Below are 71,659 nucleotides of genomic sequence, written 5' to 3' on the forward strand. Positions count from 1 at the left end.
ACCACGCCCACGGGGGGAAGTCCCATGAGGGGCCACAGGTCAGACTCAGCTTAGGACACACAACACAGATAGATCTTTTATTAACAGTATTGAGAAGCCACCAGAGGTGGCAGTAGTGATCAGAGATGAAGCCCGGCTGGGCTTGTAGTCCCTCAGGGCTCTGGAACAGCAATCCCACAATGGCTGTGCTGTAGTGAAGAGAAACTGAGATAGTGAGTACAATGAAGTATAGCAAGGTTCTGGAATAGAGCCTCGTTGGTTGAGTACTCGCACAGCGGTTTCTTTCGGTAGGAATCACAGGAGCTGGGGTAGAGGCAGGCCCTCGAGGAGCAAGTACCTGGTTCCAGGGAACAGCTCTGAGAGAGAAGTAGATAGTAACTCATTGATGGTGTAGGCAGCGGTATCTTCCAGGCAGAAGTTAAGTCCAGGCAGCAAGTCCAGGAACATGGGCCCTCGAGGAGCGAGTACCGGTTTCAGACAGCGACCTGAAAGAGAAGAGAGAGGCCCCCGAGGAGCGGATACCCCAATAGAGTAAGTCCAATAATGGAGAGGCAGAGTAGCTAGGTATGGAGAGCGAATCCCATCCGTAAGGAGTTCACCAGTATGAATACCTGTTGCTAACTCGATAGCTAGTAGGGATGTGAATCGTTTTTTGACGATTTAAAATATTGTCCGATATATTTTAAATCATCAAAAATCGTTAGGGCCACGATACAATACCAATTCCCCCGATTTATCGTTAAAAAATCGTAAATCGGGGGAAGGGGGAGGGCAGGAAAACCGGCACACTAAAACCCCCTAAAACCCACCCCCGACCCTTTAAATTAAATCCCCCACCCTCCCGAACCCCCCCCCAAATGCTTTAAATTACCTGGGGATCCAGCGGTGGTCCAGAACGGCGGCGGTCCGGAACGGCCCCCTCAATTGAATCCTTTTGTCTTCAGCCGGCGCCATTTTGCAAAATGGCCGCCGCAAAATGGCAGCGGCCATAGACAAAAACGATTCGACGCAGGAGGTCGTTCCGGAGCCCCGCTGGACTTTTGGCAAGTCTTGTGGGGGTCAGGAGGCCCCCCCAAGCTGGCCAAAAGTTTCTGGGAGTCCAGCGGGGTTCAGGAAGCGATTTCTTGCCGCAAATCGTTTTCCGTACGGAAAATGGCGCCGGCAGGAGATCGACTGCAGGAGGTCGTTCAGCGGGGGTTCCGGACCGGGGGGGGGGATTTAATTTAAAGGGTCGGGGGTGGGTTTTAGGGGGTTGGCTCACGATTTTAACGATTTTTCACGATAGTTTACACACCCAAACGGCAACAGTACGATTCCCTCCCCCTCCCAGCCGAAATCGATCGTTAAGACGATCGAGGACACGATTCACATCTCTAATAGCTAGCAGTATTGTAGGCTTTTGTATCCGGAATGAGTGACGTCATCACAGGGGAACCCCCCTGAGGTTCGCGCCAAAGAAAGTATTTGAAGCAGGGCTGCGCAGTGGGCGTGCCCTAAGGCAGCTGGACAGCATGGCGGGAGGCAGCACCCAAGCCGGATCGGTGAGGCCGGAGAGGACGGCAGGCAGACGCCGTGGCAGCCAAATGTCTGTCAACCGTGGGAGGAGTCGCCAGAGAGGTAAGGAGGGCGGAGTGGAGACGTCGGGCAGCGACAGTCGTAACAAGCATATGTCTCTCTTTAAACCCTGGAAGGCTTCCTCCACCTCTGCAGACCATCTAACCTTCTCTGGGGCTTTCTTTTGTAATAGGCATGTGAGGGGCTCCGCTTTTTCTGAAAGGTTTGGTATGAACCGTCGATAGTAACCGATGAGCCCTAAAAAGGCTCTCACCTTACTCTGTCTGTGGAACTGGGACTTGGGTAATTGCTTCTATTTTCCAGGCCTGCAGGTGGACTTTGTCTCTCCCAAGGGAGTATCCCAGATATTGTACTTCTTGACCCCCCCTAATTTACATTTCTTGGGGTTGGCAGTCAGTCCAGCCCTTTGTAGACTTGTAAGTACTGCCTGTAATTGCCTTAGATGTGTCTCCCAGTCTCCACTGTAAATGACGATGTCGTCAAGTTAGGCTGCTGCATAACCCTGATATGGGTGTAGCAAGCGGTCTACCAAGTGCTAGAACAGTGGTTCTCAACCCTGTCCTGGGGACCCCCCCAGCCAGTCGGTTTTTTAGGATATCCACAATGAATATGCATGAGAGAAAATGTGCATGTTATGGAGGCAGTGCATGCAAATTTTCTCTCATGCATATTCATTGTGGATATCCTGAAAACCCGACTGGCTGGGGGGGGTCCCCAGGACAGGGTTGAGAACCACTGCGCTAGAAGGTAGCTGGAGCCCCATGAAGTCTGAACGGCAGGACCGTAAACTAGAAGTGTCATTCCGGTGTTGAGAAAGCAGTCTTCTCCTTCGCATTTGGCGCCAGGGGAACTTGCCAGAATCCCTTTGTCAAATCAAGCGTGGAGATGAACTGGGCAGTTCCCAAGCATTCAATAAGTTCATCCACATGGGGCATCGGGTATGCATCCAGCTTCGAAGCCTCATTGACCTTCTGGAAGTCAATACAGAACCGGATACTACCATCTGGTTTAGGTACCAGTACAATGGGTGAGGACCATAGGGATGTGCAGAGGGACGCCATACGTTGCATTCGTGATTCGGATTCGTCGGGGAGCAGATACGTTGCATTCGGCCTTATGGCGCCCCGATGTGTTAATATGGCGATTTCTATTCGTGTCCCAGCTAAAAATAAAATTAACTACAACCCCCCACCCTCCTGACCCCCCCAAGACTTACCAAAACTCCCTGGTGGTCCAGCGGGGAGTCCGGGAGCCATCCCCTGCACTCTCACACCCTCGGTGCCGGTTTCATCATGGCGCCGATAGCCTTTGTCACAGGGGCTACCGGTGCCATTGGTCAGCCCCTGTCACATGGTCATCAGCGCCATCTTGTGCTCCTACCATGTGACAGGGGCTGACCAATGGCACCGGTAGCCCCTGTGACAAAGGCTATCGGCGCCATGATGAAACTGGCACCGAGGGTGTGAGTGCAGGGGATGGCTCCCAGACCCCCCGCTGGACCACCAGGGAGTTTTGGTAAGTCTTGGGGGGGGGGGGGTTTCAGGAGGGTGGGGGGTTTGTTTAAATTTTTATTTAGGTGGCCGTATAATTCGGCGAAGATTCGTGTATTCGTGGGGAATCGCGATACGTTTCGCTTCACCACGAATACTACGAATAGTGCAATATACGTTGCAGATCGCCAATACGGCGAAAACGAATGCACACCCCTAGAGGACCAATTGCTATTGGATTCCTCTATTACTCCAAGTCGAAGCATTTATTTCACCTCAGCTTCTACAACCTGCCTCCTGGCTTTGGGAATCCAGTAGGGCCGTTGTTTAACTATTACTCCTGGGTTTGTAATAATGTAGTGACAAGTTAAGTGAGTTCTCCCAGGAATAGTTGAGAAGACCTCTTTATTCCGAATCACCAGTTTATCTAGGTCCACTTTCTGCATTGTGGAGAGTTGGTCCCCATATGGGATAATCTGGGGCCCGGAAGTTTGTGAAACGTCTGGACCAAAGTCATCTTCTTGGACCAGACTGCAAGTTGGAGCAATCCATTTTTTTAGTAGATTCACGTGGAAGATCTGGGCCTTCTTCAGTTTGTCAGGTTGGGCCACTTTATAATCCACTGGGCCCATCTTCTCCAGTACCTCATACGGACCTTGCCAACGGGACAGAAATTTACTTTCTGAAGTCGGTAGTAACACTAGTACATGGTCTCCCGGCTGGAGATCCGATGAACAGTGGACTGGTTGTATTGCCAAGCTTGGGTAGCCTGGTCCTTTTCCAAGCATAGTCAGGCAGCCTCCCCTGCCAGTCGGTCCTGCATCTGGATCACATAGTCGGCCAAATTCCGTCCAGAGTTGGGTTCCTCCTCCCAGGTCTCACATACTAAATCCAGGATTCCCCATGGTCTTCTTCCATACAATAATTCAAACGGGGAAAACCCGATCGAACTTTGAGGGACTTCCCGAATGGCGAACAATATATATGGCAAGAGTAAGTCCCAATTCTTGTTATCTTCCGCAATGAACTTCCTCAATATCTGCTTGAGAGTTTTGTTAAAATGCTCCACGAGCCATCAGTTTGTGGATGGTAAACTGATGTCCTCAGGGTTTTTACCTGCAATAATGTGCAAACTTGTTTCATCACTTTAGAGACAAACGGGGTCCCTTAGTCGGTTAATATCTCTTTGGGTAACCCCACCCGGTAAATCACCTCCACCAAGGTCGTGGCTATTGTTTGAGTCTTCATATCTCATAGGGGAATAGCTTCGGGATACCTGGTTGCATAGTCGAGAATGACTATGATATATTTTGTTTCCGCGGCTAGACCTCTCTAAGGAGCCTACCAAGTCCATAGCGACCCTCTCAAAAGGTGTCTCTATAATTGGCATGGGCACTAGGGGAGCTACGTGCGTTGCTGCCGGTCTGGCCAGCTGACAGGTAGGGCAGGACTCACAGTAGTCTTGAACATGTTGATACAAGCCAGGCCAATAGAACTGGGCTATAATCTTTTCTCGTGTTTTCTCTTCCCCTAGGTGGCCCTAGGGGAAGAGAAAACCTACACTTGCTGACGATACTGCTGGGGAACCAAAAGCTGCTCAACAGTTTCATCCTCCAGATTCCCCTTTGCTATTCTGTATACTAGATTTTTCTTGAGTACAAAAAAAAGGGGGGGGGGGCTGGCTTTTGACCCTCCACCCGAGGCTAATTCCCCATCTATCATCTGTATATTCTCCAAGGCCCCTTTTAGTGTCCCATCTTCTTGTTGGGCCCACCTAAAATTCCCGGGGTTCCCTCGCCTATCCAGTCTAAGGGAACCTCTGTGGGTTGGGGAGCCCCCTCTAACTCCATGACTGCCTCTAAACCTTGGGAATAATTATACTTTTCTATCCCACATTGTCTACGAGGCTTGGGTGTCTTAGGATTATTAATATACAAGTCCATGTCTTCTAATGGAAAGACCTCCGGAAATGAGGTCTCTTCCTCGCTGAAGTCACCTGGGCTCCTCATGAGCCGGGCCCAAAGAGTCCCAAAGTCTGGATAATCTTGCCCCAGTATCACCGGATATGGTATCCAGGGGAGCACTCCCACTTCTACTGTAGCTTCAACAGGAGCCTTCAACAGGACCTGACTGGTCGGGTATTGTCTCTGGTCTTCATGTATGCAAGTGAGGGTCACTGTCTGTTCATAATCAATCTGTATTCTTTTGACCAGTTCCCTCTGAATGAGAGTTTTTGTACTTCCCGAGTCTACTAAAGGCTTGGGTTGGGTCGCCATTTAGCTCCACCGGAACCACAAAGGTTGTAAACCCCGAGCGGGTAATGTCCACAAACGAGCAGGAGTGAGGGGCCACCAAACTGACGTCCATAAATTCATCCTCCACTCAATAGCAGTCCCGGGCAAAGTGCCCCCTCTCTCCACAAGTTGAAGCAGGTCCCTTTTAGCGTCACTGCTCCTGGGTGTTTACTTGTTCCGCCCTCAGGCCTCTCTAAGGCGTTATCGGGGTCTCATGAGGTAGAGAGATTCTTCACTTCTCGGCCAATATAGCGGCTTAGGGTTCCACCCCTCGATTCTCTCCTTCCTTTCTCCAAGCCCTTTATTCGGGAATTCTTCTCTGCTGGAGTAAGCCCATGGCCTGTGTCTGTAGCATCCAAATAATGCTCTACTAGGGAAACCACATCCTTCAGGGTCACCGCTGTCTGTCGCCTCAACCATTCACGCACTCTGGAGGGGAGAATGTCCACAAACTGTTCTGCCATGACAGTCTCCGCAACTTCAACTCCCCTTTTATTATCGGGTTCTAGTCACCGCCAGCACTGGTCCTTTAATTTCTGAGCCAGAACCCGAGGTCTCTCTACTGGTGTAAAGGTTAAGCCCCGGAAGCTTTTCCGATAAGACTCCTTAGGCAGTCCCAGTCTATTGAGTACGGCAGCCTTGATAGTCTTGGGCTTGCTGGTTGTCAAGGGCCCTGTATGCGGCCTGGGCCTCACCGCTTAAATATGGGGGCCACTCTCATGGCCCACTGGGACCTAGCCAGGTGATCAGGAATGCTTCCGGGTCATCTTGGGGGTCCCATCTTTGTCAGCCAAATTTCCAGTGTTGGTGGGGTTGGGCTCTGTTCTGTTCCGGTGTGTACCCCAGCGGTCCCTAGCGCTGGTGTCCTTCGTAGTACTTGGCCGTTAAGCTGTGAGTGGGCTTCCAGATGTTGCTGTAATTGTTGCTGTAGCTGCTGGTGCTGCGTGTACTAGTGCTGAGCGGCTGCCCAGAGCTGTTGCTGTCCCTCCACCAGGGCTTGCAGTAACTGTTCCATTTCTCAGGGAGGTTCCTGCAAAGGCTAGTCTGAGCTCCTGCTCCTTCAAGGCCGGAAACCTTTCCCCTTCTTTCAAGAAAATAACCAAATAAAAGAAAAGACTGCTTCTCCAGCTCTGACTCACTTCTTCTGTTCCCTCCCTCCGGAGGAGCTTCTCTCCTAGCCGGTACTAATAAACAACAAAAAAAAATCCTGTGTGGCTGCTATTGCAGCCAGGCCTCCCCCCCCAAATTTTATTTATTTTTTTTTGCTAGTGTGGGTCCCTGTCTGTGCAGACGCTTAGAACAGGTAATCCCGCTTCTGCCACCATATGTGATGCCCTTGGAGCGGTCTATAGCTAGGGTAGGCCGCAGAACAGACCAGTCTGGAGCATGGTCTGCTTTTCATCAGTTTAATTTCAAAATCACATAACAGAAAAGAAGCAAATGGCTTCTTACCTCAGCAGACTGACATGCAAAGAAAAATATCCAGAACAAACACAGCATTGGATTACAGCTTCCTTCTTCTCCCTGGGGCCTCTCTAACTCTCTCTCAGGGCCTCACCTTTGTATCCCTTATCTCAGGGAAACGCCCCCACCCGAGGATCCCTTTCCTGTCTGTCTTAAGGTGGACTGGGCCAGATAGCTGGAGCCAGTCCGTTAAGGCAGTCTGAGGCTTTCTATCACATACTCTATCACACATGGGTTATTTTTCCCTATATGCATCACTTTGCACTTATCCACATTAAATTTCATCTGCCATTTGGATGCCCAATTTTCCAGTCTCACAAGGTCTTCCTGCAATTTAGTGCAGGCAACTTATAAATAAAGAGTATGAGCCCTAAAGTGACTGGGTTAGAAACTGGTTGACTGGGAGGTTACAAAGGGTAGTGGTAAATGAAGTTCATTCTGAGGAGAGGGGTGTGTGTGGCAGGGATTAGACCTTGGAGTGGTTTTTATTTCCCACATTTTTGTGAGCAACATAATGAAAGGATTGTCAGGAAAGGTTTGTCTTTTTATAGATTATACTAAAATCTAGAGATGTGAATCGGAACCGGAATCTGTTCGGATTCCGGTTCCGATTCACATGTGTTTTTTTTATCATCGGGCCCGATCGCGGTTTTGTTTATTGGCTGCGCCCGAGCCGATAAACAAAAAACCCACCCCAACCCTTTAAAACTAATACCTTAGCTTCCCCCACCCTCCCAACCCCCCAAAAAACCTTTTACAGGTACCTGGTGGTCCAATGGGGGTCCCTGGAGCGATCTCCCGCTCCTGGGCCGTCGGCTGCCACTAATCAAAATGGTGCCGATGGCCCTTTGCCCTTACCATGTGACAGGGTATCCATGCCATTGGCCTGACCCTGTCACATGGTAGGAGCACTGGATGGCCTGCGCCATCTTGTGCTCCTACCATGTGACAGGGGCTGACCAATGGCACCGATAGCCCCTGTGACATAGTAAGGGCAAAGGCTATCGGCGCCATTTTGATTACTGGCAGCCGATGGCCTGAGTGCAGGAGATCGCTCCCGGACTCCCGCTGGACCACCAGGGGCTTTTGGCAAGTCTTAGGGGACCCTCCTGACCCCCACAAAACTTACCAAAAGTCCAGCGGGGGTCCGGGAGCAACCTCCTGTACTTGGACCGTTGGCTGCCAGTATTCAAAATGGCGCCAATAGCCTTGCCCTTACTATGTCACAGGGGCTACCGGTGCCATTGGTCAGCCCCATGGTAAGAGCACAAGATGGCGCCGGCCATCCAGTGCTCCTACCATGTGACAGGGTCCAGCCAATGGCACAGATACCCTGTCACATGGTAAGGGCAAAGAGCCATCGGCGCCATTTTGATTAGTGGTAGCCGGCAGCCCAGGAGTGGGAGATCGCTCCAGGGACCCCCACTGGACCACCAGGTACCTGTAAAAAGTTTTTTTGGGGGGGTCGGGAAGGTGGGGGAAGCTAAGGGATTAGTTTTAAAGGGTCGGGTGGGTTTAGGGGTTATTTTTGTGTGCTATTTTTCCCGCCCTCCCCCAAAATGATAAGAGAACCCCCACGATCAATATCGTGGGGTTTTCCTATCGTTTTGGGGGAGCCCCCGATTTCTGAATATTTTGAAAATATCGTCTGATATTTTCAATCGTCCAAAGCCCGATTCACATCCCTACTAAACTCTGCAACAAGGTAGACAGCCAGGAAGGTGTGGAATACAGGAGGAGGGATCTAGTGAAGCTCAAGGGGTTTGGCAGCCAGAATTTAATGCTAAAAATGCAGAGTTATGTATTTGGGCTGCAAAAGTTCAAGGGATAGGTACAGTATAGGAGTGAAATTCTTAAAAGCACTAAGGAATATATGATGATTTTAAGGTGGCCAAACAGGTGGATAAGATGACAGCTAAAGCCAGAGACATGCTTAGCTGCATAGGGAGAAAAATGGTCAGCAGAAAAAAGAAGATAATACCCCTGTATAAGTCCCAGTTGGAGTTGGTCTAGATCAGGGGTCCCCAATCCTTTCCTGGGGGCCTACCAGCCAGTTGCATTTTCAGGATATCCATAATGAATATGCATGAGAGAAAACTGCATGCACTGGTCTATATGGTGGCTTCTAAAATGATCAGTGATCTTCATTCTAAAGCATATGGAGACAGACTTAAGAACTAAGTATGTATACCCTTGAGGAAAGGCGAGATAAAGGAGATGTGATAGAGACATATCTACAAGGTTTTCAGACAAAAGGAACCAGGCCTCTTTTGAAAGAAAGGAGGCTCTAGAACGAGGGGTCATGGGATAAGGGTGAAAAATAGTAGTCTCAGGAGTAATCTAAGGATATATTTCTTTACAGGCAGGGTAGTAGATGCATGGAATAGTCTCCCCATGGAAGTAGTGGAGATGAGGACAGTGAATTCAAGAAATCAGAGGATCTATGAGGGGAGGTAGTGATTATATAGCTGATAGTTGGTGTGGATGGGCAGACTAGATAGGCTGTATGGTCTTTTTTGCCATCATATTTCTATGTTTCTATAAGTGTGGGGATGAGCTGAAGAATCAGTGGTATTGTAATATGAAGGGAAAATGGGACATACACTGAATGGTCCTGGTAATTTTTTCTGAGATCATACTCTATTTTCTGTGTAGAAAACTAGAAGGAACTTTATTAAAGAAATGTCAAGAAGTCTTAGAGTATAAACATTTTTTTTATTTGTTTTTTTTGTTTGCTGCCTCTGATAGATCCAGCAATCAAGTTACATGGATCAATGTGTGGCGATTCTCCAGCCACTGTTTTATGTGAGAGTCCTGCCTACCACTGCCATTCTAGTGTACCCTATTGCCCCTCAGGGCAGCTCCAGCATTCCATGGGCCTCGTATAATTCCTGAGTGAGGTTGTACACTCTGATGATGGCCTTAGCTGTGGTGCTCAGCACTAGCTGTGCCTCCTGCTCCTCCTGCACACACATCACCTGGAAGAGCTCTCCCCGTGGTGGCATGGCCATGAAAGCCAGTGCTGCTGCTTGTCGCACAAACCAGCTGTGATGGTGGGCCAGAGCCTGCTTGTATGCCTCTGCACACAACTCTCCAGTTCTATCCCTGCTTGTGCTGGTACTTAGTTTGTAGAGGAAGAGCTCCAACCACTTTAGGGCTCGATGAAGGCGCAGGAGGGTGCGGCAGCCAGAAGGCACCTGGTCCCGTGGCAGCTCCTTGAAGTTCACCAAGCCATGGTGCAGCTCATGCTTAACCATGGACTGCAGTGTTTGGTATTTGGCACTGCTCCTGCCCCCCAAGTACTCATGCATAATGTTAATCTTGGTTGTAGTCTCCTGAGAGATGAAGCCAAAGACCATGCCAAGTGAATCCATGAATCTGTGAGGGGGTGAGAAATATTTTATAATATTATAATATTTATAGTATTGTAATTTATAGTATTATAATTTCTGTCTAATAAAATACTATAAGAATGGACAGGATCGGTTTTGTAGGTGATCTCCATGGCACTGTCTATTCAATAGCCACAATCTACAAAATGTCCACCAGATGACAGTCTGGTTCATCTGTTCAACCTATATGCCTGGGGGAATTGTGCATAGAAAAATTTAAAATTCTGCATAAAAAATTTACAAATTCTGCACAAAATTTACTTGTTCAAATGAAACAGTATAATCACTATCTTTGAGTAATAGTTAATCTTTTTCTGTTGAACTGGAAATTATTACGTAAAGATGTGAGGGGGAGAAGACCTGGTTGGCGCCATTTTCGAAAATGATGCCAACTTGGCCCAGAGCTAGGGGGGTGTCCAAGGCCCTACTGCTGACCACCAATGCATTATTTTAGGTAATAGGTAATTCTTCCCTCTTTAAGAACCCTCCTTGTGATAACTCAAGCACCACAGCTTTCTAAGGGACTTGGGTAATTCTAGGACCCTAGCTGTTTGGGATTGACTCCGGGAACCCCCTCCACCCCTTTCATTGGAAGGGTAAAAAGGGCTTCCTATGGGGTGGATGATACAAAGAAGTCTAAAAGGTTTTGGGGGGGTCGGGAGGGTGGGGTCGATTTAAAGGGTCGGGTGGGTTTTGTTTTTTTTTTAGCGGTGCGGGCCTCCCTAAAAAAAAAGGGTCGGGAGGGTGGGGGAGGCTAAGGGGGGTCGATTTAAAGGGTCGGGTGTGGTTTTTTTTTTATCGGGCCATCGGCACCATTTTAATTAGTGGCAGCCAAAATGGCACTGGGCCCCCCCCACTGGGCCAACAGGTAATTTAACATTTTGGGGGGGGGGGGAGGGTCGGGAGGGTAAGGAATTGGTTTTAAAGGGTCGGGGTGGGTTTAGGAGTTGTTTTGGTGTGCCGGTTTTCCCGCCCTCCCCCAAATAATTCCTGTGCCCTATTTAACGATACAATACAAATGCCCCTGACGATAAATCGGGGGCATTTGTATTGTATCGTGCACTCTAACGATTTAGGGCGATTTTAAAATTATCTGATGATAATTTTAATCGTTCAAAAATGATTCACATCCCTACTATCTACAGTCCGGAGAACTAATGGACCAGAGGCAGCATGGATTCACCAGGGGAAGATCCTGTCAGACAAATCTGATTGACTTTTTTGACTGGGTAACCAAGGAACTGGATCAAGGAAGAGCGTTCGATGTCATCTACTTGGATTTCAGCAAAGCTTTTGATACGGTTCCGCACAGGAGACTGGTAAATAAAACAAGAAGCTTAGGAGTGAGTGCCGAGGTGGTGACCTGGATTGCAAACTGGTTGATGGACAGAAGACAATGTGTGATGGTAAATGGAACTTTCTCTGAAGAGAGAGCGGTTTTAAGTGGTGTACCGCAAGGATCGGTGTTGGGACCGGTCCTGTTCAATATCTTTGTGAGCGACATTGCGGACGGGATAGAAGGTAAGTTTTGTCTTTTTGCGGATGACACTAAGATCTGCAACAGAGTGGACACGCCGGAAGGAGTGGAGAGAATGAGACGGGATTTAAGGAAACTGGAAGAGTGGTCGAAGATATGGCAGCTGAGATTCAATGCCAAGAAGTGCAAATCATGCATATGGGGAGTGGAAATCCGAATGAACTGTATTCGATGGGGGGGGCGGAAAGTCTGATGTGCACGGAGCAGGAGAGACCTTGGGGTGATAGTGTCTAATGATATGAAGTCTGCGAAACAATGCGACAAGGCGATAGCAAAAGCCAGAAGAATGCTGGGCTGCATAGAGAGAGAAATATCGAGTAAGAAAAGGGAAGTGATTATCCCCTTGTACAGGTCCTTGGTGAGGCCTCACCTGGAGTACTGTGTTCAGTTCTGGAGACCGTATCTACAAAGAGACAAAGACAAGATGGAAGCGGTACAGAGAAGGGCGACCAGGAAGGTGGAGGGTCTTCATCAGATGACATACGAGGAGAGATTGACGAATCTAAATATGTACTCCCTGGAGGAAAGGAGGAGCAGGGGTGATATGATTCAGACTTTCAGATACTTGAAAAACTTTAATGATCCAAAGACAACGACAAACCTTTTCCATCAGAAAAAAATCAGCAGAACCAGAGGTCACGAGCAGAGGCTCCAGGGAGGAAGACTAAGAACCAATGTCAGGAAGTATTTCTTCACGGAAAGGGTGGTGGATGCTTGGAATGCCCTTCCGGAGGAAGTGGTGAAGTCTAAAACTGTGAAGGACTTCAAAGGGGCGTGGGATAAACACTGTGGATCCATCAAGTCTAGAGGGCGTGAATAAAGAGGAGGCAGCAAAACACTGCACGGAGCGGCAGTAGCCACAGAGGCATTCACGGAGCGGGATGCCAGTGGTTGGTGTTCCACCTTCACGGAGAGGAAGGATGGAGGGCTGCCATCTCCAAAAAAAAAAAAACAACAACAAAAACAAACAAACAAAAAAAAACAGGTATGGGGCAGGGGTGTGGCCTGCTTGTTACAGTGGTTGCTACCCCTAATTGAGCTGGACGTTCACTTGGATGCAGATACGGCGCTGCTCTCTACATTGGTGGTGGGGTGGAGGGGAATTAGGGCTGGAGGGTACTGGAAGCCAATAGTAACAGATGGGAGAGAGAAAAAGGGAAAAAAATGGATAAAGTGCGTAGCTTGCTGGGCAGACTGGATGGGCCGTTTGGTCTTCTTCTGCCGTCATTTCTATGTTTCTATATTAGTGTGCCAGAAAGCACAAGTGTTTCTTGGCTCTCCCAGGAGGAGAAGCCAAAGCGATCTGGAAAAGTGAAGATTTTACATGGGCAGGTGTGTAAATAGGATTTGGACTCAGAGCTGACCTCGTTTAAAATGTGCTGCAGGCAGCTGATTGAACCTGAGTTCCAGGGACTGAACTAACAGCTTCTATATGCTTCAAAACTCTTGCGGTCTGAAAGAGTGGCATCAAAGCAGAATTTCTTTATGCAGTTATTTACTTCTGATTATTGTGGCTTGACTTCCTAATACAAGGGTTTGCTGTGCTGGTATCAGAGTCACAGAAACTGGCTATGAAACTCCTGCAATCAGACACAGGCACAGTAGAACTTTAGGGGTGCTGGATCTAGAAGCTGAGTTTGCCTTTACAAGTACAGGTTTTAATTTTTTTTTTACTGGTTTTAGTTGTGCCTGAGTGTGCTGTGAGTTTCAGAGAAGCTGGTGTCTGTGGCAGGCAAAACATTTTCAGGAATCACATTCAAAACAGGTGAACTAAGGGTTTGTAAACTAGCACTTTTCACATATCCATTTGGCAGGGTTAAGAAAATGACATTCCTGAACATACCCAGATCAGTCCAGACAAGCGGGTTTTATTCATCCCTACCAACAGATGGAGGTAGAGAACAAAACTTTGGGCACTGGTACATATACAAGAGTGCCACCTGCAGTCCCTCAGTATTTCTCTACCTCTAGCAAATGGTAGAGGTACTAAACCTGCAGTCCTGACTGATTGAAGTGTTGTTGAGGAAAATTTGCTTCCCGAGGTGCCAGGTTCCTGGACAAGGGCCATCCCCTGGCTGGAGCCCGGCGAACAGGGGGTTGGATACCCCTGCCTAGTTCAGCCCGCATCTCCAGGACCTGGATAGCCAGTGGTCTGGCTCCCTCAGTGGGACCTGAAGCCCCCCTCCGCCGGCCAGAGCACTTTCAGGGCAGTACCCAACTTTTTTCTTTGGGGAATTATGCTGGGGTGTCTGTGCCTTTAAATTTTTGTTAACATAAAAAAAAAAGACCTGCTTTGTAGCTGAGGCATGAGTGCAGGAGCATCGGGGATCAACGTGGGTGGGTCCAGAGGTATGCGGAGGTTTGGGGACCAGTTGCAGAGGCGCAATATCTCCCCGGGGTGGGGGGGGGGGTGTCGATTTGCCATTTCAGCTGACCGGGCTGCGGTTTTTTTCTGATGGCTCAGAGGACAGACTTTCACATCGGCGGGAGATGCAGGGGGTAGTGCGCACTCTTCTGTTTGGTTCTCGGCTGCGTGGTACACCCCTCCCTCACGCGTTTTTGCCGCGTTTTCTAAGCAGGCCCTGCTGTTTAGCATTTAGTGTTTAAATAAAGTAAAAAAGTAAATAAATAAAAATAAATAAATAAAAAAGGAGAAGTGCAAATGGCAGATTTACAGCAAGGGGAAGCCTGCCGGTCTTGTGGGAGCCGGGTGGCTTTTCTCGATGACCTATGCCTCTGCACAGCTTGTGCAGTAGGGGGGAGGGGGAATCTGAGCACAAATTAATGCCACAGAGACACTCCAGGCCCACGGAAGGGGATCTGGGAGCTCAGGAGGCAGTGGCAATGGCTGCTGAGGCGGCACCAGATGGCGGACAGCCAGGGCTCCGGGGGGCCCGCACCACCTGGTGTTCCCAGAACACGGCCAGACTCTGACAATCAGGGTGTCTCGGGCCCGAGTAACCCCAAACGGCCCTCGGGCACCCCTGGGGGTTTTTCACCCGAATTTGTTCTTCTGCTGCATGATTGATTTATTTATTTATTTATTTATTTAAAATTTTTATATACCGACATTCATCGAGAATATCACATCGGTTTACAGTATAACGCAAACAGACGCCTGGAGTGGCGCTTTACATCGAACAAATATAACATGTTAACAAGAGAGTAATTGGGGGGGGGGGGGAAGATATGATGGGAGTATAGCATTAAATATTATAAACAAGATTTGCAAGTATATACAATATGTACATTAATGGGGGATAGTATAAAATATAAATTTGGGCAGGCTATGAAGTGAGAGGGGGGGTGAGAGGAGAGGGGAGGGAAGGGAGGGGAGGGTAGCGCGGTGGAAAGAGAAAGGGGAAGTTAGATGTATGCTTTAGTGAAAAGCCAGGTCTTAAGCTTCCGCATGAAGGTTTTTAGGCATTCTTCTTGCCATAGTTCGACTGGCATTGTGTTCCAGAGAGTCGGCCCGGCGATCGATAGCGCACGGGCTCTCGTGGAGGATAGTTTGTAGAGTTTGGGAGAGGGGGTAGGCATGGTGGCGAGATGTGGGTGTCTAGTGGGCTTATTAGATTGGTGGAGGCGGAAGGATTCATTAAACCAGTTCATTTCAGGATTGTATAAGGCCTTGTGGACGATAGAGAGAGCCTTATATTGTATACGGGATGCTATTGGGAGCCAATGCAGATCTTTTAAAACAGGTGTGATATGGTCATGTCTGCGTGAGTTGGTCAAAATCCGGGCTGTTGTGTTTTGCAATATTTGAATGGGGTGGATGGCGTTGTTCGGTAGGCCGAGGAGGAGAGAATTGTTTTGGCGAAGATGGTGGTTTGTAGTACTGTACGGAAATCAGGGGGATGTAGTAAGGGTTTAAGTTTTTTTTAGGGTGTGAAGTTTAAAGAAACCGTCTTTTAGTATGTTACTGATGAATTTCTTCAGCGTGAGGTGACCATCAAGGATGATTCCCAGATCACGGACTTGTTGGGCAAATGGTATATGAGAAAGAGGGGAGGGGGGTTCGGTTGGTTTTGGGGTGAGATTAACATGATTTCAGTTTTATTGGTGTTAAGAGCTAAGTGGATGGAAGATAGGAGATTGTTTATGGATTGGAGGGTGTCATTCCAGATAACCATGGTTTTCGATAGTCAGCGATGGGTATGAGCAACTGAACGTCATCAGCGTACACATAATGAGGGAGATTGAGACTAGAAAGGAGGTAACAGAGGGGTAAGATGTAGATATTGAAGAGGGTTGAGGATGATGCTTTCCTGGCTAGGCAGGCACGTGCGGTCAGAAGGCTGGGCACATGGATTCAGCAAAGCAGAAGGTGGGTCCCCCTAGCGGATCTGGGGGCTGACGCCTACCGTCCCAGGGGGATCGCACGGTGCAAGAGGAGTCAGATTCAGACTCGGAGGACTTCCAGGAGGAGGATGTCCTGTCCTTGGGAGACGATCAGGATGCGGATCTGGCAGGGGACCTTCCTCTGGACCCCCTAGATCCTAGATTGGGTCAGGGGGGAGCGGAGATTCCGTAGGTGGAAGGCAATGATCCACGCGTGATTCACCTGTTTAGGAGAGAGGAGCTTTGCCCGCTCATTCTCCAGGTGTTGGAGGTATTGTGAGTCAAGCTTACTCTAGAGGATTTGGATGCAGAGGGCGTTAATCCGGTGCTAGATGGCTTTCGGAGACCTCCCAGTGCCTTTCCAATTCCTAAGAAGATCCAGAAACTGATTACCAGAGAGTGGAACTCCCCCGACTCGGGGCTGCGCGTCGGCAGGGCAATGCCCAAGCGTTATCCGCTGCTGCAGGAGCATTTGGATGTCCTCAAAGTCCCGAAGGTGGATGCCACAGTGTCGGCGGTCACCAAGAAGATGACCATCCTGGTGGCTGGAGCCTCCACTCTGAAGGATGTTCAGGATTGGAAGTTGGAAGTGCACCTCAAGTGAGCCTTTGAGGTTCTGGGTCTAGGCCTGCATGCAGCGGTCTGTGCGAGTCTAATGCAGCGCGCCTGTTTGTGTTGGATTCAGAAGCCGTAGCAGCAGTCGGCCTCTGGAGGCGGGAGTTGCCTATGGAGTGGACGCCTTATATGACCTGGTGCGACACTTGTAGCTGAGAAATTGGTCAGCTGATCTTTCATCAAAGTCGCAGCTCTGTAACTTGCCCTTTCAGGGGAAATTTCTTCGGTGAGGACCTGGACCGCTTGATGAAATCGCTGGGTGAGACAAAAGGCAATCGGCTGCTAGTGTTGTATCCGTCGGTCGCAGACGGCTGCGACCGCTCTGCCTTACCTCTTTTTATCCTTATTCCTCCTCCTTGGGCAAGATGGCTGCGTCTGGTGCCTATCTAGGACATCTGGGTGAGAATACATCTTCAGAGACTGTTGAATGTATTGGCACCTTGCGGATCAGTGCCTTACCTTTCTGCAACATACCATCTACCTGCAGCAGTACAATAAAGCTTTCCATCCTCTGTGTCTGCTACCTGCGTTCAGGCTGTTGCTGTGGTTCCCCATGGGGCCCCTTCGAGTGGGAGGAGTCATCTCCACAGCAAGCAAGGGTCCACAATGCCCTAAACACAACAGCCGGAAGATCGGAAGTCGAGTCGTAAACCCTTTTCCTCACATTACCTATTCCACACATTAAGAAAGGTGGAAAGAAGGCAAAACGATTACTGTCATAGTTAAAAGGTGAGGTGAAAGAGGCTATTTTAGCCAAAAAAACAACCTTCAAAAATTGGAGCCATCTGAAGAAAATAGGATAAAACATAAGCATTGTCAAGTTAAGTGTAAAACATTGATAAGACAGGCGAAGAGAGAATTTGAAATGAAGTTGGCCATAGAGGCAAAAACTCATAATAAAAACTTTTAAAATATATCCGAAGCAAGAAACCAGTGAGGGAGTCGGTTGAACCATTAGATAACCAAGGGTTTAAAGGGGCTCTTAGGGAAGATAAGGCCATTGCAGAAAGACTAAATGAATTCTTTGCTTCCATGTTTACTAATGAGGATGTTGGGGAGATACCAGTTCCGGAGATGGTTTTCAGGAGTGATGAGTCAGTCGAACTGAATGAAATTAATGTGAACCTGGAAGATGTAGTAGGCCAGATTGACAAGCTAAAAAGTAGCAAATCACCTGGACCAGGGTACTGAAGGAACTAAAAAATGAAATTTCTGATCTAAAATTTGTAACCCATCATTAAAATCATCCATTGTACCTGAAGACTGGAGGGTGGCCAATGTAACCCCAATATTTAAAAAAGGCTCCAGGGGCGATCCGGGTAACTATAGACCAGTGAGCCTGAATTCAGTGCCGGGAAAAATAGTGGAAACTATTCTCAAGATCAAAATTGTAGAGCATATAGAAAGACATGGTTTAATGGAACTCAGTCAACATGGATTTACCCAAGGGAAGTCTTGCCTAACAAATCTGCTTCATTTTTTTGAAGGGGTTAATAAACATGTGGATAAAGGTAAACCGGTAGATGTGGTGGATTTTCAGAAGGCGTTTGACAAAGTCCCTCATGAGAGGCTTCTACGAAAACTAAAAAGTCATGGGATAGGAGGCGATGTCCTTTTGTGGATTACAAACTGGTTAAAAGACAAGAAACAGAGAATAGGATTAAATAGTCAATTTTCTCAGTGGAAAAGGGTAAACAGTGGAGTGCCTCAGGGATCTGTTCTTGGACCAGTGCTTTTCAATATATATATATAAATGATCTGGAAAAGAATACAACGAGTGAGGTTATCAAATTTGCGGATGACACAAAATTATTCAGAGTAGTTAAATCACAAGCGGACTGTGATATATTACAGGAGGACCTTGCAAGACTGGAAGATTGGGCATCCAAATGGCAGATGAAATTTAATGTGGACAAGTGCAAGGTGTTGCATATAGGGAAAAATCACCCTTGCTATAGTTACACAATGTTGGGTTCCATATTAGGAGCTACCACCCAGGAAAAAGATCTAGGCATCATAGTGGATAATACTTTAAAATCGTCAGCTCAGTGTGCTGCAGCAGTCAAAAAAGCAAACAGAATGTTAGGAATTATTAGGAAGGGAATGGTTAATAGAATGGAAAATGTCATAATGCCTCTATATTGCTCCATGGTGAGATCGCACCTTGAATACTGTGTACAATTTTGGTCGCCGCATCTCAAAAAATATATAGTTGCGATGGAGATGGTACAGAGAAGAGCAACCAAAATGATAAAGGAGATAGAACAGCTCCCCTATGAGGAAAGGCTGAAGAGGTTAGGGCTGTTCAGCTTGGAGAAGAGACGGCTGAGGGGGAATATGATAGTGGTCTTTAAGATCATGAGAGGTCTTGAATGAGTAGATGTGACTCGGTTATTTACACTTACAAATAATAGAAGGACTAGGGGGCATTCCATGAAGTTAGCAAGTAGCACATTTAAGACTAATCGGAGAAAACTCTTTTTCACTCAACGCACAATAAAGCTCTGGAACTTGTTGCCAGAGGATGTTGTTAGTGCAGTTAGCTGGGTTCAAAAAAGGTTTGGATAAGTTCTTGGAAGAGAAATCCATTAACTGCTATTAATCAAGTTTACTTAGGGAATAGCCACTGCTATTAATTGCATCAGTGCATCAGTAGCATGGGATCTTCTTAGTGTTTGGGTAATTGCCAGGCTCTTATGGCCTGGTTTGGCCTCTGTTAGAAACAGGATGCTAGGCTTGATGGACCCTTGGTCTGACCCAGCATGGCAATTTCTTATGTTCTTACGTTCCTCGCGGCCCCACTTTCGGGAGGTCAGGCATTTTCGTCCGGCAAGAGCTTCAGGAGGCTCAGGGGCAAGGCAGGCGTCACATAGACAGCAGTCCTTTTGGGGGACTGGAAGGTCTGCAAGAGGCGGTTTCGCCCAGGGGGTGGGTGGCAATAAGTCCTCCCAATGAGATCCGGCGGGTCCGCTCTTCGTCTCTGGTCATCGAGGGCCGCTGGGTGTTGAGTGTGGTGAGCGAAGGGTATGCCTTAGAGTTTTATCGCCCACTGAGGCCCACCTTTCTGGAATTGCATTGTCTTTCCTGAAGCAAACGGGCAGCTATCCAGGAAACGCTTCATCGGTTGTTAAGTCTGGAGGCAGTGGTACCGGTGCCGGCGACTGAGCGGGGACTAGGCCGGTATTCTATCTATTTCATGGTACCAAAGAAGGAGGGTACCTTCCGGCCTAAACTGAATCTGAAAACGGTAAACCAGAATTTGAAGACTGCGCACAGTAATTGCGGCAGTAAGGAAAGGAGAGTTTTTGGCATCCCTGGATCTCACCGAGGCTTATCTCTATATTCCCATCCAGCGGGAACATCAGACGTTCCTCAGGTTCATGCTGCTGGTACAGCATTATCAGTTTCAGGCGCTTCCCTTCGGTCTGGCCACCGCTCCGTGCACCTTTACAAAGGTGATTGTGGTGGTGGTCGCGGCCCTGAGACAGGAGGGATTGTTGGTAAATCCTTACTTAGATGACTGGCTGATCCTGGCGAAGTCTCTGGAAGAGGGGGTGCAAGCGGTAGACCGAGTGCGGTCCCTCCTGGAATCGCTGAGTTGGATCATCAATGTACAGAAGAGTCATCTGTCACCCTTGCGGTTCCTGGAGTACTTGGGGGCCCGTTTCAACACCCAGTGAGGCAGAGTGTTTCTCATGGTTGACAGGATGAACAAGCTTCAGGAGCAAATTGCTCGTCTCCTGCGGCTACCAAGGCCAAAAGTCTGGGATTACTTACAGGTCCTGGGCTTGTTGGCGTCTACGTTGGAGCTGGAGCCATGGGCCTTTGCTCATTTGAGACCCCTGCAGAGGGCGTTGCTGTCCCATTGGAGTCCTCTGTCACAGCAGTACTTTCTGCCCCTGTCTCTGATGGAGGCGGCGAGGGCCAGTCTAGCCTGGTGGATGACGTGCAGCAACCTGGAGAAGGGAATGCCTCTTGAGGCCCCGGATTGGGTGGTGGTGAGCACAGATGCCAGTCTTCGAGGCTGGGGGGCGGTTTGCCTAGGTAGGTCTGCACAGGGCCTGTGGATCAGCTGCAGTCGTTAGGTTGGGTAGTCAACTTCGCAAAGAGCCAGCTGGCACCGTCTCAGCAATTGGAATTTCTGGGAGCCCGATTCAACACATATGCGGGCAAGGTTTTCCTTCCCCACCAGCGGATGGAAAATTTACTGTCTCAAGTTCGGCGTCTGTTGGTCCTCCCTACAGCATGGGATTATTTGCAAGTACTTGGACATATGGCCTCTACTCTGGAACTTGTTCCTTGGGCCTTCGCTCATATGCGACCTTTGCAGAGAGCGCTGCTTTCCCGCTGGGATCCCAAGTCGGAGAACTATCACCTGCCCTTACCATTAATGGAACTGGCCAGGTCCAGTCTCAGTTGGTGGTTGGTACCGGGCCACCTTCTTCAGGGGGTGGACTTGGAACCTCCCCTTTGGATAATCGTTACGATGGATGCCAGTCTGACAGGTTGGGGAGCAGTCTGTCAATCCAAGTCAACGCAGGGGCGATGGTCCCCTCGACAGGCCAAATGGTCGATCAATCGGTTGGAAACCAGGGCAGTTCGCCTGGCCCTACGATGGTATACTACTAAACGACAGTATAGAAAAGTTTTTAAATAAATAAATAAAACTTTCTTCCTCTGATACACCGCAGGGCGGTCAGAATTCTCTCAGACAATGCAACAACTGTGGCGTACATAAACAGACAAGGTGGCACATGAAGTTGTCCGGTGGCCACCGAAGCGGATTTATTGATGGCCTGGGCGGAATGCCACCTGACCCATATCGTGGCTTCTCACATCACAGGTGTGGACGATGTACAGGCAGATTTTCTCAGTCGGCAGCGCCTGGATCCAGGAGAGTGGGAGCTGTCGTCCGAGGTGATGCGGCTCATAACTCGCCACTGGGGGACCCCGCACTTGGATTTGATGGCAACTTGGCTGAATGCCAAAGCGGCTCGCTTCTTCAGTCAGGAGAGAACACAGATCAGAAGGGGTGGATGCTCTGGTGCTTCCGTGGCCTCCAGATATTCTCCTTTATGTGTTCCCCACGTGGCCACTGGTGGGAAAGGTTCTAAGGCACATAGAATCCCACCGGGGTCTGGTCATTCTAGTGGCTCCAGAGTGGCCTCGAAGACCATGCTTCGCGGATCTTATCAACCTAGTGATAGACGGTCCCTTATGTCTGGGTCATCTCCCGAATCTTCTGAGGCAGGGTCCCATATTTTTTGATCAAGTGGATTGCTTTTGTCTAATGGCTTGGTTTATGAAAGGAGGCAACTGAGAAAGAAGGGTTACCCGGAAGCTGTGATTTCCACTCTTCTTAGGGCCTGCAAGACCTCGACATCCCTTGCCTATGTTAGGGTCTGAAAGATTTTTGACTCATGGTGCAGTGGGTTGAAGTTGTCCCCACAGCGGACCTCTATAGTGCATATTCTCACGTTTTTGCAAGGTGGCTTGAAAAAGGGCCTAGCTTACAGCTCGCTTTGCGTACAGGTGGCGGCCCTGGGCTGTCTGCGGGGTAAGATTGAAGGCTCTTCCATTGCCTGTCATCCGGATGTTGCTCGTTTTTTATGCAGAGTTAAACATTTACACCCTCCAGTGCGGTCGCTTTGTCTGTCCTGGAGTTTGAATTTGGTTCTCCGTGGTCTCTGCACTTCGCCGTTTGAACCTATCAAGCGGGCCACCTTGAAGGAGTTAACTCTCAAAACAGTATTTCTCGTGGCCATTTGTTTGGCGCGTCGCATTTCCAAAATTCAGGCATTATCATGTAGAGAACCATTTTTGCGTATAATGGAGATGGGAGTATCCTTACGTCGGTACCCTCCTTCTTGCCTAAGGTGGTCTCGGCTTTCCACGTCAATCAGTCGGTGGAATTACCAGCCTTTTCGGAAGACAATATCTGCTCTTCTTGCGGTCGAGACCTGCGGCGATTAGATGTCCGATGGACCCTTTTAAGGTATTTGGAAGTAACTAATGATTTTCATCGGTCGGATCATCTTTTTGTCTTGTGGAAAGGTCCCAAGAAGGGACATAAGGCTTCCAAAACTACCATTGCCCGCTGGTTGAAGGACGCTATTGCTTCCAAGTACATATGTCATGGACGTCCGGTCCCTGACAGACTAAAGGCTCACTCTCTCCACTCTTAGGCAGCATCATGGGCTGAAAGCCAATGTGTTTCGCCCCAGGAAATTTTCAGAGCGGCTACTTGGAAGTCATTGCACACGTTTGTTCGACATTATCGGTTGGATGTCCGGGATCCGGCTGTAGATTCCTTTGGCAGCAGTGTGCTTCGAGCGGGACTCTCGGGGTCCCACCCCATTTAAGGCGGTTCGGATACATCCCAGCAGTCTGGACTGATCCTGGTACGTAAAGGGAAAGGAAAATTAGTTTCTTACCTGATAATTTTCGTTCCTGTAGTACCAAGGATCAGTCCAGACACCCGCCCAAGTATGTTTATTACAGAGAGTCCACTCGTATTCTTGTTGTTTGGGCCTTCATCTTCACCGTGAACGGAGCATGGCACACGGGGGCCTTCTCTTTTCGCTGCAAACGGCGCGCCGGACCTTCAACTTCGCCACGAATGGAGCGTGTGCCATGGGACGCGCTCCGTTTGTGGCATGCCGGGGTCTCCTCTGCTATTTTCTGTGCAGAATTTGGCAATTCTGCGCAGATGGGGAATTCTGCGCAAATTCTGCATTCCGCAGTAGCGCAGAATTCCCCCAGGAGTAGTATTTGCACAGCCAATCTTAGCCTTAATTAATAAACACACTCTTCTCTAGTTCTTACAAGAGCACTAAGCATTTGTATAGCCAAGCATTTGTATAGCCAAGCTTAACCCTAAGTTCATGGTCAGGCATGTGGAATCATGCATGTGCATTGGGCCCCCTGCCTCTTCCTCTTACCTCTCACTGTTTACCCAGTAGGGTCGTCTGTTTTCTCCACCTCCTCCATGGGAGCTTTGTTTTAAATTTTGAAAGAATGGACCCTGGTTGGTCTGATTGTGAGTGGATCGGCTGTGGAGGGAGGAGCAAGATGCTCCTTTTATAGAGGGGATGATGTGCACTCAGGACATTTTGGTGTTTTTTTGTTTTTCAGGCAGTTAAGTCTCTTTTGGTGGCATCTCTTCTCTCTTGCATCAGAATCTTACCAGTTTGGGAACATGGCCCGTACAAGGCGAGGTGCAGCGACAACTTCACATGTGAGCAGCACGGTCCTGGGTGAGTTGGCTTCTCCTCAAGGTGATCAGTCGTCGACTGGGGTATTTGTCATGGTCTCTGTCCCATCTGGTGGCTCAGTTGAGAATGGCAGTCGTGGGCGAAGCACATCCCTTGCTATTCCAGCTCCTTCAGTTACTACTGATGTGGATCCTCTGTGCCTGCTTCCTGCTGAGGATTGCGGATCCCTTCTGGGAAATGTCGGCGTGAGTTCAGGCATTTGTGCTTCTTCTGGTGTGGGGGTGGCACAATCTCCAGCCTTTATGAGCTCAGTGGCACCTTCAACGAGAGGTGTGAGGGTAGAGGGTAAAGGGTAAAAGGCCCACTTCTGGTAAAGGCCCTGGCCGGAAGAGTGGTTACGGGGCTGGGATATCTGCTATGCCTGCTGCTTGTCTGGAAAGCACATCTATGGTTGTCACCGGTAATCGCACAGATGTCAGGATCAAGGTTCCTTTTGCCATGGGACTTCAGTAGATGTGGGTCCGTCGACAGGAGGAGAGGAGTTCGTGGGAAGTCTGACTCCTTTGGCAGTGAATGGGATACAGTTCGTGGCTGGTTCGGGAGTCCACATGGGGTAGATTTTCAAGAGGTGCCTGTACAGGTCTGCCTGAGATGAGAGGAGTGCTCTTGGCCCTGGATGGTGGCCTGGTATGGGAATGGAGGAACCATGGAATGGAATGGGTTATGTGCCTACTTAGGGACAAGGGGTTTCTGGAGTGGACACTATGGTTGCCAGAGGTGCTTATGGTGCTTCGGGTAGGGGGAGGGCTCCAAGCCACGGTGCTCTGCCAGTATGCCCCAGGGCTACACAGGCTGTTCTTTCTGTTACAGGTGTTGCAGACAGAAATGGTCTCCCTGGAACTTCTAGTCAGAAGGCCTGAAGGAATTGCCAGGTAGCTGGTGCAGCAGGAAGGACTGATGGTAGGGATGCAGCGGCCGGTGGTGTTAACAGAGGTGGATCTTAGCCTTCTCAGAGAGGTGAGTTGGAGCAAAGTGGTCTTGTTTCTAGGGAGGGTTGCTCAAGATGGAAGCGGTGCTGCTCATCCTTCTTCAGGGTCTGGTAGTGATTACCCTGCAAAAGTGCGATCTCAGGGTGTCGAACATGACCCCCTACAGCAGGGGTCGGGAACCCATGGCTCGCGAGCCAGATATGGCTCTTTTGAGGGCTGCATCTGGCTCGCAGACAGTCGCCACACTTTCCCGCTGACCCAGCTGCTCCCCGGTCCTCCTCCGCCCGGGCTTAAAATGCTGTCAGCCCGGGCGGAACGCGGCAGGACAGCTGGAGTCAGCGGCACCGGCGTGCTCTCTTCGCCCCCCCCCCCCTCGCGGCCCGGAAGAGGAAGTGAAGAGTATCGGGTGCCTGCGCGGCAAGAAGAGGCCACGCTAGTGCGCTCGGCATCGGCCCGAAGAAAAGAAGACTGCAGCGCGGCTCGGAGGAAAATGAAGAGGTTCAGCCGCGGCCGATGGGACTCCGCCTCCGCGAGGGCTGAAAATGAAGAGGTTAGCGTTGGGAGGAGGCTGCTGCTGCTGCCGCAAGTTCCCGGGGTGGGGGAGAGAGAGAGTGAATGAGCGAGCAAACACACATGCTTGCTCACTCATTCACTCTCTCTCTCCCCCACCCCCACCCCGGGAACTCGCGGAAGCAGCAGCAGCCTCCTCCCAACGCTAACCTCTTCATTTTCAGCCCTCGCGGAGGCGGCGTCCCATCGGCCGCGGCTGAACCTCTTCATTTTCCTCCGAGCCGCGCTGCAGTCTTCTTTTCTTCAGGCCGATGCCGAGCGCACTAGCGTGGCCTCTTCTTGCCGCACAGGCACCCGATACTCTCCACTTCCTCTTCCGGGCCGCGAGGGGGGGGGGGGCGTGTGGGTGTGTGTGTGTGTGTGTTTGTGTGAGAGAGTGAGAGATTGCATGTATGTGAATGATTGAGAGCCTGTACATGTGAAAGAGAGTATGTCTGTGATTGAGAGCCTGCCTGTGAGAGAGAGAGAGAGCATGAATGTAAATTTACCATTGGGAACCTGTATGTGTAAGTTTGTGATTGAAAACCTGTTTGTGTGAAAGAGTATGTGTGTATGATTGAGATTCTTTGTGTGTGAGAGAAATCATGTGTATGTATGATTAAGAGCCTGTGTGTATAAGTAAGAGAGAGATCATGTGTGTCTGTGTGTGATTGAGAGCTGGTTTAGGTGATGGAGCATGTGAGTATGTGATTGAGAGCCTGTGTTTAAATGAGAGAGAGAGACCATGTGTGTCTGTGTGTGATTGAGAGCTGATTTAGGTGAGGGAGCATGTGAGTATGTGATTGAGAGCCTGTGTGTAAATGAGAGAAAGAGAGGACATGTTTGTAAGCATGTGAATGAGTCTGTGTGTGAGAGAAAAAGACAGCATGTATTTATGTGATTGAAAGCCTGTGTGTGTGTGTAAGCGTGAAAAGATAGACAGCATGTGTGTAAATGTGTAATTAAGAGCCTATATAAGTGAGTGAGAAAAAACGTGTATATGTGAGTACTGAGAGCATGTGTGTATAGGTGTGTCATTGAGAGCCAGTGTGAGAGAGAGCGCTGGTATGTGACTGAGAGAGGAGAAAGTTCCAAGCAAACCACCCCACCTCCTGCTAATTCAGAACAATCTCAGGACACCTGGATATCAAACGTTCCCAGGTATGCAGAGCAAAAAAATGTTTGTATCCTTATTATTTTTCATTACTGGGTCTTTGTGTCTGCTATTTTGAAATATTTTGTTGGTATCTGGAAATGTTTTATATGTGTTTTTAATTATTGGATATTCCACTCATTAGTTGTTTCGAAATATGTTCTTTTTGTTAGTACAGTTTTACTGCTGATGATTTTATATTTCTTGATTTGTTTTATAAGGATGGGTGATGTTTCTTTTTTCCTTTGTTACACTGCATACAGAGACTCTGGCTTGTTGCAGTTTCCAATTCATTTTTTTCTGTATGCTTCTTGTTATGCGTTTTGGTCTCTTTATTCTATGTTAGGTGAGGGACAGTACGTGATTCAGGTGAGGTTTTCTGCTGGCGTGTAGTTTCTGTGTAGGACTCTATAGCAGCCTGACTTGGTCCGTTTTCCTAATAGGAGATGTATTGGTGTCTTAAGGCCTGGTGTAATATTTTCAGAGACTTATTGTACTTTAAAAGTGTGATCTTACATAAAATGCACACATTTACTTATATTTAGTTTTAAACATATTGTATGGCTCTCATGGAATTACATTTTAAAATATGTGGCTTTATGGCTCTCTCAGCCAAAAAGGTTCCTGACCCCTGCCCTACAGGATATGGTTCACCTTGCCCTGGTGGCTTTAACTGAAATTTGGGAGGGTATCCAGAAGCCTATGGAAGAAGATTAAAAAGAGATCTTACATTAATATTATTCGCTTATTGGAAGGGAGGTAGGAAGAAGGATAAGGAAAGAGATCGCAAAAAGGTGCCGAGGATTACTCTGAACTGGATTAAGTGTTTTTTATGCTTAGCCAGCATAATGGGTTATTTTGACTCATCTCAATATGGTTCCTTATTGGCTTGCAGTGACTGCATTATAGGGGCATATAAGGATTATGAGGGATTGTCATGGTTGAGCTATGATGAAAGGTTCAGGGACAGAATGGAGAAGAATAAACATATCATGGGGTATGCAGGTTATTAACCTTTGGCTTATCCAACTAACAAAAAAGGGGTTAGTGAGTAAGAGGATGGAGGCTGCTCCAGGTTCCATGTCTAGTTCCTTTCATCCCTTTCAGGACCCTTAGAACAGGGATTACAAGTAGATCGCAGGGCGGAGGCCACGGCATGTGTTGGAGATTTAACAAATCTACTTGTCTATTCACAGATTGCAAGTTCAGGCATGTTTTTCAGTCTGTGGAGGTAGTCACCAGGCTGTCAACTGTCCATGGAAACCGGCTGTTGGGGGGGAGGGCTAGATGTGGCAAGTGAGGTTTTCTTGATAAGGAAAGCCCTTTCACCAGTTAGGTTGCAGGCCTATTGCCTTGGCTGTGTTTATATCCATGTAGGGAGTGTTACGATTCTGCTCACAGGCCTAGCTGCGAGCAGCCTCTCACCTTTCCAGCTGTTTGCCTGCTTCCCGACGCTGTTGTCCTGCGGCTCGGGCCGCCATCTTCCCCTCGCGGCCTGGAGGCCGCTACCACCACCACCACCACCCGCAGCAGGGAGCCATGCTGCTGTGCCCTGATGTGGCCAGGAGGACACCGACGCCATATTCACGTGGCGGGAGCTGCCGCCGTCGTTCCTCTTCTTCTTGCAGCCAGTAGGCCACTCCAGAGCTCCGCTTCACGGCCTGGAGGCCACCGCCTGTGCTTTACACGGCTGGAGCTGCCCTTGGTCCTCTCTTCAGTAGCTGGAGCCGCCTCTGACGCCTGGGCCTACCTCCTCCGATTCTCCTGCACAGCATGGCTGCTGTCCCTGGTCCTGCCTCCTTAGACGTGGGGCCGTGCCTCTCTTCAAGATTTAAAGGGCCAGTCCTCCTGGCTCCTCCTTGTGATGTCATCCTGGGTGGTCCTCTTCAGCCCTACAAAAGGGCTCAGTCTTCATTTCCTCTTCGCCTTCACAAGGCATCAGTTCTGGAGTTGGACTGCTCCTGGATCCTCTGTTCCAGCTCTTCGGTCCAGGAGTCTCTGATGATGTCCTCCTCCGCTTCTTCAAGGCACTCTGTTCTTCATGGGAATTCCCTTGTCTTCCTCTGTGGTTCCTGATCCTTCGTCTCATCTTCGTTCCATGTTTGGTCTCTCGTCGGATCCTAAGTCCTTGTCTTCTGATCTTCTTCATCCGACCCTCCTGATGTCTTCACCTTCAGATCTTCCTGAAGTCCTCATCTTCTGATGTCCCATCCTTCCTAAAGTCTGTCATCCTGTTGTTCTGCCTCTCAGAGCCTCCTTGCTGCTCTTGGTTGGGTGACCTGGGGGTCCGAGGTCCAGATGTCTTGTTTTCCAGTTCACTTGACACCTTCTTGATGCTCTTGACTGAGTGCCCTGGGGGTTAAAGTCTTGATGTCCTGATGTACCTGACGTCTTCGTGTCAAGTTGTCTTCATCTTCAGAATCTTTTTGATGTCCTCGTCTTCAGTCCTTTTTCGCTGTCAAGTGTACAGATCTTTTTGGCTCCTACGACTAGGAAGCCTTCAGACTCTTTGGTACCCTCATCAAGGTAGCCTTCCTCTCTGATATCCTGGTTCCGGATTTTACCTCCTAGTGGGCCATCCTCAGTTCAACTTTGGATGACTTTCAGATGCATCTTCCACACCGGGTTAGAAGTTTCGTCTTCGATTGACCTGTCAGGTGCATTGATCATGCTTGGTCCCCGAAGCTCGGTTCAATATGGGTGCTGCTACGAGTCATGGCCGGATACTTTCATACTGAGTTTTAACTCTTCTGTTGTTTTTCCATTCAGCAAGTGTCTTCATCAGTGTCCCTGATGTTCTTTTCTTCAGCCTTCATCCTTATCCAGTATCATCTGACCTTGTCTTCAAGCCCTCGTCTGACCCTCGTCCTTAAGTATCGTCTTTTTGTCTTCAGTCTTCAAGTCTCGTCTTGTTCTAGTTCCATCATCTGCTCTCAACCTCTATCCGCCCTGGCGCATTTGCTGTTCCCGTACGGCAGGTCCGAAAGGCTATCGAGTGGCCGGAGGGCTACCCCAGAGACCAGCATTGCATTGTTGGGTATCTACTGATGTGTCAGGTTCGGCGGAGGTGCGAGTCCCTGGTCTTCTGCCTGTCCGCTTATGCTGGGATATGTCTCACCTGCCTCGGTGCTTCTAAGGAGCTCCTCTCTGCAGTCGCATCATGGTGCAAGGGCACACCACTCTCCCCGAAAGCGGGATCGCTCCCTAGCACTCCCGCAATGGGGAGGCAGCAGTTATTTTGGAAATGTGGTTTGGGGAGGGGTTTTTGATTTCATACACAGGCCCAGGTTGTGGTGGTGTTAGGAGGAACTCTCAGTTGGTTGGCTGGTTTGCCACTTTGGTTCATGAGCAATTGCATAGTGAACAGCAGTTGGATAGTGAACAACAGTTAGGGCGAATTGTGGGTCCTTTTATCGAGCCTCCTTTTCAGTCTATGCATTTGTCCTATTTAGCAGTGGTTCCTAAAAAGGAAATTGGTAAATATAGGCAAATCTTGAATTTGACTTCCCTTTTGGATGCCTTGGTAATGATTTTGTGCCTTAGAAATTATGTTTAGTTAAGCACATGTCCTTCAGTGCTGCGGTATCCCTTATGTGTAGGGTGGGCAGAGGGGCATTGTTGGCTAAGGCAGACATTGAGTTGGTGTTTTGACTTTTGGCTATCCACCCAGAGGGTTTCCCTTTGTTGGGTTTTACTTTTAAGGTGGATCATTGTTTGCTGATGGGTTGCTCTATCTTCTTGCTCTTTTCAAATTGTTTCATTCCTTTGTTTACTCCATTACTTGTACAATTTTCTTTTTGTGGGCTCTTGGCGAGCGACTGTCTGTTCGGATTTGTTAGAGAGCTTTCTGTGGGTTGCAGAAGACTTTGATATTCTGATTGCACAGGGTAAAATAGAGGATCATCTTTCTTGGCTCACATTCTTGGTGATTGATTTGGACTCTGTGGCTTTGGTGTCTTTCTTGCCTTAGGAGAAAGTGGAGTGTCTTCACAAGCTGTTCAGCAGGTAGCAGTGTCCAAGAAGGTCTCTTTGATGCAATTGCAGTCACTTATTGGGTCCCTGAATTTCGCTAGTCAAGTGATTCTGTTGGGGCAGGGGTTTATTCATAGACTTTCTGCAGCCACAGTTGGGATATGCTGTGGGCACCATTTTATTATGGTCATGGCTCGGATGAGAGAGGAGCTTGGGATTTGGGATACCTTCCTTGAGTCATTTAATGGTTTTCTGATCCTGCAGGAAGAACCAATTTCCAACAGAGAGTTGGAACTTTACACTGATGTGGCTGGGTCCATAGGATTCAGTGTTTATTGATGGGAAGCATAGCGTACTGCAGACTGGCCTGAGGCTTGGTATCAGAGTGGTGCAACAGAGAACATCATGGTCCTCTAATTGTTTCCTTTGATGTCATTTTAGCAATTTGGGGTGTATGTTTGCGTTATCGTTGAGTGATCTATTGGTGCGATAATATGGGTGTTGTAGAGATTATATACAGACAGTCCACCAGGTGTGACACGGTGTTTGTGTTTTAGCATTTGAGGTGGAACAAACAGTATCTGCTAGGGCTAGACATGCTGTCTTGTTCCAAGTGGGAGCTGTTCTAGAGTTTGGCACCAGAGTTGGAGGAACATGGCATACCTGTCCCAGATGGAGTGGAGAAGCTATCCAAATGATTCTGGAGTCACTGGTGCCAGCACTTATGAGAAGGGCTATAACATTGTGTCAGGTTTTTTGTGCTCCTTCGGGTAGAGGGGTGGGCCTGTCCGGCATGGACTACTTATTCAGTTTGTCTTATGGGCGAAGGATTCAGGTTATTCTTTGGCAGTGGTTTGGTCTCAACTCGTGGGATTTTCCTTTTTCATGAAGGTTTGGTGATGGGGCAATCCGATGGCTAATTTTGCGGTTCAGCATATGTCGGGAGGGTGGGAGCAATGCTTTTTCGTGGCATTGCGGGTTGGGTAATCAGTGGACGCATCTACCATTTGCCCTGGTCCAATGGGATTGTTTCTACGAATGTGCGCATTCTTGATGGGTTTGTGCTGTTGTGCATACATAGGTCCAAGACAGATCAGCGAGGCAAGGGGCATGTAAATTGTTTTGCACCCTGGACAGTGCAGTGTGCCTGATCTCTAGCGCTACTGATTTTCTTACTGATTGGCTCCGAGCAGCTCATTTTTCTTAGTCCATGAGAACACAGTTTTTTCCCTTAGTAATTTCGAGCATAACTTAGCTCTACAGTTGAAAAGGTCATCTGGCTCAGACTCCTCATCCTCTAAGATAGGGGTGAGCCTTGGCCCCCCTTCCATTCATACAATTTTGTTGGGCCCCCCCACCCAACAAAGTTGGGTTACATCATGTATATAAAGTATATGTGTGTGTGTAGGTATATATATGTATGTATGTGTATATATATATATATATATATATATATATATATCAAAGTCGCTTACCAACCAAGCAGCTGTTAAACCATTTACCAAATAGCAGACAATCACACTGCCAGCCAGAAGCTCAAAATTCCAGGTTGCTGATAGGAGCAATCAGATATATTCAAACACAAACAGGCCAATGCAATATCGGTGTGTGTTAAATGGGTGCTCATGATTGAGCGACCACTCTCTTAATGCACCTTTCCTAGGTGCCCAATTTAATATTTAAATGGGCTGCTGTGGTAAAAAGGAGACGCTAGGGAAAGGTTTGCATCCCTAGCACCTACTTGGCATCGTGCGCCTAGGAGAGGTGGCTGTCAGTGGGTTAGGAAAATGGAAGCTCAGTTTTACAAGTGTCTATTTTCCAAACCTGACCGCTAGTGACACTTTTTTGAAATTCTTTTTCTTATTTTGGTTCCTTTGACAATATTGCTCAATATTTTCTGCAAACATTTGGGGCTTCTCAAAAATTTATTCACAGTGGACATCAAAGCAGGTACTATAGGTATTTCCCTATCTCCACAGGGCTTACAATCTAATTTTGTACTTGAGGCAACGGAAGGTAAAGTGACTTGCCCAAGGTCACAAGGAGAGATAGCAGGATTTGAACTCCGGTTTCCTGGGTCGTAGCCCATTGCTCTAACCACTAAGCTACTCCTTTACTCCTGCATCAGGCGCAATAGCTAGCTAATAGTCTCGTCAACATGAATTTACATGTGATGAGCGCTATTAGCTTCTCGCTGGTTTGGATGTGCTTTTTGGATGCATTGATCCCCTTATTGCATGAGGGGTTTTGGACACACATCCAAAACGTGAGTCCAAGTGCCAATAAAGCCATGCGCTCAGCTCAGCGCACTATATTACATCAGCCTGAAAGAGAGGCAGATATCATTCTACATCCAGACAGGCACCTCACAGTATCAGCAACACAAACTCCTTCCACTGCCAAACACATTGTAAAAAAACTACTCAAAACCTATACTGCAAACTTATCATAACATAACAATAATAACACCAAGAACTCAAACAAGAAACCTACAATATCAATACAGCACCTATTGGGGAAACAAAACAAACCCGATTGCTATAGATCCCTATACAGACACTACACGCTAGCAAAATCTCTTCCCTTATTTATTTATTTACTTAAGGCATTTCTATACCATCTTTAACAATATAGATTGAACAAAACGGTTTACAATATTATGAAAATAAAATCAACTCATAAAATAAAAATAAAAGCGTAACGAAAATAAAATCTTTTAAAATAAATGAAATAAAATACAAATGAAATAACAGTTGGAGAAAAATACAATTTGTATAATAGGACCCTATACTTTGTGGTCACATGCACAGAGCAGAGACAGATCCTCACCAAATACAGAATAAAGCATCACAAATTAGAACCAGCAATATGCTGACACAAACTGAAATGGAAACCCCAAGAAGCCAGACTCTGTCTACAATGTAACAATGGAAAAACAAAACTACCATTCCTCATAAAACAATAAAATCAAGAAACATAAAGCATCAATTATAATAGTAAAACTATACTATTAAAAGAATAAGTATTTCAAAACTACTGACAAATAAAACATATATTAAAATCATATACATTTTTTAAAAAATTTCCCAAGCAACAATAAAATATTTCAAAACAGCACCCATATCAAATAACACTCAATAATTAAAACTAATGAGGACAAAAAAAGCCCCTGCTGTCCATACCTGTAACTTGATTTCCAGTCACCCTGAGATTGTCAAGGATTAGGGGGCTAAGGGGACACCCAGACTTTATCCTCTCTCACTCGCACACACGCTCGCATCTTCATTCTCTCTCACACATACACATACATACATATATGCTCTTATATATATACACACACACTCTCATACACAGGCTCTAAGTCCCTCTCCCCCCACATGCACACAAAAGCTCTTACTCCCCCAGATTCCCTCATATACACAACAAGCTTTCACCCACACAGACTCCAGGCAGGCACCCATTCTCTCTCACTTACACACACAGACCAACCCCCAGGCAGTCACCTATTCTGTCATACATACACACACAGATCAACTTCCTTGCAGGAACCCATTTTCTCTCTCACACACACAGACAGATCCCCAGGCAAGCACTCATTCTCTTTCTCACATACACACACACACATCCAGGCAGGCACCAATTCTTTCACACAATCAGTCCCCCAGACAGGCACCCATTCTCACACACATACAAACAGACAGATCTCCAGCAGGCACCCATTCTCACAAACAGACAAGCTCCCATTCTATACATATACACACTGAAGGCAGGCCCCCTCTCTTTGTTTTGCCAGCAGCCTCGGAGCCTCTCTCATTCCTGCTGCTGCTGTCACCACTGCAGCGTGGCTGTGGGTGAGGAGCTAATCACTCATTGCTGCTTTTGGCACTGAAGCCTATTCTGCTGCCGCCTTCTTTGTGCAGGCCCCTAACATAAAAAATTGGCGGGACTAGCACTTCCTCCATGCTGATCTTGTGCATCGTGAGATCAGCATAGAGGCAGTGCTACTCTTGCGAATTCTAATACTGCAGGCCTGCATAGATGGGGTGTCCTTCCCTGCTCAGCTGCCACTGAGATGAGATCTACTGCCGGCTGCATGGCTCCTCTCTCTGTTTTTCGACTGCTGGTGGGATCAGGACCATCGGCTGCTGCATGCACTTTCCCCCACAATATGACATTCATATCCCCCTGGGAGCTCATTTGCGGCCCCCCCCCCCCCCAAGAGGACAGGCCTATAGCTGCAAGGGGTTGACTCCTCCTGATCAGCTATTCTCTTGTGATATCATCTTCCAAGCTGACTTGGGAATCCTGGAAAATGTGGTTCCTCAAAGCGGCTATTTTAACTTCTGATTAACCTGCTCCTGAACAAATCCCTCCTTAGAGCTCTAAATTCTCTGTTTTGCACAGAGACTCAATATAGAATGGGTGTCTTCGAGGGGGAAGTGACGTCACCCTATCGAATGGCTGCCTAGGGTGCTTGCTCCCTATTCCGACCCAAATATCCACTGCCTAGTGTGAGCATCGAATCGCCTACGACCCATCTCTCAATAGAATTCGGCTAAAGACGCATCCTAATGTTGGTGAGGAAGAAAATTGTCGACTTAAAACAATTTTCCTTTGAAAATATGCCACCGAGACCTGCTGAGACTATGCTGGCACAGGGGACGAGGAGGGAAGATAGCGGCCGGGAGGACATGTTACAAGATAAAGGAGATCTTCTGATAGCGCTATCGAACGATGCTGCTTCTTTACAGTCCAAAGGTGATTTCCAGGCCTGGTTTGGGGATTTGAAAGCAGACATGGGGTCGTTGACCGAAGAAATGAAACTGATGGTCACGGACTTACGGAAAGATCATGAAGCGCTGGGAGGCTGCGTGGGCGCGGCGGAACAATGAGTCAGTGAAATAGAGGATCATCAGGACTCGCTACAGAGAGAAGTGAAGCAGCTACAAGAGGATAACTCAACTCTATAGGACTGGCTGGACGATTTGGAAAATCGTTCGAGGCGAGAAAATTTGAGATTTCATGGGGTCCTGAAGGAATCTGCATATGTAGACTGTAATGTTGTCATCAAGGATATTTGCAATCTCATCCTATATAGCAATGACCCTCCGGGAGGTGGTAAAGAGCCCATCTTGGAGAGAGCACATCGTGCCCTAGCAAAACCATGCGGCAATCAGCCACGAGATATCGTGGTATGTTTCCACTCGTTTCAAGTGAAGGAGAAAGTGCTGGCTTGTGCGCGTAAACGGAAAGAAATCGTCTGGCAGGGGTACAATATTGAAGTATTCCAGGATTGATCCTTCCAGACAATCAAGAAAAGAAGAGAATTCAAAGAGATTGTGAGTACCCTTCACGAAGGAGACATAAGATATAGATGGCTTTTCCCCTTCGGACTGGCATTTACAATTAAGGGGGTAGCCTCCAGATTTAAAATGGCCTGAGCGATTTTATCAGCAGCGGGCCTAGAGGCGGCAAAGGGGCCGCCCCCCTCTTCATTAGAAAACTCGGACTCGAAGGGTGCACATCAGCGCTGGCAAAGAGTAGAGTCGGGCATAAAACGACAGCGACAGAACTCCAGAGGATCAGCGTCTTCAAAGGACAGTAACAGCTGACTGAAGAAGATTTTGGATGGCGGTTGCTCCAGTCCTCCTATAATTCAGGTGATTCATGGACAGATGAAGTACAACTAGATCTGTTTAAGATAGTACAATTTATTGGTTATTTCCGAGACAATTGTTTGGCAGTGGTATCTTTCATATTATTTTATATTATTTTTGAAGGTGGGTGGGGGGTGGGCTCCTGGGAGCGTTTGGGAGTGACAATTCCTCTTGTTGGTGATCTTAGGGAGGGGGGGGAGGGACGAAGGGGGGGGAGGCAGGAGTGCTATTTGGGGGGTTAACTTTGGGGAGGTATAATAGCAGAAAGCTAATTGCTACAGAGGAGTGGGGTGAGAATATATACAGCTGGTTGGGGGGGGGGGGGTTTGTCATCTGGTGCTGTTGCATTTTTTCATGTCTTCTCAGATGGCTAGTTTAAAAGTTATTTCAAAAGGGAAAAATTATTGGTGGATGCATCTTCCTTACATGCTGATATTCTTTTATGCCAGGAAACACATCTTAGGAAACAGCATGAATGACTGCTCATGTCTTCTCAATTTCCATGTCAGTTTTTTGCTTCCATTAATAAGGGGAATAGGTACTGTGGAGTGGGCATTTTATTTGCTAAGGCATTGTTACACTTTTCTCCTCAAGAAGGGAGGAGCTAGCAATCTGTAAGCGATCACCCTGCCAGGAGGGCGGAGTTGACAATCTGTTATGGATTAGACTGCGGAGCTAGCAATCTGTTCAATGCTGCTCCCCCAAAGGGGAGAAGCTAGCAGTTTGTAATACTCCGTAGGCAGAGGTAATGATATGCTGTGGGTAGGCTCCCACAGAGTGGCAGTCTGTATGATACCACTCAAGTAGTGTAAGGAATAAACACTTAATGGAATTTGGTGAATCCTTGGGCCGATGGCAGATGACAGTGCCCCCAGGAGGATATCCTGAGAGGGATCACCAGCTAGGCTGGAATTTGGAGACAAACACAGATAATTCTTTATTAGACAGGAAGTTGAACCACCAGAGGTGGCAGTAGTGAGCTGATGTGCCCGGCAGGGCTGAAGTCCCTCAGATACTGGAACTGCAATCTCTGGGTTGCTGAGCTGTAGAGAAAGATGAACTGAATGAAATCACTGTGAACCTGGAAGATGTAGTAGGTCAGATTGACAAACTAAAGAGTAGCAAATCACCTGGACCGGATGGTATGCATCCTAGGGTTCTGAAGGAACTCAAAAATTAAATTTCTGATCTATTAGTTAAAATTTGTAACCTATCATTAAAATCATCCATTGTACCTGAAGACTGAAGGGTGGCCAATGTAACCCCAATATTTAAAAAAGGCTCCAGGGGTGATCCGGGTAACTATAGACCAGTGAGCCTGACTTCAGTGCCGGGAAAAATAGTGGAAACTATTCTCAAGATCAAAATCGTAGAGCATATAGAAAGACATGATTTAATGGGACACAGTCAACATGGATTAACCCAAGGGAAGTCTTGCCTAACAAATCTGCTTCATTTTTTTGAAGGGGTTAATAAACATGTGGATAAAGGTGAACCGGTAGATGTAGTATATTTGGATTTTCAGAAGGCGTTTGACAAAGTCCCTCATGAGAGGCTTCTACGAAAAGTAAAAAGTCATGGGATAGGAGGCGATGTCCTTTCGTGGATTACAAATTGGTTAAAAGACAGGAAACAGGGAGTAGGATTAAATGGTCAATTTTCTCAGTGGAAAAGGGTAAACAGTGGAGTGCCTCAGGGATCTGTACTTGGACCAGTGCTTTTCAATATATATATAAATGATCTGGAAAGGAATACGACGAGTGAGGTTATCAAATTTGCAGATGATGCAAAATTTTTTAGATTAGTTAAATCACAAGCAGACTGTGATACATTACAGGAGGATCTTGCAAGACTGGAAGATTGGGCATCCAAATGGCAGATGAAATTTAATGTGGATAAGTGCAAGGTGTTGCATATAGGGAAAATAACCCTTGCTGTAGTTACACAATGTTAGGTTCCATATTAGGAGCTACCACCCAGGAAAAAGATCTAGGCATCATAGTGGATAATACTTTAAGTGTAAATAACCGATGCACATCTACTCATTGAAGACCTCTCATGATCTTAAAGACCTCTATCATATCCCCCCTCAGCCATCTCTTCTCCAAACTGAACAGCCACCAGACTGGACACATGATCACAGGGAGGCAATGTTCCCTCAAATTGTTTGTGAGGTATATGTCTGTGCACTAGTGTAGTGCACAGAAATTTGCAAGTATGTGCAGGGGGACAGCAGTCCACATCGTGTGCTGTTTCTATTGAAATGCCACCACCAGGTATCAAAATTCCCTCTCTTTCTCCTCCTTTACACCTCATTTTCTGTTGCCTCACTTCTTTTCATCTTTCTCTTCTCAGCTTCCATCTTTCTTCTCTTCATTGCTAGCTCTTCTCTTTTCACTTCTCCTAGTTTGCCTCAGGGATCAGTCTTGGGACCAGTTCTTTACAACATTTTCATGAACAGCATAGCAGAAGGATTGTTTGGGAAGATTTGATTTTTGCCAGTGATACCAAAATCTGCAACAGGGTAGACAGCCAGGAAAGTATGGAAAACATGAGGAGATATCTAGCAAAGCTTGAGGAATGGTCTTGTTACGATGATGGATGAGAAGGTAGACCCCTTGCCCGAGTGGGAGTTGGCGCTATCTGAGAGAGCGAACCCCCACAGGTCCCCACCATCGGGAGGCAAGGCTGCTCCGGTTCCTCCTGGGGAGGAGCAGGAATAGGACTCGGAAGGCAGAAGCAGGAACGAAGGCACCATGAAGCACGAAGAATTCCGCAGGAGTGAAGCAGACTCATTGCCAAGTCTATGCCAGGGGAGTGCCAGCTGCAGGATTTTATAGGGCAGCGCCCTGGTGTCCAGAGGAAGGGCCGCAGTGACTTCCTGCCATGGGCCCTTTAAATCTTCAGCAGAGGAGCGCACGTGCGCCTAGAACAGGAAGTAGCTGGGAGCGAAGCCAGCGGCGTCCTGCAGGCCGGAGGCCCCGCACGGTCGTCGGCAGCGGCGGAGGCCCTCCGGCCTCGGGGAATGGCGCGGGATGAGGGACCGGCCCAGGGGGTAAGTATAACAGGTCTAGAGATTGGCAGCTAAGATTTAATGCTAAAAAATGCAGAGTAATGCATTTAGGATGCAACAACCTAAGAGAGATGTACAGCATTGGAGGTGAAATTCTTCTAAGCACAAAAGAAGAGTGGGATCTGGGGGTGATTGCATCTGATGATCTTAAGGTGGCCAAACAGGTTGATAAAATGATGGCAAAAGCCAGAAAGATGCTTGGCTGCATAGGGAGAGGAATGGTCAGCAGAAAAAGGGATGTGATATTGCCCTTGTACAGGTCCCTGGTGAGACCTCATTTGGAATAATGTGTACAATTCTAGAGACCACACTTTCAAAAGAATATAAATGGGTTGGAGTATGTCCAGAGGGTGGATACGAAAATGATCAGAGTTCTTCATTCTAAAGCATATGGGGAACAGACATAAAGATCTAAATATGTATACTATAGAGGAAAGGCGAGATAGGATAGAGCCATTTAAATATCTCAAAGGTTTCCACGCACAGATGATTCGCCTCTTTCAACTGAAAGGAGGATGTAGAATAAGGGGTCATGGAATGAGGATGAATGGGGGTAGACTCAGGAGTAATCTTAGGAAATATTTCTTTTCAGAGAGAATAGTGAATGCATGGAATGGCTTCCCAATGGAGGTGGTGGAGACAAAAACAGTATCTGAATTGAAAAAAGAATGCGATAAATAGAGGGGATCTCAAGTGGAGTGATGGGAATTGTAAGGACTACAAAAATTGGACAGATAGTCAGATTACATGGGCCATATGGTATTTTTCTGCTGTCCTGTTTCTATGTATCTCTATAGCTTTCCTCACATCTTTCAGCTCCCTCTCACCTACCTTTTTGCTCTACTTTTCTACTACTACTTTGTAACATTTCTGTAGCACTACTGGACTTACACTGCTCCTCCCAGCGAGCCATCTCGCTACACTATATCAATTCAGCTGTGTGATTTATCCTTTAAAGTCGTTACTCATATAATACCTCTTCTGAAGTCACTGCATTGGCTCCTTATCCGTTCCCACACAGTTCAAGCTCCTCTCAATCACCTACCAGTGCCCTCACTAGCTTTCCTTTCTTATCTCTCTCTACAGGTTACAGTTTCTTTAAATTTATGGATCTCCAAATGTGTGAAACTCTAGGCAATTTACAATAAAAAAAACCAAGTACATAATCATTTACACATATGATATATTACAATTAAAATAAAATAATAAAAAACATTCACATAATAACTGCTCTTCATAGCAGCTAGGATATAAGCATATCATACAGATGAGCAACACATGAGACATTCTCTTCTTAATACAGTTTACAATCTAATCAAAACAAACGTACAATTCAAAAGACAATTGTTTAAAATTAATGAGTCTGAAGGCGAATCAACAGTCTTAAGCTTTAAAAGCAGCCTTCAAAAGTAGGTTTTTAGATGGGATTTAAATAAAGTGAGAGAAGGAACATGACACACCAGCTTAGAAAGTCTATTCCAAACCCTATGGTGCAGGCAGGTGGAAAGCACAGAATTGGGATTTGGTGGTAAAGAAGGGCATAGATAGATGAAAGGAGTATACAAGGAGGGGTGTAGGATTGTTGGAGGTACCCTCTCATAAACTGGCTCAGCTTCAAGATTCTAGAGAGAGAACATTTTCTATTGCGGCGCCACAGTTCTGGAATTCACCACCCATCCAACTGCGGCAAGTGACGAACATTAAAAAGTCAAGGCTGCAGACTTGCTTGTTCAGCCTTGCCCTGGAATGGCCATTGTGATCGGGTTGCTTATATCCTAGCTGGTATGGGCCATATTTTAGTACCTACGCCCGATTTTATAACATGTGCGCACAGCCGCATGCATGTTATAAAATCTGAGGTTGGCAGGCGCAAGGGGGTGCACTGAGCCTTGATGGTTTTCCCTGTTCCCTCTGCCCCCCCACCTAACCCACCCCCCAGCCCTACCTAACCCCCCCCCAACCTTTATTTTTCAAGTTGCGCCTGCCTCTGGGCAGGCATAGGTTGCGCGTGCCTCTGGCCTCACCCCCTCCTTTTTTCAAGCCCTAGGACATACGCGAGTCCCGGGGCTTGCTCGCGTTGCTGGGCCTATGCAAAATAGGCTCAGCGCGCGTAACCCCAGCTGGATTTACGCATGTAGGGCTTTTAGAATCTGCCCCATGTGAATGTTTTTTATTATTTATTTTAATTGTAGTATATCGTATGTGTAAATGATTATGTACTTTTATTTTTATTTAAATCGCCTAGAGTTTCACACATTTGGAGATCCATAAATTTAAATAAACTGTAACCTGTAGAGAGAGATAAGAAAGGAGAGCTAGTGACGGCACTGGGTAGGTGATTGAGAGGAGCTTGAACTGTATGTGGGAACGGTTAAGGAGCCAATGCAGTGACTTCAGAAGAGGGGTTATATGAGTGTAAGGACTTTAAAGGATAAATCACACAGCTGAATTGAGAATGGATTATAGTGCAGAGAGATTGGTCGATGGGAGGAGCAGGTTGTAGTAACTCTAAGTGAGAGAAGATGAGAGTGTAGGTTTTGGCAGTGTGTTCAGAAAGAAAAGGACATATTTTGGCATTGTTATAGAAATTCCTTTTTTTTTTTTTTTTGTCTCCCATTCCCTCCTCCTCTTCCTCTATCTCCACATCACTCTTCATCCCTATGTGCCCTCTTTCCCTTACATTTCTTACCCCTGGCCTCTTCCAACTCTCCATTTCTCTCTCTCCTCTTCCAAATCCACTGGAGTTGGAGAAGGAAGAGACTGTAAGCAGGAAATGAAGGGGCAGGTGAGATATGAAGGGAGAAACATCCTCATGAAGACAGATGAAATGTATATAGCAGTGGGATGTCAAACTCCTGATGTATATGAAACTGGAGAAAATGGGGTAAAAATTTCCTGTTATGCTTTTCTTTTTTTAAAGCAGGGACTAAGCATGGGGGAGTTAACCCAGGGAGTTACTGTTGAGAAATATGAACAGCAGAGCTGTTGGGGGTAGGATTTGGAATAAGGGCTACAGAGGCAGAACTGTGTAAAAATAAAACAGGCTTTTCTTTTTCTCACTCTAAAATGATTCCATTCTAAACACCACCCAAGCACCTGACACAATAATTTATTTAAGGATACATTTCCAAAAACTTTACTGTTCAAACATCCTGCAACCTTCAGAGGGGCAAGCACACTATCTGAAGATAGGACCTCTGCTGGGGGAAAGGGATGCTGACTGCCATCAACCCTTTCCATTCTCATCTGCTTATGCATCTCACCCCTCATTGATATGTCCACCTTTGTTCTAGCTCTTTGGAGAAGGGGTAGATGACCGAGGAGAACCAAGAACTGAGTTGACAGTGATGGTCCTGGAAGGAGCTCTGTCATTGATGCCCAGAGTCTGGTCAGTAAGAGAGATTACAAGGAGCTCTGGCAGTGACCAGTCAGTGAAAAATCCTAGAAGAAGTTCTGGCAGTGACATCTTGTGACTGTCACCTAGTCAATGACACACTGGCAGGAGCTCTGACAGTGATACTGCTGAAAGGAGCTCTAACTATGACACCTAGGGCTGAGTTTACTAAGAGTTTTGGTTTAGGGGCCTAACTTTGGGAGACTGGTGCTTAAACCTTTGAAAATTGACTGGGCTTGAACACTTACATTTAGATGCCTAAAAAATCTGCAGCTACAGGAGCAAAGTTGTATGTGTGTGTGTGTGGGTTGGGGGGAGAATTCTTTCAAAACTAGGCACCTAACATATAGAGTCATTCATCAAAATGCTTTATTGCATTAAGGTACACGTTAACGCATGCGATAATAGCACTATTGGAATGAATACAAATTTTGGGAAAGGGCGGGATTAGGGAGGAGATTGGGTGGGATTTATGAAAATGAGGGGCAATATTACACCTTGCGATAGCATAACATATGCTATCGCACAGTTTTAATGCTGGAAATAACTACACCTTTCTTCCTTGCGGAAGCTGTACGATATGACCGAAATAGCCGTAATGCAGTTTGCGATTGCATTTCAGCCATTTCTGGGCTGGGGAGCGGGGGCGAGAGTGAGAGCATGCCTCTCGGGGGCCTTCACAGTATGCAACTATTTATATGCCTATAGGAGGGGCAGGTGAGGTGTTGTGGTGGTTCAGGGTTTAGGGGCCAGTTTTTCTGGCATAGTGAGTTGTACGAACAGCACAGTACACCTCGGTGAACATTTGACGTCATTTGGAGTGAGGAAAGTCTCACAAAGATGAAATTTTGTACTATGTTATCATGCCCTAGCTTGATGGTACCCTGTTATAGAGTCCATCAAGCTAGGGCGAGAGAACATTGTAGAAATGTCATCTTTCTGAGACTTTCCTCACTCCAAATGATGTCAAATGTTCACCGAGGTGTACTGTGCTGTTCGTACTTCTCTGCCTGAAAAACTGGCCCCTAAACGCTAAATACTTGACTACTGTGAAGGCCTTATAGATAGACTCCCTCTTTCTCAGCACAAGATGTGAAATATGAAGTATTGTGGGGCACAAAAAGTTTACCACATCATGCAATACTACCTTTACAAAGTGCACATTCCCCTTTTTCTTATCGTGGGTGTTAGGCCTGCGATATTACAGCATTTTGATGAATCTAGGGGTTAGGTACCTAAATCAAGACTAAGGAAAAGTATTTTAAGCTCTTCTCCTGATTAACTTACAGGCCCATGATTAATTGGTACACACAGGCCTGCAAGTAGAGTTTTAAAGGAAAACTCCTTCTGGAATTTCCCTTTAAACATTCATTGGCCTACTGGTACTGCACGTTGTAGGTCCAAATTATGTAGAGAGAAAGCAGGAGTGTCATGGCTGGGCTGACTGCAGCCAAGCTGTCCCCAAGCAGGGGACAGCTGGATTCAAGAGCAGGTAGGTCAGGTGTGCAGTCTTCTGCAGGGGTCAGGATTAGGCAGGACTGACATAGATCTTCTGCCTGACCAGCGACTTTCCCTGTGGGTTGAGCCCTCAGGTGCTGGTGGCTGGCAGGTTTTCTAGAAGGCAGTGTACTGAGTCAGGAACAAGGAGTGCAGCAACAAGATAGGGTGAGTAAGAAAAGAACAACGAAAGGGCCGGACTGAAACAGAGTGCAGGACGCGGAACAGATAGGCCACCGGGAGACCTAGATAGGACACAGGAGGACCACAGGGAACTGAAGGACCAGTGGGAGACCAGAGAAAGCAGGATGGCCACTGGAAGTCCCACAGAGAGCAGAAGGGCCATTGGGAGAACCACACAGAGCAGAAGGGTCACTGGGAGGCCCACAGAAAACAGATATACAACTGGGAAACACAGGCAAGAGAGGTCACTGGAGGGTCTAGACAGGACAGAATACAGGCTAAAGCACCTGTTTGGAATACAGGCAGACAAGACAGGCCCAAACAAGACAAGAATAAGGCAAGGGTTATAGGCAAGAGACAATACAACACAGGACAGACAGGCAAGAAGGCCTAAACAGGGCAGAAGCTAAATACAGAACAAGGGCAAGATTAAACAGGCAAAGGTCCAAGAACAAAGAAAAAGGGCAAGGTAATACAGACAAAAGCACACAAACAAGTGACCAAAGGCAAAAAGGAGACTCCAAGCTGAGGTGGAGAGTTTACATTGAAGAAGGTTCTTATAGGGCTGGCCTTGCTGCATCATGCAACCTTCAAGGTGGCAGCTACAGCAGGTCTGAGCATGGCCCACTGAGGTCCCCTGTGGGTAGAGGGGCTGTCTAACAGCTGGATTTGTGACCAGGCGGAAGCACATGCAATCTGGAGAGAACCTCTACCGGCTCCATCTGGCATTGTCTCTAGCACTGCCCATTTTCCCAGCAAGGAAAGGTATGCATGATGCTGGCAATACAAATCCTTTCCCCCACAGAGGACTCTCTTTCTGTTAGTAAACACTTGTTTACCTGCAGAAATGTCTTTAAAAATTGCCCCAATGAATTGTAGTCCAAATTCAGGCAAATTTTCAGTTGAAAAAATAGGTGAATAAATTCACCGAAAATCCCCCTAAATTTTGGCCCCTAATGACTTGACCCCATTGCTACCTGAATGACCAGTCAACAATGGTGCTTTAAGGAGCTCTGACAGTGATACCTAGTGACTGGTCAGTGACGGCACTTGCAGGAGCTCTGTTGACATTAGATGGTGCTGGAAGGAGGATTTTTAGGGAAGCCCAGGAAGATAAAGTGACTTGCCCAATATAACACACAAACTGGTAGAGTTAGCATTTGACCTTATCTGGTGGACCCTGCACTGAGACATGTGCTAAGATGACTTACTTGATGAGCTCCTCCCATCCTGAGAGATACTCCTTCAGCAGGATCTGTCCATCCTCAGACACACAGGACCTGAAAGCGGCCAGGACTCGAGTGATCTGAAATTCCTTTCCTGCACAGTGTCTGGTGTACGCCTCATCCTGCAGAGTTACAGCCTTCAGGGTCATCCTCTCCTGCAGAATAATAAGAAATAGACCCAGCATCTCCAATCCTCTAAATGAAAAAAGAAACTGCATGACACATCATTTCTCACCCTGTGTCCTCTACACCTCCAATAAAAGCAAGTTTGCTGTAAACAATGTTTTCTGTGGTTAGCAGGGTGGATTAGCCATACATTCTGGGGATCATGCTCCTGCCCTCTAGGTGGCGGAAGCTCCTCAAAGCACACAAAGCTGAGCTCTGAATGCCTACTCGCTTACATAATCACGTGGTTCCCAGTCTGCATCAGTCTGTTTCCCCAAGCTTGCAGTTGACAGTCCAGAGATTGTCTGGGGAGGTGGGCAGGTTAGTATGGTTAATTCACCCTGCTATCCACGGAAAACATCATTTACAGTAAGCAAACTTACTCTTTTCCACAGATAAGCAGGTTGAATTAGCCATACATTCTGGGGAGTCCCTAGGTGTCAGGTTGAGCGCTCCTGGAGGCCGGGAGCGATGGTAATCCATTCTGTTTCTTACTAGAGGGTGCGCTCAAACTGTCACACTTGCGGACAGTCTCTTTAGGAGTTCCTGCCAAAGAACAGCTTGGTCCCTTGCCGCATCAGTATTTGTCTGCTGGTTGAGGCAGCAGTGAGAGATAAGGTGTATGGCGATGACCACATGGCAACTTTACATATGCTCTGAGTAGGTAGCACATTTAGGTAGGCGACAAATGCTGCCAGTGCGCTTGCTTAGTGAGCCCTTGGTAATAGGCAAGGCCTCTGTCCCCTTGTTGTGACTCACGATGTGCTAAACAACCCAAATGACCTATCTGTCCTGGCGACTGGTGGTCAGAGAGCATTTGGGCTAGGTCACGAAGATAAGGACCTGTCTCTTGCAGCAGGCTAAAGCACCTATGATGCAGTTTGGAAGACATCTTTCCTACTCAGATCCAAGCAGCTGCGAAGAAGATGTGGTCGTGGTAGAACTCCAGTACTCCCCTGGGAGGCAGCGAGGATGGTTCTAATGCAGCTGCATGAAGATGACAGTGAGCTCTTGCTTGCGGTTAAAGGCCCTCCCTTGCTAGTGTTAAGGCAATCAAGCAGTGCTTCGTGGGATATGTCTCCTATGGCCACCCACAGTAAACCCAAGGGCGGTGAACCGGCTGTTCTGGAGTAAGATGGAACCACAATGCCGATGGTGCTTAGACTGATGGGCATAGTCGAAGTATGTTCTTCATGAGAGTGGAGATTAACGGGTGTGACAGCACCCAGGAGCCTTGCAGGGGAAGCAAGAAACTGTGATGCACTGACATGTATCTTGATGGATGCTGATATCAGTCCTGTCTGATAACACAAGTGCACATTAGTCCAATAGATGGTCCTGGAGCCTGAGAGATCAACTTCGAGTTCTCTGCCCCATCCTGAATGCCTGGCCTGCTTGGATTGACAATTCCTTCCATCAGGCGTTGTGGAGGGCACCCAGACTTTTTGGAGTAGACTCTGTAACCTCAGGTACAGTGGTGTCGTCCTTCCCATTCCCGCCACTATGTGCCATGGGCAGGGGGCACATAGAATTGAGAAGGGACCTGCTCGTAACAGTCGAACTTGGGTGGACACAGAGTAAAACCAGTGTACCTTCGTTGTCGCAATCAACTCAGGCTTCCCAGGGTGAGACTGGTACTGCCCCTGCCTCCCCTGAGAGGGAGGTGAGCATGCTGGAGACTAGCAAGCTCCCCACTCATGTGGGTCCTGATACAACCCACTTCCTGATGGTTCGCCTGTGAACTGGATTCTCTTCCTTCGCTCACGATGAGCACTTAGTCTGGTTTGCTTCAGCAACCTGTCCCTGGAGTGCCCCATTGAATACACTGTTAAGTGGGTATTCCTGCCAATTTCGGAGGATACGGCCTTCATTTAGACCTGCTCCCTGCATTCTCTTTGGGATTGTCTCCCATGGCAGGGGGTGCGGGTAACGTGCCTCCATTGTATTCCAATCCCGTTGTCATGGAGTCCTCTGCAGTCACGTGCACACTACATAGGTCGACTTGTCCTACCAATGGCGATCCATCCTTGTCCCCAGAAATAGTCTGCAGGCTGTATCATCCAAGGATGGGTTTGGTGCAACCTATGTCTTGTTACTGCAGAAGAAGGCATATTTAGCACTATATTTCCCTTTCTTGAGAGGGGTTGTTCCCCTCCATACACTTTTGATAAGGGCATCCTGGAGCCAAACTGTGAATGCCCTACGAGCAGGTGCAGGGATTTAATTTACCCACATAAGTTCCCCCCGACCATCGGTTCTGCTGGATGTCGGGTTTCCATTCGATATGTTGAATTTTGGGAAAAATGTCTAATGTATGAGATAGGTCATGGTCCTGCTAAGTGGGAACCCTTCTCCTTCCCCTTGCCTAGTAGGCGTTGGATGTTGCAACAGTGGCTCCCCATGAGTGACGCGAGTCTGCCACCTGTTGCGACTGCAGTCGAGGTTGCAGGAGTATGGACCTTTGGAGATCAACCACCAGCCCCTCTCCTGGAGTTATTCCTAGTCAGGATGGGGTCTGTTCTAGTGCCCATAGTCCCCTGCCATCGTAGGCAAAGAGTGTGGGGAGTGGAACTCCCCAGTTTGTGGGGAAACCGGATTCTACCCATATAATATGCTGGAGATTTTGAGGTCGAGGCTGCTACTAGCATAGTCTATATGCGGTATCTGAGACTCCCCTTTGGGGTGTCCCTTGCACCATCGGCCTCCGCTCTGTGTTGCCCCCCTTCTGGAGGTTATCCCTGAAGGTTTCCAGGTGACTGAACCAGGCCCTGCTGCACGTCGGATCATAATGATCCTTGCTAGTTGTTGTCAGCGTGCCCAGTGCCCCCTCACAGGCCCGGCCCTATCCCCCATGGCATACTGACCCCTGGGATTGTCATCCCAGTGCCAGCATAGACCTGGACTCACGCTGCAGGCACTCATGCACTTACTGCATTGTATTCAGGCTCCCCACCTGGAATACGCGCTGTACAGGGTCACTTCTTGTGAGGGAGCCTGACCAATGTAGTCTCCCTTCTTCCAGCTATACCAAAATAAGCGTGTGATCACTGGATGAGCCCAACAGTTCTCCCCAATTCAGGGTCCTGCAGGCATCCGTTAACGGCCAAGCTGACCTGGGCGCAGTCCCAAGTGAGTTGGGGGCTGAGAGGAAGATGGTAAGCAGGATCCCAACTGGGGGGGGGGGGGAGTCCGACAGAATAATCTGATCAGGGCACCCCAGAGCAGGATCAGTAGTCCCCTGACCACAGCCTTAGGGTTGTACAGAGGAGCCGACCGCTGCCTTCCACTAGTCTCTTGCCCATGACCCAATTGGTCCCTGGGACAGGAAGTTTCAACTCAAGGGCACCCCCTGAGGCTGAGCCCCCCATGTGCCGGTGACTATGCCTTCCCCGTCTCAGGTCTCTGGCTGCACTGGTGGCAATGGTTCTCTTTTTTTTTCGGTTTGTCTCGGCGCTTGGCGCTCTGGCATCTCAATGCGCCCCCGGCACCTTCTAAGTTGGACAAGTAGCCAGCTTAAGCACTTATCCTCAGTCACTGGCCAGTGTTCACTGACTCCGGAGGCTTACAGGGCACTGCTCCCCCAGTGGAGCCACTCCTTCTCCAGGGCCGGCGTCGCCCCACAGTCAATATGTTGATCTCAGCGCTTACATCGATGTGCCCCGGCATGCTGTAGCTGCATTGGACTCGGTGCTCAGAGCCACTGTGCCTCGGTGCACCGCAGCTCGTTGATCATGGCGATGCGCCGGCGTCTGCTGGCATCGCTCCGCTCGCTGATGCTTCAGTGGCACCCGTGTCAACAACGCACCGGCCACTTTAAGGTGAGATTAATCCCCAGAGCTGGATGCTCCTCCAGGGGGCCTCCCATACCCTACTCCAAGGTAGTCCAGCCAAGGGACCCGGGGGAGGGTTATTCTAGACAGGTCTTCTGCTGCTGCAGCCTTCTTCCATAGGTTCGCCTGGAGTGAACCCCCCAGCGTCACTGCACACTCCATCTGCCTAAAGTAGGGCGAACTCTGAACTTAGTAAGAAACTCTGGCCCAGGGGAAAACCAGAACCGCTGCCGAAGTCCTGTCCCTGCCGAATGCAGGTCTGCAGGGAGGTGCTTCCTGTAAGAGAGAAAGGGAAAATGAAAAAACGTTAATAAGAATAGAGAAGCCTCTGCGTGCACCATGCAACTCGGAGAAAGAAAAGATTGAAACAGACTGGGAACCACATGGCTATGTAGGTGAGTAGGCATACAGAGCTGAGCTCTGTGTGCTTTGAGGAGCTTCCGCCACCTAGAGGACTGGAGGACGATCCCCAGAATGCATGGCTAATTCATTACCCTGCCTTCTCCTATGATTACTCACCTAGGGACAACTTAAGACAATCTGCTGCCTGAGGTGAGGGATGAGAAGGTGCTTCCCCAAGGAACAACACAGGTCACATTAGCAAGAGGACCAAGGAGGAAAGGGGTCACCTTGGAATATGACCCTTTTTGGTGATTTGAAATGCTGGGGATGGGAGAAAGCAGGGGTCAGAGTTCCCAGAGGAATGGAAAATAGAGCATCAGAGAAATTTCTTCTAAGAAGCTGGCATCTCTAAAACCTCACCCATTCTCTAGCATGTGCTCTCTGGAGAAGTGAGAGATGGATAAATGGTAGGTGCCTTTGTGGCACACTAGATCAGTGCAAGGGTATTAGGTGTTCTAGGCCTACCCTACAGCCGTGTTCCCCTTCCTCACCCCCAGCCCTCACCATACACAATTAAAAAATATACATTTATAATAACAGATTTTACATTAAAAAGGACATGCACTGCTGTGGTACCAACCAGAAAATCCTGCATAAAAGATACTTGGAACCGATATGGTAATAGGCCTGTTGTAAAGTGCATTGGATGTGGGCTTGGCCCACAGAAAGCCATGAATAAACTGAATGACAAACTATACAGTAAACCTCCCATGACAAAACAGCACTAACTGCAAGCACTCCAACAGAATCCCACTATGAAATGGAGATACTGAAAATATTACACCAGGCCTTAAAAACCAATAAACCTCTTATTAGAAAACAGAACAAGCCAGGCTGCTATAGATCCCTACACAGAAAGTACACATTAGCAGAATTCCTCACTTCATGTAGAACACAGATAGACTCTCACCAAATACAGAATAAAGAGACCATAATGCATAAATAGAAATGTGCAGACAAAAATTGAACTGGAAACTGCACCAAGCCAGACTCTGTATACAGTGTAACAATGGAAAAACAAAAACGTCACCTTCTTCATAAAACAATAATAAAATAAAGAAATATAGCACATCAATCATAATAGTAAAACTATACTAATAAAAATAATAAATATTTCATAACAGCTGCTGAATAGAATAATTAAATAATTAAACACAAACATTTTTAAAAAGTTCTCAAAAATCAATAAAATATTTCAAAACGGGAGACACATTAAGTAACACCCAAGAATTAAAGCTAATAAGAATGTAAACATTACTCTTACTCCATTCCTGGGACCTTCTGATTTCCAGTCACCCCAGAGCTATACACAATAATAACCAGCACCCCATCCCCTCCTCTCATTCCTCCCCCACAGCCACTGTAATAACCTTCACCCTACTTCCTAGCTCCTATCATTTCTCATACTGTGTCAACTACACTTCCAGTAATAACCATCACCTAATGTTCTCTATACATGCAAATAATCATCCTGCACATTCTGTCAGAACTAGAAACTGAAGAGGAGGGCAATAAATATGGAACATCTCTCCTATGATGAGAGGCTACACAGGTGAGGGTTCTTTAACTTGGAAAACAGACGTTTGAGAGAGGACATGATAGAAGTTTATAAAATCATGTTTGGGGTGAAATGGGTAAATAAAGGATGGCTATTTTCCCTTTCAGATAATACTAAAATAAGGGAACACGTCATGAAACTAACAAGCAGAGAGATTGTAGAAAGTGCTTTTTCACTCAGTCAATGCACTATCAAGCTGTGGAATCTTGCCAGAGGATGTGATCAGCGTCTAGAATAGTGAGGATTAAAATAGGTTTGGATATGTTCCTGGAGGAATTGTCTATAACACATTATTATTAGCCAGGTAGACTAAATAAATCTATTGCTACCCGTGGAAGTAATAGTAATAGCCCTGGTTCACTACAGAGCTAAAGTCACGCAACTACAAATAGCCCTGGTTCACTACAGAGCTGAAGTCATGCAAACACGAGCTTAGAAGCAAAGAAAACCAATGGCGAAAAAACCCAACTAAAACATCCCTCCTCAACTACAAATCATGTCTTAACTCATACAGAAACGAAATCAACAAAACCAAGAAAGAATTCTTCTCCAAAAAAATACACCACTTCTCATTTGATTCAAGAGCCCTCTTCGCCTACGTCTCAGCCCTCACCAAACCTCCTGGACCGTGCATCCCCGATGACCAAGCTCTTATTAAAGCCAATGAGCTAGCCAACTACTTTGACAACAAAATTACCACACTCGTTGCCCCTCTCAAAGGGACACCCCCGCACACAAACGTCACCAGTTTCCACAGCTCGCAAACACCTATAGCACCCGCTCTTCAACCCAACACTTTCACCCCACAGCTCACATCTCTCGAACCCACGTCCACCTTGGAAATAACAAACATTCTCAAGAAGATAAAACCGTCTTCTCACCCCCTAGACCATATCCCATCAAACCTGCTAAGTTCCATCCCTGACATTGTGGCCAAGCCACTTGCAGATATCATTAACCGCTCTCTCGCCCAAGGCCAAGTTCCCAATCAACTCAAGTCTGCAATGCTCAAATCTCTCCTCAAAAAACCCAACCTTCCCACGACTGATCCTGCTAACTACAGACCTATAGCAAACCTTCCTATGTTAGCCAAAATTATGGAGAAAGTGGTTAACCGACAACTTTCGGAATTCCTTGATGACAACAATATCCTCACCAATAACCAGTTTGGATTCCGGAAGAAAAAGAACACCGAATCACTATTAGCTACTCTAGCTGACACCATTATCTTCAATCTTGAAAAAGGACATCCTTGCCTTCTCGCACTCCTAGATCTGTCAGCAGCGTTTGACACCGTGAATCACACTAGCTTACTACAACGACTCACTGATATCGGCATCACAGGAGCAGCGCTCAACTGGTTTAAATCCTTCCTAGAAAACAGAACATACAGAGTCAAAATAAATAACAAGGAATCTCATCCCATCCAAGCCAAAATGGGGGTACCACAAGGATCTTCACTCCCCCCCACCCTTTTCAACATATATCTTCTCCCACTCTGTCAACTTCTCACCGACCTCAAGCTTACCCATTTCCTATACGCGGATGACATACAAATCATCATCCCCATAACGGACACCTTACACAAGACCATGGCCTTCTGGAATAAATGCCTCTCAACCAGCAACGACCTTCTAACCAGCATCAACCTGGTTCTAACTACCAACAAAACGGAAATCCTTATAATAGCACCGGAAAAATCTACCCTGCTGACCTCCAGCAAGTCTCCAGACACCTCAGGATTCACCACCTCACCGCAAGTCAGAGATCTGGGTGTTATACTAGACGACAGATTCAGCCTCAATAAATTCATCAACAATACCACTAAAGAATGCTTCTTTAAATTACAAGTCTTAAAGAAACTAAAGCCACTTCTTCGCTACAGAGATTTCCGCACAGTACTCCAAGCCATCATTCTCCCGAAACTAGACTATTGTAATTCACTTCTGCTGGGACTTCCCGCCTGCTCCACCAAACCCCTCCAGATGGTACTAAATGCCACAGCAAGAATTCTCACCAACGCCAAAAAAAAAGACCACATCACCCCGATCCTCCAGCACCTTCACTGGCTTCCCATTAAATACAGGATACAGTTCAAAAGCAGCATGATGATGCATAAGGCCCTTCATAGCATATCCCCACTCAACTTAACCTTCAAGCTGCAACTACATACTTCCGATAAACCAACTAGAAGAGCATACCAAAACAGATTGATTACCCAGCCCGCAAAATCCTCCCTGAGAAAACGCGCTCTATCAACGGCGGGCCCGTCCCTCTGGAATTCCCTTCCACCAGACCTCCGCCTTGAGCCATGCCATTCTACTTTTAAGGCGAAACTAAAGACTTGGCTCTTCCTGCAAGCATTCCCAGAGAGCTAAGATCTAGAAGAAAAAACAAACCCTGTCCTTTTGTTCTAATGTATTTATCCTTATGCTTTATTTATCCAAGATTATAAATTGCCTTATTTATATGTTTATAGTTGAACCTAGTTAGTTTGTTTTTCTTATTTACTTAGACCAAATTTTCTGTTTTCTGTTCCAAGATTTGTTCCATGTAAACTGCCACCCGGCAGTAGTTATTACTGTTAACTGTGAACCGGAATGATATGTATTGTATACAGGAACTCCGGTATATAAAAACCATAAATAAATAAATAAATAAATAAATAATTATATCTACTTTAAGGGATCTACCAGGTACTTGTGACCTGGATTGGCCACTCTCAGAGACAGAATGCTGGGCTTGATGGACCTACACTCACCTTACCTTTCTAATTATTTCTAACTTCAATGGCCTCTACACCCCAGTAATAACCATGGAACACAGTCAACCTGGGATTTACCCAAGGGAAGTCTTGCCTAACAAATCTGCTTCATTTTTTTGAAGGGGTTAATAAACATGTGGATAAAGGAGAGCTGGTAGGTGTAGTTTATTTGGATTTTCAGAAGGTGTTTGACAAAGTCCCTCATGAGAGGCTTCTAAGAAAACTAAAAAGTCATGGGATAAGTGGCGATGTCCTTTCGTGGATTACAAACTGGTTAAAAGATAGGAAACAGAGAGTAGGATTAAATGGTCAAATTTCTCAGTGGAAAAGGGTAAACAGTGGAGTGCCTCAGGGATCTGTACTTGGACCTGTGTTTTTCAATATATTTATAAATGATCTGGAAAGGAATACGACGAGTGAGGTTATCAAATTTGCAGATGATACAAAATTATTCAGAGTAATTAAATCACAAGCAGATTGTGATACATTGTAGGAGGACCTTGGAAGACTCAGGAGACTGGAAGATTGGGTATCCAATTGGCAGATGAAATTTAATGTGGACAAGTGCAAGGTGCTGCATATAGGGAAAAATAACCCTTGCTGTAGTTACACAATGTTAGATTCCATATTAGGAGCTACCACCCAGGAAAAAGATCTAGGCATCATACTCTAAAATCGTCAGCTCAGTGTGCTGCAGCAGTCAAAAAAACAAACAGAATGTTAGGAATTATTAGGAAGGGAAAGGTTAATAAAACGGAAAATGTCATCATGCCATTTTCCCTACATTCCCCCTAATAACCATCACTTTTCACCCATGTCCTCTACAGCCAGTATTAACCATCAATCTGCCCCCTTCCTATCACTTTTCATCACCCCGCCCCCTCCTATTACTCCTCGCCTGTGTCTTTCTGCATTGCCTTTATGTGGGCTCTTAATCATGAATACTGGGGACTTCCTGCTCACCTTCTTCTTGTTTTCCTCATGGTCCCTTGCTATCTTGCTTGGCATCTGGTTGCATGGCCTTCCATCTTCCACACAGGTGGAGAGATGCACTTCTGCTGTATGAGAAGGGACAGGAGACATTTTGAGGGAGCAGAGCATTACTGTATGGGGGAGTACTCACCCACTGATCCTGACTAATGTAAAGTCTCTTTCTCTGACCAATAGGAAGGAGATATGAGTGTCCCTTATAGCTGTGTACATCTGTGTATCCTCTGACCAGTCCCTTGTACAGTAAGTTAGGTACAGAAATCACATAGTAATACCCCTGAGAGCTACAGTAATACAATCACATGTCTTGCCTCCACATATGAGATACATGAGGCTCATGCCCATCTCTCCAGATCTAACACAGGAAATTTTTCCTTTGAAACTGGTGACGGAAAGTGAGATCGGAACTTTAAATACAAAGGCGTGTACTTACGAAGCCGGACACATGTAAGGTAGATAAGCACCAGCAAAGCAGCCAGCGGCAGAAAGAGCTTGTAAAACCGCAGAGAATTAAGTTCCAAGCTTGCCATGGTCACCCCAAACTTCTGTTACCCTCACCAGACGATCACAAGGAGTGGCCACGCCATGGAGGCCAGGAGCAGTAAGAGCTTCTGTCTATTGGAGCTGCAGTCAGTGTTTGCCTGGCCCAGGGTCTCTCTTACACAACATGCTGCTGACTCAGGCACAGGTAAGAGATAAAACAGAGGTGACCCAGATCAATAGTATGCTGGACCTGAGAGATAACAGCGCAGAGTCTCTCCTGTCTCACGGCAGGATATGTGACAGGGGACACATGCCTCTTCTATACCATCCCTGCTGCTTCATGACAGGGACACTCAGTCCTTCTACACAGTCCCTCGTATCTAGTTCATTCTCCTCTCTTCTTGAATGAACACTACTGTTTTCAGAGAAAGTATACTACATACTTGCTGTTATCCATTAATGAGGAGAAGAAGTGGCCTAGTGGTTAATGCAATGGACTAAGAAATAGCAAACCAGAGTTCAAATCTCACTTCTTAATTCTTCCACTGCACTTAGGAGCCGATGCAATATAAAGTGCAGAAAGCAGGCACTGAAAAGTCAGTGCCTGCTTTCCTAATGGGTGCATGGCACCTGCAAGGGGGGTGCCATACAATACTCAAATTAGGGGGTTGTGTGACCTTAGCGCCTCCTTGCTAATGCAATCCCACCGCGGCTGCTGGTTATGAAGACCAATGCTGGTAAACTTGATGTTGGTTTTCATAACCTGCCGTCTGCCAGTAATGAAAACGGCCGCCGATAAACTTGGCATCTGTTTTCATTGCAGATAGCCGATTATGAAAATGGATGCCGAGTTTACCGGCATCGGTCTTCATAACTCTGCGGTCTGTCAAGTTTTTTGTTTTTTTTTAATTTTTTACTTAAAAAAAGATGTACAGAAAAGCAGTTTTTTTCTGCTTTTCTGTACTTCTTTTACCTGCGCTCAGCTATTAACGTCTGCTCCAGGCAGGCGTTAATAGCTGAGAGAGAAATGTGCATCTGAGACCCACATTTATTTTTTTGCATGCAGAGTGAATGAGTAATAGGCTCATTCATATGAATTTGCATGTGATGAGCGCTATCTCATTCACTCCACGTCCATCGCAGGTTAAATAGGTGCAAATCCCCCTATTGCATTTGGGGGTGGATTAGCGCCTATTTAATCCGCGTCAGAGTGCGGGCTGTATTGCATCAGCCCCTTAGACTGTAAGCTCTTTGGGTTAGGGACTTAATGCACCTGATCTCTAATAAAGCTGCTAGCAAATGTGAGCATTTTGAAAAGCAACAAAAATGCTTATTGAGGGCCTTTTATGTGAAAAAACACCTAATCTACAACCCTCCCCCCATGTATTTGTTAGAGGCCACTCTGGCTGTGAAACAGAGCACCTTTGAGATGCTACTGCCCCAGTGACTGCAGGGATACTGTGTTCCTAATCTAAAGCAGAACTTGACGGCTTCCACTCAGAGCATTTATATTATGCTCATTCAGTCAACAGACTTTATGGGGATAATGTTCACATAGCCCCCGTGGTGCCAAAGTGCATGTATGCTTTTGCTGTGTATGCATTGTAACTGATTACCAAAGTGAAACCACCTGGCTAGTTTCTCCTTAAGAATTAGCTAGCATAAGTACATGCAATCAAAGTGTCTGCATTACTTTGCAGCTGGTATTTGTGCAGGAGGCCATTAAATAGTGTGCAGAGATTTGAAAATGTTTTTCTCCCCCAGACTAAACATACCTATGTGACTGCCCCTTTAAAAATTGGCTAAAAGTACACACACTATTAGTACGATGTAATAAAGTGCACTAAGCTTCACACATCTTTTAATTCCTATTTTAGCACTCATTTATGTATGCTAAACTTTACTCACAATTTAATAAGGTTTTAGTGCTCAGAAAAGGTGTGCGAGAATGGGAGTTAAAATGTGTGCAATTAGAGCACCTCCATGCAAATCATACTTAAATGATGGGGTTAGTTATTATGCCGCAATAGAGGGAGCTGTACTGAAAAGTACTGAATGCGTAGTGCACATTTTTTTAATGCTGAAAATTTAACTTCTGGGTCAAAAGTAGATTAAACTTCTCACATTTCTGGGGCTACTTATTTAGGCATGTGCATTCGTTGCTCCATTCGCTTGATTTGTTTCGGCAATACGAACATATCTGATGAATGGATAGCGCACGTGCAGAAATGAATGGTGTGTAGTGTATGTACTAGGGTTGCCAACTGGCTCCAGATTTTCAGGACAGGTTCATCGAGACCTGGTTTTACTCCCATTGCTGGCATGGACTTGTAGTTCTGGCCTTCCTATTGATTTCCCTAGAAAAACAAGACTATAACTCCATGCAGGCAATGGGGTAAAACCAGGACTGGATCAGCCTTTCCTGAAAATCAGGAACCAGTTGGAAAACCTAGTATGTCTGTGCTGAGTGCATATGTGTAACCATGTCTTTATGCGCACACAGATATGTGCATACCACTGAAACAAATCAAATGAATGGAGCCACAAATGCACATGCCACTTGTTTATTTCTTTTACACTCGCTTACCCACCTTATTCACAAACTCTCATTATGGTTACATAATAAAAAAGAACACATTTATAAAAACTCACCCACTCCTTCTCCCACTCATAATATTCCACCCATTTTTGCAACATGCAAAGCTGACAGTCACTCAGGAATGCATGGCTCAGAATGAGATATCTTCAAAGTATATTGGCATAATGGGGAAGTTAGAATCTTCTGATAAAGAAGTTGTGATAAAGATAGAAGTGGCCTAGGTGCATTTAAATAAAGAGCATACAGAGAGAAATGATTCTAATTCCCCTTTTTAACTGCTAGGCAGGTTGCAAATACAATTAAAAAACAGAACTTTTACATACATAGTCAGAGGTATGACCTGCAAAGTATACATCAGTGAAGATTTTGTGTCATTTGGAGTGCTGAAAGGGAAAAGAGGAGTAGATTTGTACAATGTACTCTATACCAAGCTTGATTGAAGCTATGTAGAGAGAGCATCAAACTAGGTAGAGAGTACATTGTACAAATCTACTCCTCTTTTCCGTTTCAGCACTCCAAATGACACAAAATCTTCACTGATGTATACTTTGCAGGTCATACCTCTGACTGTGTATGTAAAAGTGCCCCCCTAAGCCTGCCCCATCTCAAAATCACACCCTGAGTTTACAGTACCCCCCCTCTTAACTGTTATAAATCTCTTTCTCTCTCTCAATAAGCTGTATGGGCACTTTCCCTGCAAGTTGAGCCTTTGGGTTCTGGAAGCCGGCAGGACTTGGGCGCTAGTCTCTTGTAGAATGGGTAGACAGAGGTCCAGGGCCAATCAAGGGTCAGAGGTAGGCAGCAGACAAGGATGGTCAATGTTCAGGCAAGGGGTCAATGGCGGGCAGCAGACAAGAGTGGTCAGGGTCAAATCCAGGTGGTCAGTCCAAAGTGAAGACATGAAGGAAAGAAGAGGGACTGACACAAAAGTGCTGGCAGGTGGGCAAGGAGACTGGATATGATGAGCTATGGCAGGCTGGAGAGACTAGGAAGGCTGAAGAGAAAAGGCAAGGCTGGGAGGAGGGAGAAGGATGCTGGCAACATGCAGTACCACTTGTAAGAGAACCTGTTGCTGAGGCAAGGTAGGGACATTTGCTAGGCCCTTTTATAGAGCTGAAGTTCACAATGTCATTCCTGGGCACCGCAGTGTTTTCCCGCTATGGGCCCTTTAAATATCAAGATGTCGGGCATGCACACATCTATGCAGGGAGCTGAAAGTAGCAGCGTTGGCAGAGTCCTGCCGTGCGAGTGAGGGTCAATGGTGTTCACTGCAAATGAGGGGCCTGGGTGCTGCTGATATTGGGCTGAGAGAGGCAGTTGTGGGGACGTCCCACAAGCATATTCCAGTCACTGAAAGAAAAAAAAAAAATATATATATATATATTTATTTATTTATTTTTTTTACCTTTTCTCTAATCAGTTGGTCCCACTCTTTTTTCCCTTGTCTGCCTTTTCCTAATTCCTTTTTCAAGGTCTCTTTTTTTCTTTCCGTTTCTTTTTTCTCTTCCTGTTTTTTTCCTTCCTGTCTCAAACAACCTCACAGGCTCTCTCTCACATGAACAGATTCTCACACACATGGCTCTCGCTTATTCAGGCTTCCACTCCCTTGCACAGGCTTCCATTCTCACATGCTATCTCTTTCACTCTCACATGCTCTTTCTCACATACCATCTCTCACTCTTACATGCTCTCTCACATGCAGGCACCAACTCCCACATACAAACACACAGGCTCTCACTCTCACATGTTCTCATATGCAGGCTCCTGTTCTTACAAACACACAGGATCTCACTCTCACATGCTCTCTCTCTCTCATGCAGGCTCCCATTTCCCCCCACACATACACACATTGGCTCTCACTTTTACATGCAGGTACCCATTCCCCCCCCCCCCCCCCCCATACACACAGGCTCTCATATGATCTCTTGCACATACAGACTCCTACTTCCATACACACTTAAACATACACACACATACAGAAGCTCTCACTCTCATATGCTCTAATTCCCCCACACCCAGCCTCTTGCGCACAATCTCTGAGGTGAAAATACAAGATTTAAGAGTTTTGTCCGAAAAGTCTTTTTTCACTCTGAAATGATGTTAGAACCAGGTTTTCAAGCATTCTGCACAATCTCTGAGGTGAAAATACAAGATTTAAGAGTATTGTCCGAAAACTCTTTTTTCACTCTGAAATTATGTTAGAACCAGGTTTTCAAGCATTCTGCACAATCTCTGAGGTGAAAATACAAGATTTAAGAGTTTTGTCCGAAAACTCTTTTTTCACTCTGAAATGATGTTAGAACCAGGTTTTCAAGCATTCTGCACAATCTCTGAGGTGAAAATGCAAGATTTAAGAGTTTTGTCCGAAAACTCTTTTTTCACTCTGAAATGATGTTAGAACCAGGTTTTCAAGCATTCTGCACAATCTCTGAGGTGAAAATACAAGATTTAAGAGAAATGTCTAAAAACTCTTTTTTCACTCTGAAATGATGTTAGAACCAGGTTTTCAAGCATTCTGCACAATCTCTGAGGTGAAAATGCAAGATTTAAGAGTATTGTCCGAAAACTCTTTTTTCACTCTGAAATGATGTTAGAACCAGGATTTCAAGCATTCTGCACAATCTCTGAGGTGAAAATGCAAGATTTAAGAGTTTTGTCCGAAAACTCTTTTTTCACTCTGAAATGATGTTAGAACCAGGTTTTCAAGCATTCTGCACAATCTCTGAGGTGAAAATACAAGATTTAAGAGTATTGTCCGAAAACTCTTTTTTCACTCTGAAATGATGTTAGAACCAGGTTTTCAAGCATTCTGCACAATCTCTGAGGTGAAAATACAAGATTTAAGAGTTTTGTCCGAAAACTCTTTTTTCACTCTGAAATGATGTTAGAACCAGGTTTTCAAGCATTCTGCACAATCTCTGAGGTGAAAATACAAGATTTAAGAGTTTTGTCCGAAAACTCTTTTTTCACTCTGAAATGATGTTAGAACCAGGTTTTCAAGCATTCTGCACAATCTCTGAGGTGAAAATACAAGATTTAAGAGTATTGTCCGAAAACTCTTTTTTCACTCTGAAATGATGTTAGAACCAGGTTTTCAAGCATTCTGCACAATCTCTGAGGTGAAAATGCAAAATTTAAGAGTTTTGTCCGAAAACTCTTTTTTCACTCTGAAATGATGTTAGAACCAGGTTTTCAAGCATTCTGCACAATCTCTGAGGTGAAAATACAAGATTTAAGAGTATTGTCCGAAAACTCTTTTTTCACTCTGAAATGATGTTAGAACCAGGTTTTCAAGCATTCTGCACAATCTCTGAGGTGAAAATGCAAGATTTAAGAGTTTTGTCCGAAAACTCTTTTTTCACTCTGAAATGTTGCGGATGGAGAAAATCCGGATGTGGATCCTTAGGCCGACCGACCCGAAGGAGCAGTCGGTAGGCAGAACTCCCACTGGGCAATTGGAGCTTCACCTGGAAACCCGTGACTCCTCCAGAGGAGCTGTGGGAGCCCGGGTTGCTAGGACTTAGGAGTCTTCGCCCTGGAAGCCCGAGGTCCCCCCAGGAGGAGCCCGTAGGGACCCGGACCGCTGGGACTTAGGCGGAAACGAAGAAACCCAGGAGTGGAATCCGAACTGGAGTCTGGGCAGGCGGCGAGCAAGCAGCAATCGGGGTCACGAACCGGGATCAAGGCAGGCGAAGACAACAGGAGTCGAAGTCACGGACCGGAGTCAAGGCAGGCTGAAGACAAGCAGGAGTCGAAGTCACGGACCGGAGTCAAGGCAGGCTGAAGACAAGCAGGAGTCGAAGTCACGGACCGGAGTCAAGGCAGGCTGAAGACAAGCAGGAGTCGAAGTCACGGACCGGAGTCAAGGCAGGCTGAAGACAAGCAGGAGTCGAAGTCACGGTCCGGAGTCAAGGCAGGCTGAAGACAAGCAGGGTCAAGCTATCCGAGGTCAAGGCAGGAGACAGGCAAGCAGGGTCAGGCAAAGCAGAATCCGGCAGGAAACAGGCAATCCAGGAACGCAACTCAGAGCTACCAAAGGCAGTGAACCTCGTTGCAAGGCAAGGAAGGCTGGGAACTGCAGGGCTTAAATAGCCCTGCAGCGTCTGACGTCAGGAAAGGGAGGAGCCGTGTTTTCCCGCGCTGGTCCCTTCAAAAGCAGGACTCAGCCGCGCGCGCGCGCCTGGGGGCGGAGCTAGCCGCGAGAGGACGCCGGCGGCAGAGAGGGAGCTGGCGCGTGGCAAGCCCGCGCGGGGTCGGGACGGCAGGCGGAAGCTGCGGCCGGGGTCCCGAGTCCACGGAACGCGGTAGCTCTCCGGGGCCCGAAAAGAAGGTAAGGCCTCGGGCGCCACCATGGCGACCGAGACCGCAACAGTACTCCCCCTCTTATGCCCCCGCCGCCGAGGGCCAGGTTTCTTGGGATTGTCCAGTTGAAATTGAGTTAGCAAGGATTTGTCCAAGATGTTCCTGGCTGGTTCCCATGAGTCTTCCTCGGGGCCGCACCCTTCCCATGCCAGCAGGTATTCCCAGCGACGGGCATGAAAGCGAACGTCCAAGACCTCTCGTACCTGATACGTAGTCTGCGTAGATGTAGGAGATGATAGTGCATCAGCGGAAGGATGGTGGTACCGGGAAAGTACCACCGGTTTCAACAGGGATACGTGGAACACGTTATGGATGCGAAGTGAAGACGGAAGGCGAAGTCTGTAGGATACTGCTCCAATACGCTCCGCAACTTGAAAAGGCCCGCAGTATCGGGGGGCCAATTTACGAGAACGGTTAGGTAGTTGGAGGTTCCGAGTGCTTAACCACACCTTGGTACCTGGCAGGAAAACTGGCGCTGGACGTCGATGACGATTGGTAAACTGCTGAGACTTCCTTGCTGCGGTGGTCAGTTTCCGTTGAATCCCCTTCCAGAGATGATGTACTTGACGTGCTGCGGTTAGAGCAGCCGGTGATGGAATGGAAATAGGAAGCGGTAACGGAGGCCTTGGGTGACGTCCATACACGATCTGGAAAGGGGTTTGTCCCGTGGCAGCATGGGTATGATTGTTGTAGGCGAACTCAGCCCAAGGCAGGAGAGAAACCCAGTTATTTCCCTTTTCGGTGATGAAACTACGGAGGAAAGTTTTAAGAGTGCGATTCGTGCGCTCCGTCTGGCCGTTAGTCTGGGGGTGAAATGCCGTGGACAAATTTAATTGAACCCCAAATGTCTTACAAAGGGCACGCCAAAAACGGGCCGTAAATTGTGGCCCTCGATCTGATACGATACTCTGTGGTAGTCCATGAGCCCGGAAGACGTGGAGGGTAAACAAGAGTGCGAGTTCAGGTGCAGAGGGCAGCTTAGGCAAGGGTACTAGGTGAATCATTTTAGAAAAACGGTCTACGGTTACCCAAATCACCGTATTACCTTCCGAGAGTGGCAGATCCACTACAAAGTCCGTGGCTATGTGGGACCAAGGTTCCACGGGAATAGGCAGCGGCTGCAGGAGCCCCCAGGGCCGACCACTAGGCGGTTTTTGCCGGGCACATACTGGGCACGAATCCACATATACTCGCACATCTTGTCGAATTCGAGGCCACCAGTAATACCGGCCAACAGATCAAGTGTCCTCTCCCTGCCAGCGTGACCCCCCGAAAGAGAGTCGTGGGCCCAAGCTAACACCCTTCTGCGGTCTTTGCGAGAAACCACCACACGTCCTAGGGTGGAAACTGTAGTGCTGGCTAAGTGGATTTTAGCGGGATCAATAATGTGTTGTGGGAGGTCTTCCTTCTCCTCCTGAATTTCATAACGGGAAAGCGCATCAGCCCGTACATTCTTCAAAGCGGGCCGGTACTTCAGGATGAAATCGAAACGGTTGAAGAACAGGGACCAACGTGCTTGTCGAGGATTAAGTCGTTGGGCCTGGTTAAGGAACTCCAGGTTCTTATGATCAGTATAAATTGTAACTGGATGAAGGGAGCCCTCCAACCACTGTCTCCATTCCTCCAGAGCAAGTTTGACAGCCAGCAACTCCTTATCCCCAATGCCGTAGTTGCACTCGGCTGACGAGAATTTCTTGGAAAAATAGGAGCAAGGTAGGAGATGTCCGGAGGTAGAGACTTGTGAGAGGACCGCTCCCACAGCTATGTTAGAGGCATCGACCTCGACAAAGAATGGCCGTGTTGGATCCGGGTGACGTAAACAAGTATCCCGGAGAAACGCCTCCTTTAATTGTTCGAAGGCCTCACAAGCTTCCTCCGGCCAAAGGTGAGTGTTTGCCCCTTTCCGGGTAAGCGCGGTTAGAGGTGCCACCAAGCGAGAGTACTGGGGAATAAAGTGTCTATAGAAGTTAGCAAACCCCAAAAAACGTTGCAACGCCTTTAGCCCCTCGGGACGGGGCCACTTCCTGATGGCGGACACCTTACTGGGGTCCATCCGAAAACCAGTAGAGGACACTATATACCCTAGGAAGGGTAACGACTCTTGCTCAAAGAGACATTTTTCGAACTTTGCATACAAATGGTGGTCTCGTAAGATCTGGAGTACTTGTCTCACATGTTGCCGATGGGAGGTAAGATCCGGGGAGTGTATGAGGACATCGTCCAAATAGACGATCACGCAGGAGTGCAGTAAGTCTCGCAGAATCTCGTTCATCAAGTGCTGGAATACAGCGGGAGCATTGCACAGTCCAAACGGCATCACTAGGTATTCATAATGGCCGTCCCGAGTGTTGAACGCCGTCTTCCATTCATCCCCGGGACGGATCCGGACCAGATTGTATGCGCCGCGGAGGTCCAATTTAGTGAAGACTTGGGCTCCTTGGAGTCTGTCCAGCAATTCCGGAATGAGGGGAAGCGGATACCGGTTCTTCTTGGTGATAGCATTGAGCCCACGGTAATCAATGCAAGATCGTAAGGCTCCGTCCTTTTTTGCGACAAAAAAGAAACCTGCTCCGGTGGGAGACTTTGAAGGGCGGATGAAGCCCTTAGCCAGATTCTCGGTGATGTATTCGGACATAGCCCGGGTCTCAGGCTGAGACAAAGGGTACACCTGTCCCCGAGGGGGAGTAGTACCTGGAAGCAACTCTATCGCACAGTCAAACGGACGGTGTTGCGGTAACAATTCCGCCTTTTCCTTGGAAAAGACGTCCTGAAAGTCAGCATACGGAGCCGGTAATACCGGCGAGGTGTGAGCTAGCGGAATCCGTTGGAACCTTTTCGCTTGGAGACAGGAGTGGAAACACTCAGAACTCCACTGGGTAATCTGAAAATCCTTCCAGCGAATCACAGGAGAGTGTTTCTGGAGCCAGGGTAACCCAAGAACCACCGGGTGTACAGCTCCCTCCAACACTAGCAACGAAATCTCCTCTGTGTGTAATAAGCCCGTCTGCAAAATCAACGGTATGGTCTCGGTGGAGATGCACCCCGACAAGGAAGTACCCTGAATAGAGGTTACCCGTAAGGCAGGAGTCCTGGGTCGCGTAGGAAGATTCAGCTGTTGCACCAGATCCTTAGTAATGAAGTTGCCTCCTGCCCCGGAGTCAACTAGGGCTTGCGTGAGGAAAGAACCACCAGGATATTCCAAGGTTACCGGTATGGTACATTGAGGAGCAGGACTAAGGCAGCCTAGGGGACACTCCTCCCTTACACCTAGGCGCGGGAGTTTTCCGCTCGTTCTTTACACTGTGCAAGGTAGTGGCCCTTACCGCCACAGTACAGGCACAGCCTCAAGTCGCGGCGTCGCTGCCTTTCTTCGGGTGACAAAGATGAGCGACCCACTTGCATGGGCTCGTCAGAGGAAGTTGCTGGTGAAGGTGCAGTTCCTCGTGACCCCGACCTTGAATTCGAGATCCTGGGAGTCACGGATGGCAAGCGTCGGAAAGGGCGCCCCTCTTTCGCCCTCTGCTGCAAACGCCGATCAATTCGACCTGCTAAGTCAATCAGGGAACTCAGGGTCTCCGGCAGGTCCCGAGCCGCTAGTTCGTCCTTAATACGACCGGCTAAGCCCTCCAGGAACACGCCCCGAAGAGCCACATCCTGCCAGCCTACCTCGTGGGCGAGGGTGCGGAATACCAACGCGTAATCCGCCAAAGTCCGCGTTCCTTGCCGGAGCTGGGAGTAACTCAGAAGTAGCGGAAGCCTGTCGTGCTGGCTCATCAAAAGCCGCTTTGAACTCTTCCACAAAGCGGTTCAAATCCCCCAGTGCTGGATCATTGTTCTCCCACATGGGGGAAGCCCAGTTCAGGTCCCGTCCATCCAGAAGGGCAAAAATGTACGCCACCTTGGTGCCATCAGTAGGAAACTGGTTAGGCAGTAGCGCAAAGCGTACATAACATTGGTTTAAGAACCCTCGACACGCCTTGGCATCCCCGGCATAGCGAGAGGGTGCTGGGAGCTGCGTGGGGGACTGGAGGGTTACCAATGGTGCAGGAACAGGTGCTGGTACTGGAACAGGTGCGGGCGGTTCGGTGTCCATGCGAGACGCCAGTCGCTCTACTGTAGCAGCCAGAGAGTCCAGGACTTGTTGTTGCTGAACTAACCGCTGGGCCAAACCCGGAATGGCCTGTAGCCTGGCGAGGTCTGCCGGATCCATGGCCTTGCAAACTGTTGCGGATGGAGAAAATCCGGATGTGGATCCTTAGGCCGACCGACCCGAAGGAGCAGTCGGTAGGCAGAACTCCCACTGGGCAATTGGAGCTTCACCTGGAAACCCGTGACTCCTCCAGAGGAGCTGTGGGAGCCCGGGTTGCTAGGACTTAGGAGTCTTCGCCCTGGAAGCCCGAGGTCCCCCCAGGAGGAGCCCGTAGGGACCCGGACCGCTGGGACTTAGGCGGAAACGAAGAAACCCAGGAGTGGAATCCGAACTGGAGTCTGGGCAGGCGGCGAGAAAGCAGCAATCGGGGTCACGAACCGGGATCAAGGCAGGCGAAGACAACAGGAGTCGAAGTCACGGACCGGAGTCAAGGCAGGCTGAAGACAAGCAGGCGTCGAAGTCACGGACCGGAGTCAAGGCAGGCTGAAGACAAGCAGGAGTCGAAGTCACGGACCGGAGTCAAGGCAGGCTGAAGACAAGCAGGAGTCGAAGTCACGGACCGGAGTCAAGGCAGGCTGAAGACAAGCAGGAGTCGAAGTCACGGACCGGAGTCAAGGCAGGCTGAAGACAAGCAGGGTCAAGCTATCCGAGGTCAAGGCAGGAGACAGGCAAGCAGGGTCAGGCAAAGCAGAGTCCGGCAGGAAACAGGCAATCCAGGAACGCAACTCAGAGCTACCAAAGGCAGTGAACCTCGTTGCAAGGCAAGAAAGGCTGGGAACTGCAGGGCTTAAATAGCCCTGCAGCGTCTGACGTCAGGAAAGGGAGGAGCCGTGTTTGCCCGCGCTGGTCCCTTCAAAAGCAGGACTCAGCCGCGCGCGCGCGCCTGGGGGCGGAGCTAGCCGCGAGAGGACGCCGGCGGCAGAGAGGGAGCTGGCGCGTGGCGCGGGAAGGCCCTGCAAGCCCGCGCGGGGTCGGGACGGCAGGCGGAAGCTGCGGCCGGGGTCCCGAGTCCACGGAACGCGGTAGCTCTCCGGGGCCCGAAAAGAAGGTAAGGCCTCGGGCGCCACCGTGGCGACCAAGACCGCAACAGAAATGATGTTAGAACTAGGTTTTCAAGCATTCTGCACAATCTCTGAGGTGAAAATACAAGATTTAAGAGTTTTGTCCGAAAACTCTTTTTTCACTCTGAAATGATGTTAGAACCAGGTTTTCAAGCATTCTGCACAATCTCTGAGGTGAAAATGCAAGATTTAAGAGTTTGTCCGAAAACTCTTTTTTCACTCTGAAATGATGTTAGAACCAGGTTTTCAAGCATTCTGCACAATCTCTGAGGTGAAAATGCAAGAATTTAAGAGTTTGTCCGAAAACTCTTTTTTCACTCTGAAATGATGTTAGAACCAGGTTTTCAAGCATTCTGCACAATCTCTGAGGTGAAAATACAAGATTTAAGAGAATGTCTAAAAACTCTTTTTTCACTCTGAAATGATGTTAGAACCAGGTTTTCAAGCATTCTGCACAATCTCTGAGGTGAAAATGCAAGATTTAAGAGTTTGTCCGAAAACTCTTTTTTCACTCTGAAATGATGTTAGAACCAGGTTTTCAAGCATTCTGCACAATCTCTGAGGTGAAAATACAAGATTTAAGAGTATTTGTCCGAAAACTCTTTTTTCACTCTGAAATGATGTTAGAACCAGGTTTTTAAAGCATTCTGCACATCTCTGAGGTGAAAATAGCAAGATTTAAGAGTTTTGTCCGAAAACTCTTTTTTCACTCTGAAATGATGTTAGAACCAGGTTTTCAGCATTCTGCACAATCTCTGAGGTGAAAATAGCAAGATTTAAGAGTTTGTCCGAAAACTCTTTTTTCACTCTGAAATGATGTTTAGAACCAGGTTTTCAAGCATTCTGCACAATCTCTGAGGTGAAAATACAAGATTTAAGAGTTTGTCCGAAAACTCTTTTTTCACTCTGAAATGATGTTAGAACCAGGTTTTCAAGCATTCTGCACAATCTCTGAGGTGAAAATGCAAGATTTAAGAGTTTTGTCCGAAAAACTCTTTTTTCACTCTGAAATGATGTTAGAACCAGGTTTCAAGCATTCTGCACAATCTCTGAGGTGAAAATGCAAGATTTAAGAGTTTTGTCCGACAACTCTTTTTTCACTCTGAAATGATGTTAGAACCAGGTTTTCAAGCATTCTGCACAATCTCTGAGGTGAAAATACAAGATTTAAGAGTTTTGTCCGAAAACTCTTTTTTCACTCTGAAATGATGTTAGAACCAGGTTTTCAAGCATTCTGCACAATCTCTGAGGTGAAAATGCAAGATTTAAGAGTTTTGTCCGAAAACTCTTTTTTCACTCTGAAATGATGTTAGAACCAGGTTTTCAAGCATTCTGCACAATCTCTGAGGTGAAATGCAAGATTTAAGAGTTTTGTCCGAAAACTCTTTTTTCACTCTGAAATGATGTTAGAACCAGGTTTTCAAGCATTCTGCACAATCTCTGAGGTGAAAATGCAAGATTTAAGAGTTTTGTCCGAAAACTCTTTTTTCACTCTGAAATGATGTTAGAACCAGGTTTTCAAGCATTCTGCACAATCTCTGAGGTGAAAATGCAAGATTTAAGAGTAATTGTCCTAAAACTCTTTTTTCACTCTGAAATGATGTTAGAACCAGGTTTTCAAGCATTCTGCACAATCTCTGAGGTGAAAATGCAAGATTTAAGAGATTTGTCCGAAAACTCTTTTTTCACTCTGAAATGATGTTAGAACCAGGTTTTCAAGCATTCTGCACAATCTCTGAGGTGAAAATGCAAGATTTAAGAGTTTGTCCGGAAAACTCTTTTTTCACTCTGAAATGATGTTAGAACCAGGTTTTCAAGCATTCTGCACAATCTCTGAGGTGAAATGCAAGATTTAAGAGTTTTGTCCGAAAACTCTTTTTTCACTCTGAAATGATGTTAGAACCAGGTTTTCAAGCATTCTGCACAATCTCTGAGGTGAAAATGCAAGATTTAAGAGTTTTGTCCGAAAACTCTTTTTTTCACTCTGAAATGATGTTAGAACCAGGTTTTCAAGCATTCTGCACAATCTCTGAGGTGAAAATGCAAGATTTAAGAGTTTTGTCCGAAAACTCTTTTTTCACTCTGAAATGATGTTAGAACCAGGTTTTCAAGCATTCTGCACAATCTCTGAGGTGAAAATACAAGATTTTAAGAGTTTTGTCCGAAAACTCTTTTTTCACTCTGAAATGATGTTAGAACCAGGTTTTCAAGCATTCTGCACAATCTCTGAGGTGAAATACAAGATTTAAGAGTTTTGTCCGAAAACTCTTTTTTCACTCTGAAATGATGTTAGAACCAGGTTTTCAAGCATTCTGCACAATCTCTGAGGTGAAAATGCAAGATTTAAGAGTTTTGTCCGAAAACTCTTTTTTCACTCTGAAATGATGTTAGAACCAGGTTTTCAAGCATTCTGCACAATCTCTGAGGTGAAAATGCAAGATTTAAGAGATTTTGTCCGAAAACTCTTTTTTCACTCTGAAATGATGTTAGAACCAGGTTTTCAAGCATTCTGCACAATCTCTGAGGTGAAAATGCAAGATTTTAAGAGTTTTGTCCGAAAACTCTTTTTTCACTCTGAAATGATGTTAGAACCAGGTTTTCAAGCATTCTGCACAATCTCTGAGGTGAAAATGCAAGATTTAAGAGTTTTGTCCGAAAACTCTTTTTTCACTCTGAAATGATGTTAGAACCAGGTTTTCAAGCATTCTGCACAATCTCTGAGGTGAAAATACAAGATTTAAGAGTTTTGTCCGAAAACTCTTTTTTCACTCTGAAATGATGTTAGAACCAGGTTTTCAAGCATTCTGCACAATCTCTGAGGTGAAAATGCAAGATTTAAGAGTTTTGTCCGAAAACTCTTTTTTTCACTCTGAAATGATGTTAGAACCAGGTTTTCAAGCATTCTGCACAATCTCTGAGGGTGAAAATGCAAGATTTAAGAGTTTTGTCCGAAAACTCTTTTTTCACTCTGAAATGATGTTAGAACCAGGTTTCAAGCATTCTGCACAATCTCTGAGGTGAAAATACAAGATTTAAGAGTTTTGTCCGAAAACTCTTTTTTCACTCTGAAATGATGTTAGAACCAGGTTTTCAAGCATTCTGCACAATCTCTGAGGTGAAATACAAGATTTAAGAGTATTGTCCGAAAACTCTTTTTTCACTCTGAAATGATGTTAGAACCAGGTTTTCAAGCATTCTGCACAATCTCTGAGGTGAAAATACAAGATTTAAGAGTTTTGTCCGAAAACTCTTTTTTCACTCTGAAATGATGTTAGAACCAGGTTTTCAAGCATTCTGCACAATCTCTGAGGTGAAAATACAAGATTTAAGAGTTTTGTCGAAAACTCTTTTTTCACTCTGAATGATGTTAGAACCAGGTTTTCAAGCATTCTGCACAATCTCTGAGGTGAAAATACAAGATTTAAGAGTTTTGTCCGAAAACTCTTTTTTCACTCTGAAATGATGTTAGAACCAGGTTTTCAAGCATTCTGCACAATCTCTGAGGTGAAAATAGCAAGATTTAAGAGTTTTGTCCGAAAACTCTTTTTTCACTCTGAAATGATGTTAGAACCAGGTTTTCAAGCATTCTGCACAATCTCTGAGGTGAAAATACAAGATTTAAGAGTTTTGTCCGAAAACTCTTTTTTCACTCTGAAATGATGTTAGAACCAGGTTTT

General features: G+C 47.0%; 1 protein-coding gene across 2 annotated transcripts; it reads right to left on the minus strand.

Moving 5' to 3' along the window:
* Positions 1-9,214: 9,214 nt before the first annotated feature.
* On the minus strand, positions 9,215-55,945 carry LOC115078202 (ceramide-1-phosphate transfer protein-like). Of its 2 annotated transcripts, none has more exons than XM_029580954.1 (4): positions 55,761-55,945; positions 55,301-55,395; positions 45,604-45,773; positions 9,215-10,201 (listed from the first exon to the last, which is right to left on the minus strand). In XM_029580954.1, the coding sequence occupies exons 1-4, from the start codon at positions 55,855-55,857 to the stop codon at positions 9,676-9,678; spliced, it is 888 nt and encodes a 295-aa protein (XP_029436814.1). In that variant the 5' UTR covers positions 55,858-55,945; the 3' UTR covers positions 9,215-9,675. The 2 variants fall into 2 exon arrangements, with proteins under 2 accessions (XP_029436814.1, XP_029436815.1); XM_029580955.1 differs by having other exon boundaries at positions 9,218-10,201; positions 55,301-55,392.
* Positions 55,946-71,659: the final 15,714 nt, after the last annotated feature.

This window comes from Rhinatrema bivittatum, chromosome 16 (genome assembly GCF_901001135.1).
Source record: "Rhinatrema bivittatum chromosome 16, aRhiBiv1.1, whole genome shotgun sequence".
NCBI classification, from domain to species: domain Eukaryota; kingdom Metazoa; phylum Chordata; class Amphibia; order Gymnophiona; family Rhinatrematidae; genus Rhinatrema; species Rhinatrema bivittatum.

What these genes read in the sequence shown, in the direction of transcription:
- LOC115078202 (XM_029580954.1), bottom strand. Translation starts at nt 55,857, where the DNA reads ATGGCAAGCTTGGAACTTAATTCTCTGCGGTTTTACAAGCTCTTTCTG. An exon ending in CCTTACATGTGTCCGGCTTC is followed by an intron (nt 55,396 to 55,760) that starts GTAAGTACACGC and finishes CTTCTCATACAG; the next exon opens with CAGAAGTGCATCTCTCCACC. An exon ending in GGATGGGAGGAGCTCATCAA is followed by an intron (nt 10,202 to 45,603) that starts GTAAGTCATCTT and finishes ACCCCCTCACAG; the next exon opens with ATTCATGGATTCACTTGGCA.